This window comes from Benincasa hispida, chromosome 2 (genome assembly GCF_009727055.1).
Source record: "Benincasa hispida cultivar B227 chromosome 2, ASM972705v1, whole genome shotgun sequence".
Lineage (NCBI taxonomy): Eukaryota > Viridiplantae > Streptophyta > Magnoliopsida > Cucurbitales > Cucurbitaceae > Benincasa > Benincasa hispida.
The window spans coordinates 16,703,179-16,775,267 of NC_052350.1; the positions used below are offsets into that span (position 1 = coordinate 16,703,179).

The 72,089-nt window shown below is 32.4% G+C and overlaps 2 protein-coding genes and 3 long non-coding RNA genes across 7 annotated transcripts in view; 2 read left to right on the plus strand and 3 right to left on the minus strand.

Annotated features, from left to right (window-relative positions):
• The window catches only part of LOC120071831, a 4,049-nt gene extending 1,294 nt beyond the window's left edge, over positions 1–2,755 (plus strand). Inside the window, exons 1-3 of the long non-coding RNA XR_005480350.1 lie at positions 1–578; positions 1,587–1,679; positions 1,763–2,755. The exon at positions 1–578 is cut by the window's left edge and continues 1,294 nt beyond it. This is a non-coding gene — a long non-coding RNA (uncharacterized LOC120071831). The remainder of the gene's footprint in view (positions 579–1,586; positions 1,680–1,762) is intronic.
• Positions 2,756–13,456: 10,701 nt separating this feature from the next.
• LOC120070884 lies at positions 13,457–19,094 on the minus strand. Its single transcript, XR_005480058.1, has 2 exons — positions 18,556–19,094; positions 13,457–14,060 (listed from the first exon to the last, which is right to left on the minus strand). It is a non-coding gene; the product is annotated as an uncharacterized LOC120070884 (long non-coding RNA).
• Positions 19,095–22,209: 3,115 nt separating this feature from the next.
• Positions 22,210–28,041, minus strand: LOC120071646 (probable E3 ubiquitin-protein ligase XBOS32). Of its 3 annotated transcripts, XM_039024014.1 has the most exons (10): positions 26,471–28,041; positions 26,298–26,357; positions 26,021–26,092; positions 25,763–25,938; positions 25,521–25,681; positions 25,065–25,123; positions 24,912–24,958; positions 23,825–23,965; positions 23,367–23,455; positions 22,210–22,980 (listed from the first exon to the last, which is right to left on the minus strand). In XM_039024014.1, exons 1-10 carry the CDS (start codon positions 26,663–26,665, stop codon positions 22,571–22,573), a joined length of 1,410 nt encoding a protein of 469 aa, XP_038879942.1. In that variant the 5' UTR covers positions 26,666–28,041; the 3' UTR covers positions 22,210–22,570. The 3 variants fall into 3 exon arrangements, with proteins under 3 accessions (XP_038879942.1, XP_038879943.1, XP_038879944.1); XM_039024015.1 differs by lacking the exon at positions 26,298–26,357; XM_039024016.1 differs by lacking the exon at positions 26,021–26,092.
• Positions 28,042–44,340: 16,299 nt separating this feature from the next.
• LOC120070889 (RING-H2 finger protein ATL13) lies at positions 44,341–46,118 on the plus strand. The gene has a single exon (XM_039022787.1). It carries the CDS (start codon positions 44,671–44,673, stop codon positions 46,039–46,041), a length of 1,371 nt encoding a protein of 456 aa, XP_038878715.1. The 5' UTR covers positions 44,341–44,670; the 3' UTR covers positions 46,042–46,118.
• A 15,515-nt stretch (positions 46,119–61,633) lies between these two features.
• LOC120070812 lies at positions 61,634–63,879 on the minus strand. Its single transcript, XR_005480026.1, has 2 exons — positions 63,751–63,879; positions 61,634–62,034 (listed from the first exon to the last, which is right to left on the minus strand). It is a non-coding gene; the product is annotated as an uncharacterized LOC120070812 (long non-coding RNA).
• Between the last annotated feature and the right edge of the window lie 8,210 nt (positions 63,880–72,089).

The following is a 72,089-nucleotide window of genomic DNA, read 5'->3' on the forward strand; positions in this document are numbered from 1 at the left end:
CTGCAGTATATTTGATCAACAGGAGTTCGTCATCTGCGGTTCTTCAAAACACCAATGGAAATGTAGACAGGGACTTCATCTGATATATTAAATCTCATAATCTTTGGTTGCACAGCCTATGCACACTCCAGAGAAGGAAAACTGGATAACCGCGTAAAGAAATGCATTTTCTTAGGCTATCCACATGGAGTCAACCTACAGATTATGGAGCTTAGAAAAAGGAAATGAAAAGATATTTGTAAGCAGAGATGTAACCTTTGATGAATCTAAAATTTCAAAGAGTAATAAGGTTAAAACTTCACCTAGTGTGATCGAAAAAATGTCTTTTGATTTGCCTTTGGAAACATCCAGTAGACTAAGAAGAGCAACTGTGTCATCAGACAGTTTTGAACAAGGTGGAGCTACTAGTTTTGATAGCGTTCAAAATCAACAAGAAAATATTGATTCAAGTGAACACAATGACTCTGAATTTTCAACAACATTTGAACAACCTGAAAAACTACTTTGCAATTTGAAGATGTCCAATCTTACCAACTGGCAAGAGATAGACAAAGGAGGGAGATCAGACCAGCATCAAGGTATGCTTCTGCTGACTTAGTTCTTTGTGCATTAAGTGTTTAGATAAATCAAACTGAGTATGAAACTTTGACTTATAATGATGCTATAAACTCACTTAATTGTGAAAAATGGAAAAAGGCCATGGTTGAGGAAATGGATTCGCTGTATAAGAAAAATACTTGGACACTAGTAGATAAACCTTCTAAAGCAAATATAGTAAGTTGTAAATGGATCTTTAAGCTGAAATATAATGTCGCGGAAAAAGAACCACTAAAATATAAGGCAATACTAGTGGCCAGGGGATTTACTCAAACACAAGGGATTGATTATGAAGACATTTTTTCTCCTATAGTTCATCATACATCAATCAAAATTCTAGTGTCTTAGTTGTTGTGTTTGATCTTAAGTTAGAACAATTAGATGTAAAAACAGACTTTTTACATGGAGATTTACAAGAAAGTATTTACATGAGTCAACTTAATGGTTTTATGGATAGAGGATCTAAAAACAAGGTATGCTTACTCAACAAATCTTTATATGGTCTTAAACAATCAACAAGATAGTGGTACTTAAAATTTGATTATTTCATTATCTCTTGTTGTTTCCCTAGAAACAAATTGGATCATTACGTGTATTTTAAGCATGAAAAGGGAAAGTCACCAATTTTCTTGTTACTGTATGTCGATGACATGTTAATTGCAAGTAGAGATGTAAAAAAGATTGAAAAGCTTAAATCTCAGCTGAAAAAGAATTTTGATACGAAAGAACTTGGACCTGCAAGAAGAATCTTAGGTATAGATATTAAAAGGGATAGAAGAAAAAGGGCTTTGTCTTTATCTCAAGAATCTTATGTTGAAAAGATGTTGATTAAATTTAATATGGAAAAATGCAAGGGTGTTAATGTTCCCTTAGCTATGCATTTTAAACTATCATCTGTGCAATCTTCAAGTACAGAAGAAGATATTTTTGCTAGCTAAAATACCAAAAGCTAGTGCAATCGGTAGCTTAATCTATTTAATGGTATGCAGTCGTCTGGATCTAGCATATGCAATGAGTATGGTCAGTAGATTCATGGTTAATCTCGGAAAAGACCATTGGAATTTTGTCAAGTGGATCTTAAGGTATGTAAAAGCCACATCTTCTGTAGGTCTTTTATACTATGTTAATTAAAATCATTTGATAAATGTAGATGTTGATTATGCAGCAGATACTGATAAAAGAAGGTCATTATCAGGTAATGTATTTTCTTATCTTGGGAATTTGATAAGCTCAAAAACCTTTATTCAATCTATTGTTGCCTTGTCAACAACCGAGTTTGAATACATTTCAGCGACTGATTCAATTAAAAAAAGCCATTTGGCTAAAAAAGATTACAAATGAATTAATACATGATAACAATTCTGTTAGAATATTCTGTGATAGCCAAAGTGTTGTGTATCTATCTAAAAATCAGACTTTTCATAATAGAACTAAGCACATAGATGTTTATTAACATTTTCTTAGAGATGTTATTAACCAAGGAAATTTCACATTGGAAAAGATTAATTCTATTGATAATGCTGCAGATGCCTTTATGAAGCCATTGCCATTGGGTAAGTTTGAGAGTTGTCTTAAAACTCTCAAAATTTACCCTGTTTGATGAAACCTGATTCTGGTGGTCACTGTTGTTAGGTATCTTTGCTACTTGAGTTGACATAAGCTATCAGGGTGGAGATTTATGAAAGGGTGATAACTTAATTTTACTTCTTCTAGATGTTAGTCTCATTATTTTTGTGGGGTGATTTACAAAACTAACAGAATATTTTCACGTGTCTTCCTAACGAACTTTGTTATAGGGAATCACCTGAAAGCACGCTAAAGATTTGAGGGTGTGATTGTCATTTTAACTTTATATAAAATCCCTAGGCGAAGCTGAAGGAATTGTGGATGAGAGTAATCATAGAGAAGCAATAAGGATGAGGTAATGAGAATCTGAATAGCAGCTTTTAAGCTATTTGAGGGATTTTTTCCTTGCTCTGAGAGGTAGCTTTGAGTGAGCTGATGCAGAGGTCTTCTTTATGCTGAAGGAAGTAATTGGATCCTTTTACTGAGATCAGGAAAGTATAGAATTATCCCATTGTTATTGTTCTTCTGCTGTATACTCTGAGTAATCTGATGTAAGATTGTATCAACAACAACGAAAGCACAAGAATCATCTAAGCACTCAAATTCACTAATTTTGGCATAATATAAAACATGCTTTTATAGAAAAAATGGGTTTCAAGACATACCTCTTGTAGAACTTCTTCAAAGCTCCTTCACCGGCTGCTATCTTCTCCAAATCTTGTTGTAGACCACCTCAAAATCTTCCCCACTATTCTCTTGGTGCTCTAGATTGAGTTGTAGGACTCAAAACAAGCTTGAATCAAGGGTAGAAAGAGAAAAGCTCATTGTAGAGAAACAACTAAAGAACTCTTTCTTCAAACCAGTTTTTCTCTCAAAATCTCTATGGATTGCATGCCTAATTTTCACTCCAATCTCTTCATTATATTACAGATCAAAATGCAAAGAGAAGAGTTGCATGAGTTGTAGCTCATGCTTGGAGAAGACAAGGCAATATTAATGCATCATGGCTACTTAGGTGATGGATAATGGAAAAATCAATTTTTCCATTTTAAGTGTTTTGTTTTCCAATTTTCCAATTTTATCTAAAAATCAAAATTTGATTTTATAAAATCTATTTTGATTTTAAAAAATAAAATTTAATTAATTTCATTAACATTATCTATTAAATAAAACTTAATTAATTTAATATCAAATATTAAATTAATTTTAACACATATTCATCTTTATATATTTAAATATATAAATTTTCCTATTCTGTTTAATTCTAAAATTAAACATATAATTATATCTATTATAATTTATTTAATTCTCTCAATTCGAATTTGAACGTTTCAAATTAACTTATCACGCTATTCTAGAGCTAGTCTATTACGAGCTAGTAGGGGGACCTCGCGAATCTACAGATCATGGGCTCCAACAATCCGAGATTAATTAGCTAAACTCATTAGACCAAATTAATCCCCATTTGTTAACTAATGGGTCATTCCACTAAAGCTCATAGTTGCACTTCCCTCACTATAGATATATTATGTCCACATGATTTAACCATAATCAGCAAGTCGACCATTCACAGGTTGTTCGTAATAAATTGCTGGATCAAATATCTGTTTTACCCCCGAGATTACGTCTTATTCCTCAAGTCCCTACTGATACTCTAATAAACAACTAGTTTGTGATCCAATCACTAAACTAAACTCTCTCAGCCCAGTGAGAGGGTGGGGCCCCTTGTTCAAGACTTGGATTCAGTACTTGAGATAACAACCTTTCTCCTATCCCTAAATCGGGTAGGCGTGAACTCTATCTTGCAAGGCTATGTCCCCAGCTATTCATCTGGTCTTATCCCCAAAATGGTAAGCTTATTGAGCAGTGCTGTTAGACTACTCTCACCGTTTGCAGATCAAAGGATAATCTCGAACATACAGGGGTTCATAGCTAGCTCAGGATTAAGATCGAGTTTACTTAGGTCATCTAGGTGAAATAGTCAGTCTTAAACAGTAAATAGCGTTATAAAGTGATAACGGGTAGAAATGCACGTTATTACAGCGCAAATAAGTAAAATAATGAGAGATTGCGACGGTAAAAATATACAAAATCATGTCCAAAAGTGATAAACTGAGAAAAATTCGATCGCATGCGCCCATCGCATAAAAGCAGCTAATTTACTTATTTTGTGCAGGAAAAATGCGTTGGCACAAATAAAATTGTGATCCAAGGAATTAGGCGTCCGCGCGCACTGAGAAGATTGCGATCGCAAAGTCATGCGATCGTATGCGATCGCGAGAAGTTGCTCAAGAAGGTGGCCGCATAAAGACTGTGTACCAAGCTGACCGCATAATAAATCATGATGGGACAGAAAGCTGATGACGGTCGTATCTGAATTTAGTTGACAATCCGTTAATGCTACATTGTAGCAAGTATACTCAACTTTCGGTGACCATTAATTGGCGCATCAGAGCAGGAGATTTAATGCCCGCCCATCATTGCAATCATTAGAGAGAAAAGCTTCTCCACTTTGAGCTCTATAAATACCGAAGGCCACCATTGTTAAATGGAGATCGCAAAACAAGGGAGATCATATACAAGATAGAGAATCATTAGTCTGTTCATAGTCATACTTATACATAGAAGACGGAGTCGAGCCAAGAGAAGAAGGTGTCAAGAGATCATTCCCGGACAGCTCAAAAGACTACTGAGAAACGCTATAAAAGGAGAGAGGGTCAACACTTGCGAAAGCAAGAATATTAATCTGGGCGGAATTGAAATGAAAAGATAGTGTAAAAGACCACGGGAAGCAAGACATTGCTACCGAGCTTCTTATCTCTACATTCTATTGCTATTCTGTATTCTGTATTTAATTTATAGACAATGGAAATCGCATTTCAACTTATGTTCAATCTCTCTATACTTCGCATGAGTAACTAAATTTCAAAATGGATTGAGAAGTACTTAGCTAGCATGACCTAAGATTTACACTTTATGCGATCATCTTGTCTTATGTATGTGTCATTCACCCTTTAGAGATACTTGAGAGAGTAGTCTAAAGAAAGAATCTAGACTTGAGAGAGGCAGATTAGAATCTAGGTTTGAGATAGTCAAATTAGAACCGCATAAGCAAGAGATAGAAACTTAGACATAAGTTATGTTTGCTATTACGCATCGCATGCACCCTAGAAATAGGATATGATAGTATGCGGTCACCTTGTGTATGTGTGCATCATTCATCATCGCATAGACACGAATAGAGGCTTAGACATAACTCCTATCGACATTTTCGTATATATCGCATGCATCCTAGAGATAGGAATTATAGCATTTGCATTGAGAGATGACATGTTGTTGCTTGTATGTAGCATGATTGCATAACTTGAACGCAATCTTAGGAAGTGTTAGCTAAATCCCTTCTCAACCCGTTCATCGCATACTCATTATAATTTTCGACTTCATTAACTCTTTATTCGAACTCCATCGCATAGGAAATATATTTAATTAAAACACCATCCAACTTATTTGCTTTCGCCACCGCGAAGGAATCAAATTTATTGTCGCATATTTACTTTGTAATCCCTGTGTTTGATCCTGGACTTACCAAAAAACCTAATGAGGCTTATACTTGGGTCTTACTAGGAAAACTTGCATGTTTAGCGCATAACACAACACCACAACTTCACATCATAATCGCATCACATTTACAGCGCATCATAAAATAAGAGTGACTTATTTCTTGGTCTTGATCTTATGCAAACTCATTGCATAGGACGCCCCCACTCTTAATGTTATAACATGTACGAATTAGGATCACATCGTATGTAGTACTTTACAACTCTTTGTAACAACTACAGAGTAGGCCGCATCCAATGGTGTTACCAGAATAAGGTACCCAAACTTATTCATGTACCGTAGATCATTTTGACTATTTACTCGAACCTGATCCACTCTTATGTCTCTACATAAAGTTCAAGTACTCATACAATAGTCATGAGTCTTAGTTTATTGGATTTACGATTTATGAGATCAATAACAAGTATATTGATAATAGAAAATATTTATTATTTTATAAACTGCGAGTTTTTAGGACATAAAACCCAATAACTACAAAATTACCTAATAAAAGTGACTATAGTGGACGTAGACCTTATTTGGTTGAACCACTATAAATCTTGTCTTCTCCTTCTTTCTTTCTCTTCGACATTGTTCGATTTGTTCTATTATTGAATAGCTTCTATTTAGTTTCATTGTTTTTGTTTGTTTGCTTAAAACCAACATTAGATTTGCATTTACTTTTGTACTTGAAACATTTAGTCAAACAACTCATTCCACATAGATTTTAGCTTATTTTTTAAGATCATTTTAAACCTTATTATTGTTTATCTCTCTAAAATTAAATACATATTTTATTTGCCCATATATTCCTTTTGGGGAAAATATTTTTTAGTCTTTGAGTTTTATGGAATAGATGCCGTCGCAGTTGGTCCCTAAGGTGTCAATTTAGCTAATTTAGTCCCTAAATTTTAAAGAATAGGTTTAATAGGTGTCTATTATTATTTTCTACTTAATTTTATATTATTATTATTTTTTTTAAAAAAAAAAAGGTTTCTCACACCTCTATCTTTCTCCTCTTCTCCGTGCACCAACCTTCCTTGTTCATCTTCTTCTCTCGTTCTTCCATTTCACTTCCTCCCGTATTGTTTGAAAAAATTTGGTCGACCCATGTCAAGAGTTCTTTTTATTGCCACTTCAGTGTTTTTAGCTAAGGAAAATTGCAATAGGCGTCAAATTAAATATAGGATTTAGCAACCATGTCATCAATTTTTCAAATTTTGCAAACATGACAATATATTGAAAATTAAAATCACGTTATAGGGAAATTTGATTTTAAATTTTTTTCTTATCCAAAATTACCCTTAATTAAACCTTGGTTTGCCTGTTTGATTTTTGTCTCTCCAATTTATGCATCTCCGACTTCTTTAACCATTTTCAACTCTAGTATTTTTCCTTTAGGTTATGAAATTATATTTTTACCAAATAAAGAAAACAAATTATATATTTTTCATTTACCATTTAAAAAATATATATATATATATAAAATGCTTTCTTTCTTTTCTTTCTGGTGTCTGAGTTTTGTTTTTAAAGAGCTGAGACTGAAATCTTTTTTTTTTTTTTTTTTTTTTGGCAATTACCACCTTCCCCTTTTTGGTGGTGGAAGTCAAAAGACATCTATATTGATTTTTCAAATATATATATTTATTTATTTGCCTTTTTCTTCTTATTCGATCTTCTTCATCCACATGGACATACTAAGTTAGAACCATGTGTACATCTCTATTGTTTCCTTGGCTACGGAACCGAACATAAAGATTGCGTTGTTGGTATCCTATTTCTAACAGATTACGCATGTGTCCCCATGTCACTTTTGGGAGCATACTCTATTCTCCAGTCTCTCGTCTTTTCATAACTCTCTTTCGAGTTATCATCTCTTACTTACTGATGCTTCCATTGATCTTTTTCCTTCCGAGTCCATTCATGATACTAAGCTTGAGCAAGCATCAGTCTGTTGGGGTTGATGCCCTAAATCTCATAAGGTCTTATAGTTTGTAAATGTTTTGTACAAACTCATTGTTTATTTAATAAAATATTTGATATTTTATTCCATATTTGTTGCATTAATCACAAACTAATAAACTAACATCTAGGGTTATCTTGTAGCTTAAACATATATATAGAGACATACGGGTGAATCATGTTTAAGTGATAACCTAAATGGTCTGTAGTAGATGGATAAGGCTGGATACCTTATCCTTGTGACACTACGAGTATAGCTCGCTTTGTAGGTGTTACAATTATTGTAAAGTACTACAAATGATTTGATACTGATCATTCATATGTATACATGTGAGCAGGGATATTTTATGCAAAAGATTTTGTATAAGACCGGACCACGAAATTTTTAGTCTCATTATATAACACCGTTCATAATAGAGACTTACATTTCACCAGGATGACCAAGATAACATGACTTGAATCTTGAGTGAGTTGTGAACTCCTGCCTATGAGGGCGGTCCTTGGATTTGTATGGGTGAGAGCAGCCAGATCACCGACTCAATAAACTTACTATTTTGAGGATTCGTTTGATTGGGGAGCTGGGAACACAACTACACAAGAAGGAATTCACTCTTTCCCTGAGGTCAGGGTGAGTAAATAAATTAATCCCTTAAGGGCTGATTCCGGGACTTGAACAATGTGGCGCCACACCCTCTTCTGGCTCGAGAGGGGTTTATTCATAGTTGGACTATGATCTATTGTTCATTAGAAGGATCAGTGGTACTTAAGGAGATAGATGTAACTATAGGGGCAAAATGGTAATTTTGATCCAATTGTACTTACGAGCAATTTTATGAAGGGTCATCGTACTATTGATTTGTTATATCCAATGTACACAAAAATATATCTGTAGTGCGAAGTGTGCAGCTGTCAGTCTTTAGTGGAGTACCTGACAGTTAACGGATGTTGAATAGTTTAATTAATTATTCACGAACCCTTGGAGCTTCAAGCTACAGATCCATAAGGTCTCCTCAATAGCTCAATGAGATTTAATGAGGATCAAGTTTTGGATTAATTTGAATTGTTCAAATTAAATGAGGAAATTAATTATATGTGATATAATTAAGTTTATTTTATTATATATGATATAATTATTATAATGTATTTGATACATTATAATATAAAGTATTTATGAGAGAAATTAAATGTTTGAATATGATTCAAATGTTAACTATATGAATTAGAAGTTAAAATTTAATGTAAATGTGATTTATATTAAATGTCATTAGTGAGAGGAAAAGAAACTATAGGTTTTATATTGTATATGATACAATATTAACTATATATTATATGTTGTATGTGATATAACATATGATTACATGAATATATAATAAATTGGTTATTATATATTTATAATTTCAATTATGAATTAAAATTATTTATTATTTAATTTTAAAATTAATTATGGGAAGGGAGTTGCCCTTATTTCTTTCAACCACATGTTGGTTTAGTGGTAGATTGATCTTCATCTTCTTCCTGTAAAACAGAGAAGAGCGTGTGTGAAAAATACAGATTCCTTTTTCCCTCTCAGAGAAAAATTCTTTCTTCTTCCCTCTTCCCAAAATCAATTAGAGCCCACCACTCTTGGGTCCATCATTCAGAAGATACTGAGGTTTCCAAGTGGTAGTGTCATTTGGGACTCCAAGGGATTCACCAGTGAAGAAAAGTCTTCAAATGTAGGTTTTCTGAAAACCTTAACTCTTTTCTTTTAGTTTAAGCATGTTGTATAATTTTACAAATGTCTGATATCTTCTTTATTCTGTGTAAAATTGTTTTCCAAAAGAATTGGATTTTGGAACGATCCTGCTTCCGCTTAAATCCCCTCACAGGGGTTCTTTCACAGTCTCTGTTGATCTAGATCAATCTACTGTCTCAACTATTGAATCTAACCCTGTGCATGACCCTGCTTCTCTTGTTAGACGTTCCACTCGGGTAAGGGCATCTCCCACTCATCTCCGAGATTTTCATTATTTTTCCACTATCGTTTCTTTGGTTCAGCCTACCTCTTTTTATGAGGTAAGTACTAACCCAGCAAGCAACGAATGAAGAACTCCAGGCTTTAGTGAACATGCATACATGGGACTATGTTGATTTGGCCCTGGAAAAAAAGCCCATCGATTACAAATGGGTCTACAAGATCAAGACTCACTCTTATGGTTCTATCAAATGATATAAAGCTTGACTCGTGGTAAAAGGATATTCTCATAAGTATGACACTGATTATGAAAAGACTTATGTGGTTTGAAGTAGGCTCCAAGGGCTTGGAGCCTTATTTGAGGAAATATACATATAACCACCCTCCTCCACCCCAACAAGTGTGTTCTTTCATCGTGTCCTGTATGGTTTGAAGCAAGCTCCGAGGGCTTGGTTTCCAACTTTCAACTCTACCATCACTCAACTTAGGTATACTTTCAGTCCATATGACACGACACTCTTTACATGCCAAACACCTCATGGTATTATTCTCCTTCTTCTATATGTTAATGATATGATTATTACCTAGGATGTCCCTCAGGCTATTTTTGATCTGCAACGTACCTTAGAGAACACTTTCAAATGAAATATTTAGTTTCACTACTTTACTTTCTTGGTTTTGATGTGTCAACGAGCTCTGCTGGTTATCTATTGTCTCAAGCAAAGTATGCATCTGGTCTATTGGCCTGCTCATGCATCACTAACTCCACTACAACACTAACACCACTTGATCTCAATGTTCACCTAACACCATTTGGTGGAGTTCGACTTGAAGATGTTAGACTCTATCGTCAATTGATTGGTAGTCTTATTTATCTGACAGTGACTCGTTTGGACATTGTATATGTGATTCCTATTGTTAGCCAATTCATGGTTGCTCCACAGACCATTCATTTTATTGGCATTTTTGGTATACTTCGCTATGTCAAAGATAAGGATGTCCGTTTACCCAGGGGCTAGGGCCCTGCAGGGACCCGCACCGTACAGGGTGGGGAATCCCCGATTAGACGAGGAATGGGGGGAGGGAAGCAAGGATAATTTTTTCCCCGTTGGCTAAACGGGGATGGGGATAATATTTCTCTGTCCCTGTCCCCAACCCGGTTTCCGCCCCGCCCCGATGAATATAATACATAATTATATTTTATAATAATAATAATAATTATTATTATTAACTCATATTTTGTTTACATAAACGGTATATGAGTTTATAATAGTTATTATAATTATAATTATTATAATAGCTTAATAATATATTATTATTATTTATCTATATACTTTTTACAAAAATTGTGGTATAAAAAGTTAGTTATTTTCTAATTTTCATTTCAATCTTTTCGTACTTTAATACATTTCTAAATTGTTTTAATATTTAAGACTTTCTACCTTAAACCATAAATATTGTAGTATTTAAATGGAAAGCTTGAATAGATATTATCATATTTAAATTTTATCTTTTAGAAATTATAGGCTTAAATTATATTTTTACACATATAATAGTGTTATTTTTGTAATGGTTTTTTTATACTATTTTCTTTGAATAAAAAATTTATTGGAAATAACTCATTTAATATATATAATTTTATTTGGTTGAGAATAAACAAAATTGCTAAAAATGAATATATTAAAAAAACAAACGGGAAAATTTTCCCTCTGGGGAATTTTGCGGGGATAGGGAATGAAATAAGGGGGCAAAGATGGGGACGGGGAAGTCTTCCCCGTCTCTGCCCCACCCCATGAACATCTCTAGTCAAGGGTACTAAGGGCATGGAATTCAGTTTTCTTCACAGTCATCCTGGGTGTTATCTATCTATTCGGATGCTGATTGGGTTGGTGATCCTACTAATAGGCAGTCTACCTCAGGTTACTATTTTTACCTAAGTGACTCTCATTTCTTGGTGGAGTAGGAAACAGATTGTGGTCTCTCGTTCTAGTACTAAATTTGAATATCGTGCTCTAGCTTATGCTATGTCCGAATTATTATGGCTCCGCTGGCTTCTTGCTGATATAGGAGTCACTCAGCAGTCTGCAACTATTCTTCCCTGTGATAATCATAATGTCATCCAGATTGCTCACAATGATGTCTTTCATAAACGTATAAAACATATTGAAAATGACTGCCACTTTGTCCATCATCATCTCATGAGTAAAACTCTTCTTTTATGATCTATCTCCACTATTGAGCAACCAACTGATATTTTCACTAAAGCTTTGTCATCTAAACGCTTCCAGCACTTGCTTAACAAACTCAAGTTGGTTCCTATTCTGCCACCTTGAGTTGGAGGGAGGGTGTGAATATATATTGTGGTCAAATGTATATTGTGGCCAATTCGTTAGAATTGAGAGAACATATATTGTGGCCAGTTGGTTAGAACTAAAAGAGTTTTTAGGTCCTATATTTAGTCTGTATAGTTTTTTTTGTACCCCCTAACAAAAGATACTTCTAACTAATAAATCATAATAAGATTCTTCCCTAATTTTTTCTTTTTTGTTGTTTCCAAATCAATTGTCTTAGGTGTGGGTTTGATTTTCATGAGACATTAAGTACTTTATGGTTGTCATACGATTGCTATCTGATTGATATATGATTGCTACCTGATTGTCATCTTTGATTGTCATGTGATTTTCATTAGATATTAAGTACTTCATGATTTCTATTTGATTACCATGTGATTGCTATTTTATTGATATCTGACTGTCACATTGCTATGTGATTGTTCATTAGATATTAAGTACTTTGTGATTTCTATTTGATGTCATGTGATTGCTATCTAATTGATATCTGCTACATCTATCTAATACTTGATTAGTAGCCAATATTAGAAACTACTAATTATGTGTCAAAAAAATAAAAGATAATCAAAGAATAATCAGAATGCAATCATGGGATAATATCATAAACTACTAACTAATTGACAAAAAAATAAAAGGTGATCAATAGGCAATTAGAAGATAATTGATCGACAATATAAAAAATAGCTAACTATGTGTCCAAGAATAAAAATGAATCAAATGGCAATGACAATTTTAAAACTACTAATTGTGGAATCAAATGACAATACCCACAAAATATTCATTTTCCTTATTCTCTTGCCTCACACCTCAAAAGACAAAAATGGCAATCAAGATCTTGCATTGAACGAATCCTTGAAAAATCAAAGCACATAACAACAAAGATGCAGAAATAGAAACCACAAGGAGATTGGGGGAAGGCAAAGAAACAAAGTCAGCACATAACAATGAGAAATGCCCTTTCCATCTTCAACCCCACAAAGCAAAAGGAAAAAAAATGGAAAAAAGAGAGGAAAAAATGGAAAGAAGAGAGGAAACAAATGGAAGAGATAAATGTGATAGAAAAAATGGCTATTTACCAAAAGAAATCCATATATTTTTTTCACTTTTTTCTGGTCTCTCTCAGGAAAAAGGAGCTACCATAAAGCTTGTTTTTCTTATTTGTATCAGTAGAAAATCCCCAAGTTTGAAATCGAGAGAGGCTGAGTCAAATTTGTTGTTTTGAGAAGGATGGTGTGAGTGGTGATTTCTCCCATTATGTGTTTCGAGAATATTTTCAAAAAAAAAAAAAAAGAGAAAAAGGGAAAGAGAAAGAGAAGGAAGAAGAAGGGAGTAGGGGAAGTGGGAAGGAAAGAAGAGTGTCGACATAATGGAAAGAAATGAAGGAAGAAACTAGTATGATAAAGAAAATTGTTAAAGAAACATGCTGAAATCAACTTAAACAAAGTTTGTTGTAACTGATTTACTTTGAAAGTAATGTATAAATACATAAATAGCTAGTTCATTTGATGTACAGAAAAATAGAGTAGAAAGCTAGCTAAACTCATATGTAAAAAGTTATTCAAAGAACTCTCCAAGACTTGAATCCAGCTCTTCCGTGGATGTAGGCAGTTTTGAGGTCGAACCACATTAAAACCTGTGTCTTCCTTCTTCCCTTTCTCTTTACTCTTCATACTTATAATTTGCTTCTTCTTCTTCTTCAAGATCTCACAAGATTTTGGTAGCATCTCGTTCTCTCATCTCAGCCTTCTCTCTTGAGCTTATCTCTCTCTCTTTCTAAAATCTGAAAAATGCAAAACTGAAGATAGTCATTCAAAGGCACTCTGATTGTGTGAGTGGTAAAGAAAATCTCAGCCCTCAACGTGTAAGGCTAATATCTTGTAACACGGATTGTGCTTTTTAGCACACAGAATCAAAGGCCACTAGTTTCTTTCTTTTCAGTTGGTTTGAGCTGAAGGTTTCAGCTTTAGGCCTTGGTGGGTTTATCCAAAGCCCATTATCAATGTAAACAAAGCCCAACAAAGTGGTATTAGAGCCTGCAAGAAAAGAAAGAACATTATTCAAGATTTAAAGAAAGGAAATCTTGAAGCAATCAAAATTGTAAAGAAAGCTCAAGATAGATGTTGCAAGATATGATATTGAGAAGTTTGATGGGAAAGGTGACTTCAACTTATGGAAGGCAAAAATAAGGGTTGTTTTAGGGAAACAGAGGGCACATAAAGCTCTAAAAGACCCATCTAAGCTTCCTATCACTACCACGGAAGAAGAAGAAAAGGAGAATATGGAGCTAATTGCTCATAGAACACTTGTCCTAAACCTATCTGACGGTGTACTAAGGCAAGTTATTGATCAAGAAACAACTTTTAAAATGTGGACGAAGCTGAATGAATTGTATGAAACTAAAAATTTTTCAAACAAGCTTTTCTTGAGAGAGAGATTTTTTACTTTCAAGATGAGCTCTTCAAAGACCTTAACAGAAAAACCTTGATGATTTTAAAAAAATTACAGCTGAGTTCAAGACTTAAGGTGAAGACATTAGGGCAGATAATGAAGTCTTTCTACTTCTTAGTTCACTTCCAAACTCTTACAAAGATGTCAAGACAACTTTAAAGTATGGAAGAGACTCAGTAACAACTAATATAATCATTTCAGCACTAAATATCAGAGAAATGGAGTTATTAACTAACAAGGAAGAGAAACCCAGTGCTAAAGATCTATTTGTAAAAGGCAAATCTAAGAAAAACAACAAAGAAAAGGGCAAGCAGAATTCCACAGAAGAAGGCAAAGAAAAATCCAAGATTAGATGCAAATGTTGCAAGAAGTTTAGGCATTTTATCAAGGATTGCAGAACCCTAAAATGGAAAAATGAATAAAAGAACAAACAACAACAACAACAACAACAGAAAAGTTAGACAAACCAGTCAGGAGAAGCTTCAGTAGAGGAGGACTCTTTTTTTCTATTTAGATGCCCTAGCTACATCAAATCAAAGAGTTGATGATGTTAGACCAGCTAAGAACCTAGGTTGGGTTCTAGATTCAGGGTGCTCTTTTCATATGACACCTCACAAGGACTAGTTCAGAACATATAAAGATCTAGATGGAGGTTCAGTATATATGGGTAACAATAACTCATGTCTAGTAGTTGGAATAGGCTCAGTCTCACTCAACCTAAAGGATGGGATAGTCAAACTACTGATAATTGTCAGACATATGCCGAAATTGAAGAGAAACTTGATTTCACTGGGCATGCTAGACTCAGTTGGTTGCAAGTATAAAGGAAAGAAAGGCTACTGTGAAGTATTGAAGAATGGTATGCCTATTTTCAAAGGGGTCAAAATAAATGGGGTCTATGTTGTTCAAGAAATTCAGAAAATGCATTTAGCTCTAGTTGTGACTACCAAAGAGCCTATTGAAGGAAACTTTTAGCACAAAAGACTTTCACACATTAGTGTCAAAGGCCTCTAAGCTTTTGCCAACCAAGGAATTCTACCTAAAGGAATTCATCGGAGCTTATCTTTCTGTGAGCATTGTGTGATAGGCAAGGCAACCAAGCAAAGCTTTGTTAAGGCTCAACACACAACTAAGGCCATCCTTGATTATGTGCATTCAGACCTTTGGGGCCCTTCACGTTTCCAATCCTTAAGTGGAGCCAGGTATTTTCTAACTTTTGTTGATGATTATTCTAGAAAATGTTGGATATTCTTCCTTAAAACTAAGGATATGGTGTTTGAGAAATTCAAGGAGTGGAAGACTATGGTTGAAAAACAAACTATTTGTCAAATAAAGTGTCTAAGAACTGATAATGAACTTGAGTTCTGTGTAGAAGAGTTTAATGTTTTCTGTAGGCAGCAAGGGATTGTTAGACACAAGACTGTGAGGTACACACATTAGCAAAATGGGGAGAGACTAAACAGAATAATTATGGAAAGAGTAAGGAGTCCTTTATCAGATGCTATTCTACCAGAGAAGTTTTAGGCTGAAACAGCCTCCTATACAGTCTATACTCTCAACAGATGCCCTCATGCCTCACTTGATTTACTCACTCCAGAAGAAAGGTGGACCAAATATCTACCTAACCTAAACAACCTAAGGGTCTTTGGGTGCACAGGTTTTGTACATTAGAACAAAGGGAAGTTAGCTGTCTGTGCAGTAAAATGTATGTTTTTGGGGTTTACTGAAGGAGTGAAAGGCTTTAGATTGTGGCATCCTACTGAGAAGAAGTGTGTAACAAGCAGAGATGTCATTTTTAGAGAGACGAAAATGTTTATGCAAAGGCCTAACTCAAATGAATCAGCTTCACAAGAAAGTACAGGCACAATTGAGGTGGAGCACTCTCTAATCCCTACAATCGATCCTTCAAGCTCAAATACCCACATTGATCAGTTGCCTCATCATAAAGAAGAAGTAGAAGATGTTGTTTCTGATTCTGAGCAAGAGGGACCAAACCTAAGGGACTATAGCCTAACCAGAGACAAGCAAAGGAGAACTATAATGCCACCCTTAAGATATGATGACTACATCAATCTAGCTCTAAATGCCTCAGATCTAAATAATGAGCTAGAACCCTCTACTTTTGAAGAGGTGGTGAGTTGTGCTAAAGCTAGGATGTGGATAGAGACTATGAATGAAGAGGTTGAGTCCCTACGAAAGAATGACACTTGGGATTTGGTTTCTTTATCTAAAAGATGCAAACCAATTGCATCCAAATGGGTGTATAAATTTAAAGAGTGTGTTCTTAATGGTCAAGGACCTAGATATAAAGCTAGGTTAGTTGCAAAGGGGTGACTACAATGATATATTTTCCCATATAGTCAAACAAAAATCTATCAGACTTCTACTATCCATTCTGGCTTAAAGAGACCTAGAGCTAGAGCAACTTGATGTTAAAACAACATTCCTACATGGCTTTCTAAATGAAACCATTTACATGTGCCAACCTAAAGGCTATGAAGTCAGTGGGAAAAAAGACTATTACTGTCTACTTAAAAGGTCTATCTATGGACTTAAACAGTCACCTAGGTGTTGGAACATAAGATTCAATGATTTCATTCAGAAGAATGGGTTTGTTGAGAGTTCCTATGATAGTTGTGTTTATATAAACACTAAAACCTATGCTAATCCTATTTATCTACTTCTATATGTAGATGATATGCTACTATCAGGAACTACTATGAAGGACTTAAAACAAGTTAAAGAATTAATGAAATCAGAATTTGAAATGAAGGACATGGGCAGTGCAAACAGAATATTAGGCATTGATATCAAAAAAGACAGAACATCATACAAGTTATGCATTGATCAGACACAATATTGTGAAAAACTAATCAAAAGATATCACATGACATAAGCTAAAACAGTTTGTACTCCTATTGCACATTATTTTAAACTTTCAGTAGAGAACTCATCAAAAGAGATAGATATTGAACATCTAAAGATATATTGTTCCATGCTCCCAAGTTGTGGGAAGTCTCATGTATCTAATGATTTCTACTAGGCCAGACATCGTCTATGCTACAAGTTTGGTCAGTAGGTACATGGCTAATCCGGGTAAGAGACATTGGGAGGTAACTAAGTGGATCGTGAGGTACTTAAAATGCACTACGAGTGCTAGACTACTATATCAACAAACTCTTAATAGTGAACTAGAACTGATAGGCTATGTTGATTTTAACTACGCAGGGACTTAGATAAAAGAGGTCCCTATGAAGTTATATCTGTTGGGATTGGTGTCCTAATTCTCCCGGAGTCTTGTAGTTTGTAAACTGTACACATTGCTATGAATAAAATAAGAGCTATTTTATTTTGCATTTACTCGTATCCAATAAACAAAGCTCCATGATTATTGTATGTAAACTTAAGCAAGTATATGAGATATACAAGTGGATCATGCCTTAAGTGATAACCTAAAAAGGTGTGTAATATAAGGATTAAGGAGGGATAGCTGATCCTAGTGGCACTATGGATACAGCCCGCTTTGTAGATGGTTACAAGTGTTGTGAACTACTACAGATGGTTGATCTTGATCATTCATATGGAGACATGTGAGTGAAGGTGTCCTATACAAAAAATTTGTATAAGACTGGACCACGAGATGACTAATCTCTTTATATAACGTCGTTGATACTTGAGACTTACATCTCACTGAAACGACCATAGGCTAATAGGCTATGTTGATTCTGACTACGTAGGGGACTTAGATAAAAGGAGGTCCCTATCAAGTTATATCTTCCTATATGGAAGTTGTGTACTAAGTTGGAAGGCAACATTATAATCAGTGGTAACCCTTTCTACCACTAAGGCTAAATTTATAGCCTTATCAGAGGCTGTTAAGGAAGGTTTATGGCTTAAAGGGCTTCTACTTGACTTCGGTATTAAACAGGATACAGTAAAATTGTTTTGTGACAATCAAAGTGCCATATACTTATCAAAGCATCCACAATATCATAATTGAACTAAGCATATTGATGCTAAGTACCATTTCATACGTGAACAGATAGAAAACAAGAAGATCGAAGTGTTAAAGGTACATACCTCTGAGAATTCCTTTGACATGTTAACCAAAGCAGTCACCCAGCTCAAACTTCAAAAATGCCTCAACATGATCGGGTTTAAGCTGAGAGACAAGGGATAAAGAAGATAAAGTCAGTACAAGAGGAGTTAAAACTTGTTGAAGTTAATTTCAAGGTGGAGATTTGTTAAAGAAACATGTTGAAATCAACTTAAACAAAATTTGTTGTAAATGATTTACTTTGAAAGTCCTGTATAAATACATATGTAGCTAGTTCATTTGATGTACAGAAAAATAGAGTAGAAAGCTAGCTAAACTCATATGTAAAAAGTTCTTCAAAGAAATCTCCAACACTTGAATCCAACTCCTCCGTAGATGTAGGTAGTTTTGAGACCGAACCACGTTAAAACTTGTGCCTTCTTCCCTTTCTCTTTACTCTTCATGCTTGTAGTTTGCTTCTTCTTTTTCAAGATGTCATAATATTTTGGCAGCATCTCGTTCTCTCATCTTAGCCTTCTCTCTCTCTCTAAAATCTGAAACATGCAAAACTGAAGATAGTCATTCAAATGCACTCGGATTGTATGAGTGGTTAAAGAAGATCTCAGCCCTCAATGTGTAAGGCCAAGATCTTGTAACACACGGATTGTGCTTTTTAGCACACAGAATCAAAGGCCACTGGTTTCTTTCTTTTCAGTTGGTTTGAGCTGAAAGTTTCAGCTTTGGGCCTCAATGGGTTTATCCAAAGCCCATTATCAGTGCAAACAAAGCCCAACAAAAATAATAACCAGACTAATTAAGAAATCGGAAGTGAAGATCAAAGAAACCAAGAAAGAAATCAAAAGTAAAGATGAAGGAATAGGGAGTGAGATGAAGAACGACTAATTCCGTGAAGATGAAGAGAGTCTGTTGCAAACTTGTAGTAAACCCTGAGATTTTGTGAAGATAAAAGAATTAATAAGGGTGAAGCTCGAACTTACTTTGTGATGGTATTTTTTACCTTTCTTTTTCATTCATTAGTGAAGTTGCGTTGGGCTTAAGAATTTTTTCATTTTTGCAAAATTGATAAATGTGGGTCACAAGCTTAATTTTAAAAAACATTTTTTGCTCCATCTTTTTCTTTAAATTTTCAACTCTATCATCATTTTCTAATGAGTTGTTTTCGAAAAATTATCAAAAATAGCACGTTTAGGTTTACACCTTACAAAATTAGCATACTTTTTGAAAATTTGTAAAAATAGTTTTTTTCAGTCAATCTCAGGCGAGATCGACGCCGAGAATTAGTTAAAAAATCAACTTTATTTTAGCTTATGGATTGTTTTGAGTCTTCTTGGTACATCTCGCCTAGTCACACACCAACATTTGCTATTTAATTTTATGTAGTCTTCCCAAATCTTATACCAAATCTTATATTATTTTTAAATTTTCTCCAAATTCATTTATGTTTACTAAATATTATATCAAATTATTGCCCAATTTTTTAAATCTTTAGCATGATTTATTGTCAAAATTATATGAATTTCCAAAATATCAAATGAGTTTTTCAAATTGATTCAACATTTTTAAATTTTGGGAAAGATCCAATTTTTAAAAAAAATTGGGTAAGATTTTGGATATATATATAATCTTGGTATTAATTCTGCTCGATATTCCACCGAGCTCAAATATATGAATTTGGTGTTAATTATGCCCAAGATTTAACCGAGAAAGCTAAAAAATATAGAATCTCGGTGTTATTTTGCCTGAGATTGATATCAAGATATATATAATCTCGGTGTATAATCTAGTGAGATGTAACTAGAAAGTCGAAAACAATCGATAAGTTGGAAAAAAGTTGATTTTCTAATAAAATCTCATAGTCGAACTCGTTCGAGATAGATCGAGAAAAACTATTTTTAGGAGTTTTAAAAGAAAATGCTAGTTTTATAAGATAAAAACTTAAACCTACTATTTAGGACCATTTTCGGTTGTTTTCCACTTTTCTTTTACTAAAACGGTTGATATTGAGAAGTAGAATTGCTGATAGGATTTTCATTGTTTTGTGCTAGTTTTCATACTTTGAGGTTAAGCAAATTCATGGACCAAATTGAAGTTGGTCACACTAGTTTAATTGAATTCATATGTCAAATACCTCTGTTGTTTAGTTCTAAATTATCTTGGAGATGGTGATTCATCTGTTTTCGAGTTGAAAATGTAGACATAGTACGAAGCTCAAATTGAAACGACCAATTGCATTTATTTCATAAAACTCAACCGACTAAAAAGATTTTCGTTTTCTTTTTTATGCTTTTACCTTTTTTGAGGCAAATTTCAGAAAGTAATGGTGAGATCTTTGGCGTGTTTGGAATGTATTTTCTTAAAAATAAATTATTTTGAAAAAAAATTAGAACCGAATAGTGTATTTTTAACAATTTTTGTGAAAAATATTTAAATAAAAATAAATTTATCGAAAAACACCTTATTTTCAAGTCAATTCAAACAGATGCTTAATACATTACTTTTGGTTAAGATTCATGATTTTAGGAAGTAATATTTTCCATGTTTAGTATTTCAAATTTTGTTATTTTTCTCTATGGATTTTAGCTTCAAAGCAGTTTTTCTATTCTTCCTTTTTCATTTCTGCGTTTTAATCCTTCCCCACAATAATTTGTTTCTTTCAAGCTCTTTTTTTCCCTCTTCCCTTGATTTTTTTCTATTCATCACTTTTTTCATTTTAATCTTCTTACACAGAAGACTGCAAGGCTTATTCCGTCTAAGTTCAAAACCATAATCATTAATGTTCAATTAAATTTTATTTTTTGAGTTTGATTCTATGGCTATAATTTCTGCTTCTAAATCATTTTGATTTTCTATAAAATTGTTAGTAATACAATTGAAATTAAATTGTTAGTAGTACAATTTCAATGGTAATGACTAAAATAAACGCTTTTTCCCCTTAAAAGATTCACGATTTAAAAAAAAAAAAGGGGAAAAAAGGAAAAAAGAAACTGAACAACTTCCTTTTATGATTTTTCCTCTTATCTTTCTCACGTTCAAGAGATAGTAAGGGCTAAAATGTAAAAGCACTAGTACATTTGTGTAAAAAACATGCCCATTAATACATTTGTGAAAAAAATATAGTATTTTTGGACATTTTTGTAAAATAGGTGGTCATTTATGTAATTTTCAAAGTTAGATTTTGTAGCTCATCTTTTGTGCCGTCCAAACAACACTACAATTTTTTTTAAGAAAATGAATTATTATTATTTTGTTTTAACAAAAAAGGATACTTGAGATTAAGTAATACCTAATCATTGTCTATTGATGATTTCGTTTCGCTTCCACTACAAATCATATGCAATAAAAGGCATTGAACAAAATCCCTAAAACTAATATCGAAACAATAAAGAAATAAATGAATATTACATATTGAACATAAATAATCAACGAAGATTGATAATTCGGCTAATGAAAGAGTAGCATTTATACAAGATGCTCATTTACACCCAATTGTTTTTCAAGCAATATTTCTAGTACTCTACCACTCTTTTGTAGTATGACAACATCTGGGAGGAAGAATAGGAAAATTTTTCTACCTTTTCTGCCGTATGCTGTTGGTTTGGTTCACAAGATTTCCCAATAGAATGATCAAATGTTGAAAATTAATATTGACAAAATGTTTTAATAGAAGTGCAACGATATCATTGAACATCAAACCATATTTCATAAAACTTCCAACATCAATCTTGAAAATCTTGCATCTCATTTCAAATCTTTCAGAAAGAAGAAAAGTTATACACCAAGCTTCTGAACAGAAAGATCTAAATGACATGGTCTGGAATCCACTAAATGTTCTTATATGTACATTGCTTCTATATAACACCACAATGCCTGACCCACATTCAGTCAATGAAGGTCAAGATCAAACTATTAACAATGAAGGATTCAATAATAAAGAAATAATGAAATCACATAAAATATCAGCATCCACTCTTGGATTACATATTAATTAGCTATAGAAGAGAATGACCTGTGATAAGTTGACTGTTGGAGCCCTGGCCTTCAACATCTGGCCAAGTGGTTCTGCAAGTTCCGGTTGGCACAGCGTGGAACCAAAGAGTGGCATACATCCGGTGTTTTCCAACAGAGATTGATTGATGGAAGTCTCTGACAGCAAACGGAAACTCCCAGAGGAGTATAGTGGACACGACACAACTCGAGCGACCGTAGCTGGGTGGTTAAGGGGGTAGGTTTTGATGGTGTCTCGTGAGAACATTGGCACATTGAAAGTGACAAACTTGTTCTTGCAATCTTCTTAACAGGTGCTTTTCCAGGAAGCTTAACGAATGACACTATGCCATTGCGACAGAGTGGACAAGAAACTGATCCTGGAGGGCCACGAGAAATGGTTGTCCCGTAGTTTGTAGAACAGAAGTATAAAGCACATCTTGTACAGAATTCATGACCACAACCTGCAGGGGATTGGACTTTTTATCACACTCAACAACCCCACATACCAATAAACGTAATAGTTGGGTTGAGTATAGACTTTAGTTTACTACTTTCAATTTTGTCTCTCTTGTTATTTCAAAAGTTTGGTTTCAACTTTTATCTATATCGGCCCTTTTCAATCAAATCTTTACCATCACTACACTTTAAAATTCATTAAGAAGATAATTCGTTGTCTAAGATAGAAATAGCCCATGTTTTAAACATTGACGTTCAAACTTTTGCTCATGCTCAGCAAACTTGTTAAAACTTTAATGGAACAATTTAGCAACAGAATTGATGTTTTACATTAATAAGAATATCATAGTTCCCTAGTCAGGTATATGATATTGTTAAGTTAATAATGTACCTTCAGCAGCTACCGTACACTTCCTCTCTAAACAGACAACGCATGGATCCTGGCATCCGGGGGCAGACTTACTAGTCCATCCATATTCTCTGCGAATGGATCCAAAAAGGATAAAGAAATCAATTTCATTCATCATGACAACGTTCTAAATTAATTGAACGCAGCACGAGAGAACAATTTTCTAGCTTGTTCTTTGATTTTGTAAAAATTTACATTTTAGGACTGGTTCTAATAACTTGTCTTTAATATCTTGTTCCATGTCACCCCAATAAGAAATTAAAATTGAGGGCCAGAGTGGAGCATGTGGATCAAATTCCATGATGTAGTAACATGAAGTGGACAATATTGTCCTCAAAGTTGGTGGCTCCAGAATGAATAAATGAAGGGCAAGTCAATTCCATGTATATAAATTTCTCTGGAAGGATAAGCAACCGAAAGAAATAACGAATTCCAGTTACCTAGCAATTTGAACAATACTCATAAGCGGCAGAGATATGTAACGAGAGGGAATAAGTCTTGGCAGGTCTACAGGCTCTGCGGTGAGAATGTCCTCAAGCCAACTTTTATTCCATGTGCGAGCGACCATTAAAGGTGTCCAACTGTGTGGGAAGAAGAAAAATCAAGTGAAGTAGATGCAAGTTGACAAAGGAATTGATACAGGGATTGCTATACGATAACCATGCTAAATCAAGTGAATGTTACAATTCCATAAAGAAGTAGGGAATAATATTTCCATGAAAAAATGATCAATATAATCAAGGGATTATTATACCCGTGCTTAATTTAGTTTGTTTATTAACATATAGTATTCTCAAAATGTTATTGATGTGAAATAAATGACCCATTAATATCCTTGGAATAAGGGAACCGTTTGAATAAACCGTTCAACCCTCAAATTTATTATGTAATCGAGGCATTCCTGTAATGTGTTCAAATAACTAAAAAAGGGGAGTCCTCCAAAATTTCTCCACGGCTATTACTGCTTTCAATTTGAACCCCAATTCTAAGGCCAGCCAGACAATCACATAAGTTAGTATATGCTTATTAACAAGGCGGTTGACACTGTTTCACTTTAAAATTTTAATGGGAGTCCTCCAGAATTTCTGATGGAACCCAAATATTTGGCATTAGCATTATAATATACACAGAAAAACTACAATAACTCCGAGGCAATGTAAAGTTCTTTAGACTCTTCCTCTCTTGAAATCATTCTAGCCTAAACCAACTAAACTAATACCTACCTACACACTCATCCCAAAATCAATTTTTTGGCTAATAACTAATATACCCTTCCTAGCATAATAATATCCCTAACTTCTATCCTAATAGCATTCCTATCAATATCTCCATAGCCACTACTGCTTTCAGTTTAGAAAATAGTTCCCTAATGAGTGTCCAAGTAATTAAAGAACGTAAGCTCATTTCTTAAAAGTAATTTTTTATGTTCAGAAGATGACTTGCTAGGCACAGGTCCAAACATTAAAAAAAAAAAAAAAAAAAAATCAAGTTCAAATACAAAGAATAAGCCAAGTGGACAGTACGTACCCATTTTCATTTCTTGCGGTCAGACTGGCACCCCTGGCAATCAAAAGCTACACGATGAAATTGAAAACAATAAGTAATAGCCTCTCAACGAAGAAAAATAATACATTCATTTAATCCCATTTCTGATTCTTTTCCTTTAAATGAAACACATACTTGACAACATTTTGCATTACCACCGCATGCAGCATAATGAAGAGCTGTGCTCCCAGCACCTATCAAAGTTGCAACAGACAAGCTATTTATATCATCGCAAGAGATCATAAGAAATCAACTGTTCAATAACCCCTTTCTTTCAGTGCTATTCACTTGCCCACAGAATCGAAGGATAAGGTAAAATATTTTATAGAGGCAAGAGAAACAACATTTCATTTAACTACCACTTCATTTCAACATCCCATGACCATGCATGCTATAGCTCTAGCCTTTATATGAAAATAGAACCAAACCCAGAACGTAATGCAAAAATTTTAGAGGAATGTTTTGTTATTGTCAAAAGAAGTTAAAAAACATGTTAAATGTTGGATTAGGAAGGAAAATATAGGCCAACTTGAAAAAGAAGGCGTCAAGTTGAATTAGTGAAAGAGAAGGCATAAAATCAAAGGGGGAAACCTATTAGATCAATTATGGTTCCATCGCCTAAAGTCACCTCAGAAACTGATGCCCCAAATTCCAGAAGTAACTGCACGCTTTCAACTTGCCCATTAAGGGCGGCCATGTGTAGAGCGGTAATGCCTCCATCTGCCGTTTGGTTAATAATCTTTGACAATGCCCTAAATCACAAAAGTATGATGTTAATCAGCCACCATAAGCATTTCAACCTGGAAAATTGTCATGAGAAATTCAACATGTACCTATGATCAAACTCTAAGATTGATTCTTCATTGTCTGTTAATTGACTCATTATTTCCCTAAAATTAGGCATGCTTGGAATATAATCAGCAAGAAGAAGCCTGATGCACCGGGAATGACCATTTGTAGCAGCAAGATGTAGCGCAGTCCCTCCATTCAAATAATCTGCTTTATGGACCTAAAATGTGCAAAAAAATATATGAATGACTAATAAGTTGCTCACCTTATGAATGTGACAGCTAACATGATAAACTACTCACGTTGGCTCCAAAAAGTACTAAAATCAAAACAACCTCCCAGTGACCATGTTGACAAGCTTGCATCAGAGCAGTCTGTGTACCAAAGTGTAAGGACACAATGATGAACTCAAGATACATTATGAATTTAATCTTGAAATGCAGGAGATACAACTTGACGTCCAATAGCACAAATAATCAAATTATGTAAGAAATGAAATGGTGAAAAGAGAAGAAAATGCACATATGCTATAGATCCCTGAACTGAAAAGGGCAAATAATTTGAAGAAATTGGTAATACCTGACCCCTATAGTTTCTTATATTAATGTCAACTCCAGACTGAAGCAAAAGATAGACTATCTGCAAACATGTAAGAACAAGCACAATGACAATAGCCTATAACATTCGCTAATCTTAACAAAGTGAGAATGGCTTCAAAAACATCATCAGTGTGCATTTAAAGAGTGAAATACCTCATGATGGCCATGAGCTGCTGAGTAGTGGAGTGGGGAATTGCGCACACCAAAAGTAGAGTAGCGTGCCAACCGTGGATTATATTCCAACAAAGCTTGTGCTTCTTGAAAATCTCCATCTCTTGCAGCTGAAACTAAACGTTCCCCAGATGCAGAACATCCAAAGGAGTTTACCACAGCACTTAAAAGCTTCATGGCATTCAAATGTTTGAACTCGAAACTGAGAAATCAATTTTAAGAAACTAACAGCTTTGAAGAAGCTCCAGAGATGATGATCTCTTTCAAATGTATTTAGACAAGACTACCCAAAGTATGGATGGAAAAGAGACCTATCCATGCACCCATTTTTAATTTTTAATTTTTTGTTTTAACCAAACAAATAACAATTAAGAATGAAATCTCCAGACATCCAAAACAGTTGGTTGCAACTGCTAGAATTCCACTGACCCAAGATTCACCAACCTAAGATCATGAATCATGAGAGGCTATTCAGAAGGAAAAGGAAGACCTAGCTTCAAAGTTCAAACCAGATAACCTGTTTTGGGGCTAATGATTAAGAAATTAACCAAATTTCGTGAACTTCGAGATGTTAGAATCAAAAAGTAGATGATGAAATAGAAGTTTGTCATCCCCTGTCAAAGCCAACCCATTTCCAAATATCCAATGACAGAACCTACTTCCCGATTTCTAAATCTCCTCCAATGAAGAATATCAGGGCGATTATTCTAGAATACACAAAACGTGAGAAAACAATTTTGAAATATGGCTACAAGAAGGGTTCCTGACAAGGTAACGAAGAAAGCGGTTTCACCTGGAAAAGTCTGCAACTTCTTAGAGAAGATAGCCAAAGCTATGATGATTAGAGAAGAATGTTGCGACATTAAATCATAATTGCCATAAAAGTAAGAATGGAATGGAATGAGAACAAGAAATCACAATTGGGAAATTGTTTTAAATGGAGAAGATGACCTTTTCCTACACCCTCGCGTCAAACCGTGTCTCAATGATTAGATATTATGTTGGGTCAACTGGGTAGTTGAATTGTTGTTTTCCTCTCCAGGCGTAGTTGTCCCCCCAAGGGGGCCTTCCTCTCTTCGTTTCAGTCCACCGAGTTCCCGGGTTGACTCGTTTAATTATTCCAAGAATTTCCAAATCACTGCTTCCCTCCATAGTCCACCATTCCCTTCCTCCGTACCTCCAAGAATTGTCGTTGAATGGAAAATTCAACATTCACCCTCTAATTTATGCGCCAAGTTTTCTTCTTCACACCGGTGTATGACGAAGAGCACAACGATATGCGAATTGTATTTCCCTTCCAATATGTTTGAGAAATTACCCCTTAGTAACAAAAAGCACTAAAACCATACACATCCTTTCACGATTTGGAACATTGCGGGGGACTAACCAGCAGCCGCCAACACTCATTGAACGGTGAAAATGTGACTTCCACCGGACGGCGGCAGAACCATCGGATGACGGGCGGCGACTTGGACAGCAGCGGTGTGTTGGACGGATCTGCAATATCAAATTACACTACTACTTCGGAACCTCGCGCGACTATCCGTACTTTTTGTCAATGTGATATTCCAATTTTATCTCCAATTTAAAAAACTCTTCAAACTATCTACATTTCTTCTTCTTTCAACAATATCTTCAATTTTTCATTCCATAGGTATTCAATGCAACACTAACATTCTACCAACGTATTTATTCTCAACTAATATTCTACCGATAGTATTGAATAACATTGATATCAAGAATGAAATGTTACTCTTATTCATTTTTCGTCGAACCCACTACGAAGTTCTCCCATTGTTCTCTCAGAATTTCAGTACAACATCCTCATTGTCGATCGTTTTTATCTTTGTTCATTTCATTGTATCTTTGGCTATAAAGCAAGATTCGTTTGTCAGATCCAAAAACGGAGAGAAGGTAAGTAATATTCTATAATATTTCTTGTCCCCTAGATTTGTTTAGCATTGAATGAGCGATTGTATAGTAATATATAGACGATCATTTTTTACAATATAAACGCTCATTTAGTATTATATAAACGATCGTTTAGTACTATATAAACGATCGTTTATATAACATTTAAATGATCGTTTATTATTATATAAATAATCTTTTATATACTATTTCACGATCATGTAGTATTATATAAACGATCGTATATGTAATACTGAACAATCGTTTAGTAGTATATACGCGATTGCGTTCTAAGTAAACACTTATAAATAGTTGGGCGATCGTTTATCAATTACTCAATGATTTCTTAAAATTTGATTGGGTATTGCTTAAAATTTGCTAATTTGATTGCAGATCAACGATGATACTTATCAACGATGCTACTTCACATCTTTGTACAATTTGGTGGAGAATGGGACTAGTCGGGAAGCAATTATGTTGGAGGTCATATGAAAGGTCTGAAGGTTAGAAATGATATAATGGTCGGTGAATTAGTGAATATTATGCACCAACGACTAAATATCGATTAAGATATATTTGATATACACATCAAATGTTGTTACAATCTATTGATCCCGACTCCTCAATTGACATAGTCGATGATGAAGATCTTAGCTTCTTTTTAAAAGGCAGTGATGCATCCCAGATGTCGTTATTTGTATCAGTTACACCCCACAAAAGTCATGGAATACACACCGAGAATATGTACCAACAATGCAATCCAACGAATCAACCTATTCTAACTAGTCAAAACTTTGGATATGCAACCATTCCAACACGTAATATTTCTACCATGTCTTCATGGATAATCATATTGAGCCATGTAACTTAGGGGAGGAAAAAACACATTCTTACTCGATGATTCATAAGATGGAGCACGAGAACAAGTCCATCTAAGAACTCTAAGAATTGCAGTCTTGTTGACTTTGGTGGCTATGAACTTACTTGACGTGGATAAAATTCCATAAGCCCAAACCTATAATATGGGAGCTTTTATACACATACATAACACACAAATTAAAGTGAAATAGAAACAAAAGTACATACCTGGAATGCAAGTGTAAATCCCTTTATATAGTATGAGGCATGATGAGCATTTTTTACTTTCTTTGTCTCATGTGTCTTCTTCTTCTCGTGCATGATAGTCTTCATGCCATTCAATGTACGTTTGAAAAAGACGAATGACTAGTCATAATATCTAAAGACTTTAGGGTCATTGACAATCCTAAATGTTCTCAAATCAAATTGGGTTTTCTTGTTTTTTCCAATAATCACCGTTTCGATGAATATGCCAATGCAACCTTGACGACATCTTCATCATTTGTAAAAGTAAACTTCTCGAATGCATTCTCCACGTATTGAAAGAACTATCCTTATCATTTGGGTCCTTCGGTCAAAGAATAACTTGTCGCAGTTTCTCACTGCTTGTTTTTCTTTCTATTATTTCCTTAGTCGACCACAACCCAGTTACCAAATTAAAATAATCTTGGGAGAATGTTATCTTCTTCCCCAGTATGTTGAATGATATAACGTCTGGGTTTGCATCCATTACCTCCCTTAATAGAAAACAGTGAAAAAGTTGCCCATTAAATATAAGATCTATGTCCAACAGTGGACCAAAGCTCATAGTCCTAAACATTCTCATCTGCTCTTCTGTCAACTTATTCTTAATAACCGATGCAGTTTTGTGGACTTGGCAAAAAACTGTAGCAGGAAATATTTCTCAATAGGGATAACCATCTTAGCAACCTGTAACAAACGTATACATTACCACAATTAGTAAACAATCGCTTAAAACAATTAAATAATCACATAATAAAAACTAAACAATCGCATAACAAATAATTAAATGATCGCGTAACAGAAAACTAAATGATCAGATCACAAACAACTGAACGATTGCGTAACAAATAACTAAACGATCACGTAACAAACAACTAAACAATCACTTTACAAATGCCTAAGCGATCGTGTAACAAACAACTAAATGATCACATTACAAAGTGTTGAGGTTGATGCCCTAAATCTCGTAGGGTCCTATAGTTTGTAAACATGATTAAATAAACTCATTGTTATTTAATAAAATATGTGATATTTTATTCAAATTCATATCTATAAAATATATAATATTTTAGTTGCATTAACCACAAACCGATAAACTATCATCCAAGGTTATCTTTGTAACTTAAACATATATGTAGAGACATACGGGTGCATCATGTTTAAGTGATAACTTAAATGGTCTGTAATAGATGGATAAGGTTGGGTACCTTATCCTGATGACACTACGAGTATGACCCGCTTTGTAAGTGTTACAATTCTTGTAAAGTGCTACAAATGATCTGATCCTGCTCATCCATGCATAGACATGTGAGCGGGGATATTCTATACAAAGGAGTTTGTATAAGACCGAACCAAGAAATGTTTAATCTCATTATATAACATTGTTCACAATAGAGACTTACATTTCATCAGGATGACCATAGGTAACATGACTTGAATCCTAAGTGAGTTGTGAACTCCTACTTATGAGAGCGGTCCTTTGATTTGTATGGATGAGAGTGGCCAGATCGCCGACTCAACAAGTCTACCATTTTGAGGATTCGCCTGATTGGGGATTTGGAAACACAGCTACACAAGATGAAACTCACTCTTTCCTAAGGCAGAGGTAAGTAGATAAATTGCTCCCTTAAGGGTTGAATCCAGGTTTGAACAATGTGGCGCCACATCCTCTTCTAGGCCGAGAGGAGTTTAGTCATAGTTGGACTATGATCTATTGTTCATTGGAGGGATCAGTGGTACTTAAGGAGTTAGATGTAACTACAGGGGCTAAACGGTAATTTGGCCTAGTTGTACTTACGAGCAATTTGTGAAGGGGCATCACTGTTGATTGGTTATATCCAATGGACACATAAATATATCTATAGTGCTAAGAGTGCAGTTGTCGGTCTTTAGTGGAATGCCCGACAGTTAACGAATGGTGAATAATTTATTTAATTAAAGAGTTTAATTAATTATTCATATACCGTTGGAGCTTCAAGATACAGGTCCATGAGGTCCCCTTGGTAGTACAATAGAATTAATTGAGAATCAATTTTTGGATTAATTTGAATTATTCAAATTAGTAGAGAGATTTAATTATATATGATGTAATTAAGTTGTTTCAATTATATATGATATAATTATTATAATGTATTTGATACATTATAGCTTAATAAGAGGAAATAGATATTTGAATAAGATTCAAATATAGATTCTGTGAATTGGATTCAAAATTGTTAAATTTAATATAAATGTGATTTATATAAATGTCATTATTGTATGTGATACAATATTAAAACTACAGGTTATACGTTATATTTGATATAACATATAATTTAATATATATATAATATGATAAGTTAGTTATCATATTTATATTTATATTTATTATTATTTTAATAATAAAAGAGGAAGTTACAACTCTCTTCCCTTTCTTTTCTCTCCACCCATGTAAGTGGTTGGTGGTTATATTTAGCATGCAGAAAAAGAAAAGGTTTCTTCTTCTATTGAGATGATGAGAAAAGACAGAAGAGTTCTGTGTGTGTGAATTGGATTTTGTTGGTGAATAATTTCTATTCTTTGTTTATCTCCACAAAATTCCCTAAAATCCAAAATAGCCAGAGCCCACCGTTCCTGATCTCACCCTGAGAATATTGAGGAAACCATTGTGGTCGTGTTCGAACTTGTTCAAGGTTTTTTCTTGGAGAAAGTCTTCAAGTGGTTCGTGTGTTGTTCGAGGGAATTCTTGAAGAAAGATCTCCAAAGATGAGGTTTCTATGTTGGCAGATAGTGCAACAACGCATACTATACTAAAAAGCACAATATATTTCTCAAATTGATAATGATGAAAGAAAAAGTCAATAAAATAATAGGTCACGCAAACTTGATTGAAGGCTTTGAAAAAGAAAATATAATTTTATCTAGAAGAACAAAATTTACAATTGCTAATGCTTTGTTCTCTAGTAAGTCAAAGAGAATTTTACTAAGTTTTAAGGATATACTTTCTACTGGTTTATCATATAAGATTGGTAATGTGAATAATGTAAAGAAATTCTTCAATCCAATGAATTATCATGTGTTGCTTGCTTGGGAGGAGAAAATTCAAAAGTTGGAAAAGAAATTACATGGAACGCATCTTTACTGTCTCATTTAGATCCCCGTATAAATCAATGTGAACTTAAAGTTCAAAAGATAATTAATATGCAAAATATAGCAAATTAAATGTCAGATGCAAATAAAAATGCTAAGAAAGTGACTAAGTCACATATACCAACTCCAAATGTACTCTCTAAAATTGATATCCCAACGCAACGAGTAGTCATAACTAATGAATCAGCAACATTCCTGAAGCAGGGTAGACCAATAGGTTCCAAAGATAAAAATCCTAAAAAAAAGAAAAGTAGTCAATAACTCGACTGGGAATGTGGATATTCCAGAAGAAAACTGAATTTTGACTCCTTACAAGGATATTGAAAAAGATCAAATCTTCGAGGATAATAATGAGGTTTTGATAAATTATGTCATAACAGGAAAAAGATGGAACCAGACTGATATAGTTTTTGACAACATTTTTGCTTATAATATTACTTATGATATTATTTTCAGAATTGATGATAATGAGCTAGAATTTGTCAAAGAATTTCGAAATCGAAAAGATTGGCCTAAGTGGAAAGAATCAATTGAGGCAGAACTAAGCTCACTCTCAAAATGAGAGGTTTTTGGACCAGTAGTCCAAACACTAGAAGATGTCAAGCCAGTGGGATACAAATGGGTATTTATAAGAAAAAAAAGAATGAAAAGAATGAGATCACAAGATATAAAACGAGATTTGTTGCACAATATCTCTCGCAAAGACTTGACATTGATTATGATAAGACATATTCTCCCGTGGTAGATGCAATAACATTAAGATATCTGATTAGCTTGGTTGTGTATGAAAAGCTTGACATGTATCTTATGGATGTAATCACAACATATTTATATGGATCTAGACGAATGTGGTATAATCGTCTAAGTGAATACTTGTTGAAAGAATGATATAAAAATAACCCTATTTATCCATGTGTTTTTATAAAGAAATTACACTCAGGATTTGCTATTATCGCTGTATATATTGATGATTTGAATATAATTGAAATTCCTGAAGAGTTCTTAAAGGCAATGGAATATATAAAGAAAGTTAAGATGAAAGATCTCGGAAGAACAAAATTTTTCTTTGGCCTGCAAATTGAACATTTAACATATAGGACATTTATTCATCAATCAACTTATATAGAAAAGATTTTTAAAAGGTTTTATATGGACAAAACACACCCATTGAACATTCCAAAGGTAGTTCGATCATTAGATGTGAAAAAAGACATATTTTGACCTCGAGAAGAGAATGAAGAACTATTTGGTCCTCAAGTATCATATCTTAGTGTGATTTGTGCACTCATGTATCTTGCTGATAACACACGACTTGATATAACATTTTCGGTGAATTTATTAGCTAGATATAGTTTTTCTCCAACAAAAAGACACTGGAATGGAGTTAAACATGTTCTTCGTTATCTTCAAGGGACGGTTGATATGAGTTTATTTTATTCAAACAAATAAATTTTGATTTATTTGGTTATGTAGATGTAGGTTTTTTATTTAATCTATATAAGGCTAGATCTCAAACAAGTTATATGTTTACATATGAACGAACTACTATATCATGGTGATCCGTAAAGCAAACCATTACAACCATCTCTTCAAATCATGTCGAGATTCTTGCAATTCGAGGCTAGTCGAGAATGTGTATGGTAGAGATCAATGACTCAACACATTCATGAAACATGCAGCTTGTCTTCCGACAAATTTTCCAAAAGTGTTGTATGAAAACAATACAACATGCATAGCTCAAATCAAAGGAGGATAAATTAAAAGAGATACGATGAAGTTTATTTCACCAAAACTCTTCTATACCTATAATCTTGAAGAAAATGGAGAGATTATTGTTCAACGAACTTCTTCCAAAGATAACTTGGTAGACTTATTTACGAAAGCATAACCCGCCACAACATTCGAGTAGTTAGTGCACGATATTTGAATGAAATGACTTAGAGATCTTAAGTGATGTCTTTATGAGAGGGAGAAAAATATTGCACTCTTTTTCCCTTAACTAGGTTTTTTCCCAATGGATTTTCCTAGCAAGATTTTTGATGAGACAGTTGTTAATGTATATATGCTATGTATTTTTTTTTCCTTCACTAGGATTTTTTCCATTAGATTTTCCCTAGTAAAATTTTAATGAGGCATGTAACTTATATACCATGGGAATCTAAAGGAGAAGTATGGTAAATATTGAGAATTTAATTAGATTTTCATATGATATTAATTGCCTATTCTTCCCACTCACTTAGTCTTCCTTTACTTTAGCCTTTGGACTCTCTACTTCCTCTATTTTAAGCACATTTTACTTGGTGCCTACTCCATTGTAAACACTATAAATAAGAGGTGTGTAGACCTTTAAAAACACACCTCTCACATCTTGAGAATAAAATGGTTCTCTCCTTTACTCCCCATTTCTTTTGTATCGTTTTGTTGTTATTATAATATTATAGTTTCATAACAAAATTTTTGTTTTTTTGTTTTTTTATTCCTGCAATATTTATGTAATAATTTTTTAGTTTTTTTTTATTAAACTAAACATAAGAAGAAATAAGGGACAATTGCACTATTAGCAAAAAGTTATAGAAAAATTAAACTCGTGTCTCTCTCTTTTCATGTTTGCAAAAATAGTAAAAAAAAAAAAAAATCCATCCCAACCTAATTACTAAATGTGGAAGCCCAAAAAATTACCATATGCCTTCACCTTCATTTCACGCAAAACTAAAGCTTAATGCTCATGTCCAGTGCAATGCCTTTACCTTCATTTCCACTCGAGTGTCTTCATTTTCATTTCTCATTCAAGTCAATCATCACCTTCGTTTTTGGCCATTGGTTCTAATACTTGGGATTCATCCATAGCAAAATTACATGGGCAGTTGCAAGGCTATCAAAAAAGAATACTGAAATTAGGTCCATAGTCTAAATATATGATCTTTGTAGAAAAGGTAAAATAACAAATCCAATCCAATTGAAAAATAGTCAGATGACCAAAATGCCCTCACAGTTAAAAATATGTGATTGCATTTGATTGTCGTTTGAATACCATCTGATTACTAATGATACCAATTGTTATTTGATTGTTATCTGACTATTATCGAATTGTTATCTTATATTGATTGCTAATGATATCGATTTACTATTTGATTTTAAATTGATATTTGATATTAATTGTTATTTGATTGTCAATAATATTATTGATGATGTCATTTGATATCTTATTGTTGTCTGATTACTATTTGATACTAATTCTTAATAATATTGATTATTATTTGATACTAATTGTTATTTTATACTTATTGGAAATATTATCAACAATTCCTTATACATGTTTCTTTTCTTGCAAAGACACATCATCGGTACACTTTAATAATATTGCAAATTTTCAATTGCACGTTTCAAGTATTTCCCACAATTGAAATTTGCAAAATCTCCACTACATTGTCCTAGTGTGTAAATCACTTTGTCTCTCAATGATATCAATTGCTATGTGATTGATGTCTTATTACTATATAATATTGATTGCTAATGATACTAATTGCTATTAGGTTGTTGGTTTATTACAATTTGATAATGATTGTTAATGATACTAATTGTTGTTTGATACTTATTGTTATCTTATTTCTACATGATTACTGATTGATTTCTATCTAGTAGTGATTCTACTCTCGTGTATAGGCACGAAATTCTTCGTGGGTCATAGTGAATCAGAGACAACAAAGAGATCGAAGGCATGAGATGGGCATTAAGAGAGAGAGAATCAAAGACGACAAAGAGATCAAGGGCATGAGATGCATAGGCCATGGGCATGAATCTGCATTTTTTTTCGACATAACTATTTTTTTCCCTCAAATTTTGGCTTGGTTTTTTTAACCATTGATGAAAAGTAGATTACAACAAAAAAAAATAAAATGGTTATCAAACATGGTCTAAGTGATTGAGTTATGTTTAGGTAGATTATCAATTTCATTAAAAGCAATGATGGCCAGTTACATGTTTTAGTCAATTTCTTTCACAGTGGCCTTCACTTCTAACATCTTTATCGACTACTTCTTTCTTTCTTTTCTTTCTTTCTCGTGTGTGTAATTTATGAATAGAAGATTATTATATTATATAATCATAAGTGGAGAAATTAAAAAGTGAATATAATTCTATGACTGCCAAATCGAAATGAGAATGGAATTACATGAGTAAAATTAAATAGGGATCATGACAATGAAGAAATTGGAGCAAAAATACACGAGAAACTTTTGAATGCAATTGGAAGATTTTAAATTGATTAAAAAACTTGTAACGTGAGAAACCTGAGAAACCTATGAAGAAAATGATGTGAAATTTGGGCAATAAACAAAATTTAAGATTTTAAAATTTTGACATATTTGTCCAATCACAAGTATGAATGACACACTTACCACTTTAAAAATGTTACCCACTGCAAACTCTCAAGAAATAATTTCTTAAATAATTTCTTGAGAGTTTCTTTAAAAAAATAAATTATCAAATAATTGTTTCAACCAAAAATAATTACGTTTTAGAATTTCTTATTCAATTTTGAGAGAAGTAGATTAAAAAACTTTTACCCCATGCAAACGTCATCTTAAGACAAGTTCTTTTTTTGGGAGACTCTTCTTTGATTTTTTCAGACAGGGAGATGGGCTAGCTTGAGGGTGAGGCGTTGGCTGACGGTGGGCCTCAAGTTGTTATTGGGCTGCCGGCTGCGGCTCGAAGGCTCGATTTTGGTGATTTTCTATGGCAAATTTTCCGGGAATAATCAGTTATATATAACAGTAATTACATACACTATCTTTTGAAAAAAAAAATCTTATTTTTATTGATTAGTCTTTTTTATTTTGAATCATATAGTTTTTTTTTTTTTTTTGTTTTAAAGCTTTATTGGGATGAAACATGTTCTTATTTTTCTTTTCCCTAAAATCCTCCCATCTGGATTTTTAGTTACACTACAAATAATTTTGCTATTTGTAGATTTTTTTTTAGCATAAATCTTGATTTTCTTTTACATTATCTTCCTACACTTTTCGAATTTTAAAAATTGAATGCAATCTTTTTAAAAATCGAATGTAACATTTTTTTTAATTATCATATTTGATCTTATCTTCAATTTCAAATTTTGTTTTATCTACTTTTTCAATTTTAATCTTTTTCTTATTGATTTTATTTGTTGTTCTCAATCGACGACAGTCTACTTTAGAGGCTTGACTTAAACGACCAATAGTTCAAGTAGCAGATTTCCAAAGTGATTCCTATCGAATCATTGTGAAAAGGTAGGTCAAGCATATAGATGGTGTTCGTATAACCTGTTTGCCTTGGGGGGTTTTATATCCACCTTAATCGATTCGATCAAGGAAAGATGTACCATCGGTTTGTTTCTCTTCTATTCATGAGATCTCCATGATTGACATCAACGCCACATCATGTTTGGTTAGTAATTTCAATTGATGATTTTTAATTGGAATTTTCATACTCCAAATCAAGAAAAATATTGTTACAGAATTTTAGGTAAGTTCAAAAACAATATAAATGATTTTGGTTAAGTGATAAGTGATTTTCAATTGCAGTGTATTTGTTTTTAAGTTTATTGTATTTGTTGGACGTAGTTTGGAAACTAATTACACTGTATTTATAGGTCACATAAATATCTCATCAGAATTAATTTTTCTTTAACCCTAAAATGCCCATTTGAATTTTTAGTTATGCTGCAACTAATTATGTCATTTGTAGCATAAATACTGATTTTCTCTTAAATTATCTCTCTACACTCTCGAATTTTAAAAATTGAATTTATTTTTTGTTCTCAATCGACGACAAGTCTAATTTAGAGGCTTGACTTAACCAATCAAATCCATTGGTGCATAGATGAAGTCCCAAAGTCTCTTCTTTCCAAAGTGATTCTATGGTATGGAGCCATTGTGAAAAGGTATGCCAAGCATATGGAAGGTGTTGGCAGCAACCAGTTTGTCTTGGGGGATTCGATTTATGACCGTACCATTGTTGGCGGAGCAGCCGATTTCGGAGAGAGAAATGACAACAACTTGATTGGAAAAGAGGTTGGTGCAGGGCATGAATCTGGCCAACCGATAGTCTTAGACGTTTGTTTTAATTACATTGTAGTGTTTTAATTACATTGTAGTATTTTAATTACAATGTAGTTACGAATATTTCTTGATAAGTCATTTGCAATTTCATTTGTATGGCTCGGGTAGTTTAGACTTTTATAAATTCGTTTATATTTTATTTTTAATTTGTTTTGCTATTTTTATGAATGAAATGTTGATTTGCTATTTTACAAATGAAAAGTTAAAATCTACTATTCTTCTTGTTAGCCCAATTTCTCGAGCAAAAAAGGTGGAGGTAATTGGAACTGAATATTTGGGTCCTAGTTCCTCTACCTAAGAAACCAAGAGTAATCAGTATGTGAATGGTGATTCTTCTCTGGCAAATTTTCTAATTGAATTTGTTGAGATATTTAGGTCCTTAATTTATGTATTATACATTATATTTAGAAAACTTGGTTATCTTCCTTTCTATAAATTCTCTATGTAAATATCAAATTAATATACAGAAATTATTCATTCAAATATTGTTTCCACATGGTATCAGAGCTCAAATCCTAGAATTTTGCTCTTTACCTCCGTTGAAGGCAGATCCATCTCTGATCTACACAGCTACAGCTGCCCTACCCTTTGTCTAATCGCACATACTTTTGCCATCGACCAGATTGTGCATTCTACTTAGCTTTGAATGTTTATGTGTGCAACTTCGTTCCAGTGTTGGTGTTTATTCAAACTCAATTCGATCCAAAACTCGATCTGATCTAGAACTCAATCCAAGTCCCCACTGTGAGAACTCGATGCTCGCCCAGATCTGCAAAACAAAACCCATTCGATGCTCGCCTCTGCTTCAATTGGTTCAAATGGATCGATTGGTTCAATCAACTTGGTTTGGTTTCATTTACATTTAGTCAGTTCTTCATTGGTTTCTACTTCCCATCCCAGATCAATCATGTTTTGATTCAGAATTTTTCGTTGTTTCTATCCTTTGAGTTTGAGGGAAGGTGTTGAGATATTTAGGCCCATTATGCATATATTTAGGTTATAATTAAGAAATTTAGTTATCTTCCTTTCTATAAATTTTCTACGTAAATCTCAAGTTAATATATAAAAATTATTCTTGACTCGGTGGATGCAAGAGGAGTTTTAGGCCGTTCAGGTTTGAGGAAAGTTGGTCTTTTCCTGATGAATGTAGGGAGATAAAATTGAGCGCTACAACGACAAGCGTTAATGATGGTGTTAGTTCTTTTCAAAGGAGTTTGGAAAAGTGCACGCAGGAGCTTAAATTTTGGGGCAAAGTACCTCTAGAAATTTGTTTGGTAGCATTTCATCTTTGCGGGTGAAGATTAAATGTCTTTATGTTCGGCCCCCTCCCCTTAATTTTAGTATCATCACAAAGCTGGAAGAAAAATTACATCATTTATTGATGGAGGAAGAGGTGTATCGAAAACAGAGATAGAGAACTAATTGGTTGAAATGAGGTGATCAGAATACGGCTTGGTTCCATCATCAAGCTAGTGCGAGGCGCCGGATCGATACAATTAAGGGAATTAGAGGGCAGGGTGGTGTTTGATTGAAATGTTTCCAATTAGGATAAAAAAAAAAAGTCAATAAGTCCCTTTCATCGCACTTGTAGTTGATTATTCTTTATATCATTTCGGTTTGGAATTTTTGCTTTCCTAATATTTTGCGAAATAACCTACATTCTACACCTAATGTGCTAGGTAGAACAACCAACTATTTAATCAGATTAACAATATGACCACAGAAGAAACGAAACATGAAAGTAAGAAAAAAAAATCATATATTCTTGGGTCAGAAGGTTACTCATTTGTGTTTGAATTTTACCAAATCCCTTTGAAATGTGTTTCATTTGAGAACACAAAGTCAAATTAGAAGGTGAGTTTGAATTACCTAATTCTACTTGCCCCTATCATCAAAAGTGCCAATATACTTAATTTGAAGTCACTACATTACATGAGCACATGATTTTAATTTGAAGTCGCCTCATCTACTATGTAGAAAGTCAAAAGAAGGAAGCAGACAAAAATGTGGAGAGGCCCTTCTATGCGGGGTGTCTGTCCCTCTACAAAAAGTCAAGTGCCAAAATCCAAAGCAAAAGTTCAATAAAAAATTGTCATTTTCCCCCACATCCCAATAAAATACCCTACTTTTCAAGAAGCTATTACTTCACTTGAAATTAAATTAGACGGCCAGTAATAGTATCCTATGCTTCATCTCTTTCTTTAAACCCTTTTAATTACATGTAAAGAAATGAATTTGTTGGGAAATTTATACGATGGGTCAAATTTTGAGGTCCATTCGAAATTTGACCCACCTTTAAAAAATGCTCAATAATTGACCTCTTGATAATGTCAGTCGCATGCAAAAGTCATGCGAGACCAAACACAATCTAGATTTTTCGCTCTTTCCTCTCGTTCTTCTTGCTCTTTCATCTCCCTCCCCAATTCATGTTGCTCTCCATCATTTGAGTTCTTCCTCTTGCTTCTTCTTCTCGCTTCTTTCTTTTGTTTCTTCTTTTAGCTTTTTCCTCATCAATTTTGATGTTTTTTCATTTGATTCTCTCTCTCGTTTCTTCCTCTCATTTCTTGGTCTCACTCTTACTTTTTACTCTTGTTCTTATTCACTCTCCTCCATCTCGATCTTACTTCTCTCTTCCTCCAAAAAAAAAAAACGCAGAAAGAAGAAAAGAAAGCCAGAAGAAGAAAAAGAAAGGCAGAAGAAAGAGGAAGATGAAGATGAAGAGGAATAAGAAGAGGGGAGAGGAAGAAGAAAGAAACATGAAAAAAGAAAAAGAAAAATCTTGAAAACGGAGAAGGAAGAAGGCTATAGGGGTTAAAGTGGTAATTTCACGGGTGGAAAGAAGGCTATAGGGGTTAAAGTGGTAATTTCACGGGTGGATGATGTGAGCAAAAGATCACATTTCATTTGTTTTCAAAAGTGAGGTCAAAATTTATTTTAGGCCATCAGCACAATTCTTCTGAATTTGTTGGCATAGCTTTTAGGAGAGAAGATGGAATACAATACAATTTAAAATACAAGTTATTGGAAAATAGTATGAACTAACACTCTAAAATGCCTTCATCTTTAGCAAATAACACCATTTTGAAGAACTAGTTGAAATAGTTTCTCTTGATTCTTCTTATCTAAGATCAACATCGAGATTCAAATAAAAATTTAACTTTTGTTCATTGTACATCCAAAATCGATGAACTTCGAGATTGTATGCTTTTTTCAAATTTTATACCAATTCTACAAAAGATTGAGATTTGGAAAAGAAAAAAAATCATACAATATCAATCTTCATCCTAGACGAAATTCTACTTGCAAAGCTTAAAAAAAAAAAAAAAAAAGGAAAAGATGATGATTTGGACATGTAATGGAAAGAAGTTAAAAAATTTTAGGATATTTGTAATGCATAGTAGAATAAGAGAAAAAACTAAAAATATATTACATTTTAAAAATATTTGCAAATATGGATGAGTTAACTAGTCAATTTTTGAATTTTTTTTAATTTCCAATTTCGCCCTTCATTGTCTTATTTTGTTGTACAACTTCTTTTAGTCTTTTTATTTTATTTCTCTTCTTTGATTTTTGCTTCTTCCCTCCCTATTTTCATTTTTTCATTTTATTTTCTTTCTTAGTTTTTGCTTCTTCTCTNTTTTTTTTTTTTTTTTTTAAAAAAAAAATTTATTCTTTCTTTTATCTGATTTTTGCTTCTTTCCTTTATTTTTTTTTTATTTTCTTTCATTTTTTTCTTTTTTTCCTTTATTTTTTTTTCATTTTTTTAATTTTCTTTCTTCCGCTCTTACTTATTCCTTTTTTTAATTTTTATTTTCTTCAATTTCTCCAATTTTTGCTTCTTCCCTTATATTTTTTTATTATTTTATTTTCTTGTCTTTCTCCGATTTTTTGTTTCCTTCTCCTTCTTTTTCTTTTTCTTTTTTAGTTTTTCTTTCATTTTTCCAGTTTTTGCTTTCTTTTTTCTATTTAATTTTCTTTCTTTTTCTTTAGTTTTTGCTTATTCTCTTTCTCTTATTTTTAAAATTTTTCTTTCTTTTATTTGAATTTTTTCTTCTTCCCCATTTTTTCACAAGAATTATGAGGCTGAGTTCCATATGCATGACTTGAAAGTATTCAATTCATAAGTGACTTAACACCAACAAGCCAATCATCAAGTTTGATTATTATAACAAATAATAAATATAAATAGCAAATGAAAATCTATCAGTGATAGCCACTAATATTTTCTATCATTGATAGCTTAATCTTTGTTTATATTTTCGTAGTTAATAGCCACTTGTAGAAATCTATCATTGCTAGCCAACTTAGTGAATTTAATTAATAAAGTTGAATCTCGAACTAAAATGTGAGTGGAATGCCTAGAAGTTATCAATAATAGAATGTTTATCAGTGATAGAAGCTATCATCGAAAAAAAAAGAGACTTATAAATGTTTGGGAAGGACAAGAAAGGGCAAAAAGGTGTTCAGTGGTTATGATTGATGGAAGCTACTACTAATAGCATGTTACCAATGATAGGAGCTAATACTAATAGCATGTTATCGATGATAGAAGTTATCCGATAACACGTTATCGATGATAGAAGCTACCACTGATAGCACGTTATCAGTGATAGAGAACTATCATTGATAGCATGATATCAGATCGTTGATAGCATCTTATTAGTGATGTTATCAGTGAAAGAAACTATCATTGATAACCACAATATGAGTGATGTTAGTGATATCGGTGATAAAACTTAAGTGATATCTATATATCGAATTTCTTTTAAAGGTGATAACCAGTAATAGAAATCTATCATTAATAGCCTTAAGTATTAATATTTCAAGATTGATTTTAATTGATAAAAGTCTATCAGTGATAATGATTGATAGTTGCTATCAGTGATAGTCATGATAAAAGATTATCAATGATAACTATTATGATAATCAAAGTTGTTGGTCTTTTTTCAAAGTTGATCACTATTTATAAATCTATCATTGATGAAAGTAGTAATATTTCAATGTTGATTCCAATTGATGAAAGTGAATCAATGATAGCTAATAATAATTGATAGCAAATTAAAAGTTAATATTTCAAGATTGTATTAATTTTTCTAAAATTGAAAGTTATCACTGATAGCAACTATCATCGATAGCAATTGATAGAAGCTATCAACAATAACAGTTGATAGAACCTATCAGTGGTTATCACTGATAACTGCTATCAGTGATAGCTTTTAATTTGAGAAAACCGGGAAGAAGCGAAAAAAATGGTGGCTAAGCATGAGTTTTTTAGTTTTTTACCATTTTTTGATCTATATATGCAATTATTTTATACTTGTACTACATATTCTATTATTTTAGGTTTAAATTCTATTTATACAACTAACCCAAAATTTTATTGGAAAAGAGAACTATTTCAACTAGTTCTAAAAAAAAATCTATTAATTGTGAAAGATAAATACTTTTTAAAGATTACTTCTGACCATTTCTCCCAAGTTATCGATTAGGTTTGAAGTAAATTTTGAGAGAGGACCACTGGAATAAATGTATAGAATAATGTTTCCATTTGCAGGCAGAGTAGTATAGTTGCTCCAATTGAATTACAAATCGATAAAAGAAGTAGTGTCTGTTATAAGGAAAAGAAAATCAAAATCTGAATATTTTACTTGTAATTGAAATCATTGCAATAATTGCGCTTTTGTATTGTATCACAGAAACAGGCTGCAAACTGACAGTCAAACCTTTTAGCCACTGATCTGAGATCTAATCTTTTTCTCATTAACTCTTTTAAGCAATTTTATTAGCCCTCCTCATCTCTCCATCTGTCCCATTTATTTCATTTTCCTTCCCTCTCAAAACCCAACTCCCCATTTGACTTGCAGAAGGCTTTAGGCTATGAAACTTCACCAGTTGAGTTGAGCTGGAGCTGACTCAAATCGAGTTGGGTTTTTCTCCATTAACATGGGTTCACTGCTTCTGCAAGTAAATGGAAGATTCTTCCCTTCACCACCACAGTTTCAGCCTTATTTTCTTGCTGCACAGCCTCCTCCTCTAGCTCAATCCAGCGGATTCAACTTGGAAAACAAGGTGAGTCCAAGTGTACTTCTCATCATAATCATTCTAGCTATTGTCTTCTTTGTCTCTGGTTTGCTTCATCTTCTTGTTAGATTCCTATGGACTCCCCCATTACATAGAGACCCTGAGAATTCAGACAATGTCACTGCCTTTCAAGGCCAATTACAGCAGCTCTTTCATCTTCATGATTCTGGGGTTGACCAATCCTTTATTGATACCCTTCCTGTTTTCCATTACAAAGCCATTATTGGATCCAAATCCCCATTTGACTGCGCTGTTTGTCTCTCTGAGTTTGAGCCAGAGGATAAACTCAGACTATTGCCAAAATGTAGCCATGCTTTTCATACAGAATGTATTGATACATGGCTTTTGTCTCACTCAACTTGCCCTTTGTGTAGATCTAGTTTATTACCTGATCATTTCTCCCCACATACTACTTGTGGACCAATTGTTCTTGTTCTTGAATCTGGGAGCGAGAGTTCTAGAGATATGGTATCAGACAGAGAGGGTACAAATCAGATTTCAGTGTCAAATTCGCATATGGGTCTTGGTGGAAATGGGGTATTTGAAGCTGGGTCGAGTGAGATTGAGAAATTAGAGGATTCAAACGCAACTGTAGTGACTGTGAAGCTTGGAAAATACAAAAATGTTGATGCAGGGGAAGGTGGAAGTAGCGAGAACAAGAATGTGGATTCTCGTAGGTGTTTTTCAATGGGGTCTTTTGAATATGTAATGGACGAGAATTCTTCACTGAAAGTCGCCATTAGAAGCACCCCAGTGAAGAAGCAACCAAGCAGGAAGCCAGCTCTGCCATTGACGCCTGGTTACAGAGCAGCCATGTCCGAATACGACTGTGAATCCAGAAGAGAGTTCAAACTCACTGGAATTGAACCTCTTCAGGAAATGAAAACGGGTGAGAATGCTAATAGCAATAACAACAAAATAGAAAGTCTCTCTGTATCAAAGATTTGGCTGAGAGGGAAAAATCCGAGAGAAGATTCGTCAAGAAGGGCAGTTTCGTTTCGATTTCCCCTGCAAAGGGATCGAGGTGTTTCAGAGATGGAGGTTAGCAGATGGGAAAATGAAGTTCAAGATGAAATGGAATTCGATGAAGAAAATCAGAGCCGTAACAGTTTGGAATCTCAATTAAATCAATCTTTCGCAAAGAGGACGTTACAATGGCTCATGGGAACAAGATTAAACAAGGTTACTCACTTTGAATCATCATCACCTTCATCCTCTGTTTCAAATATCTAATTGTTCTCTGTTTAAATATTTTGATCTATTATGTAGAATATAGATAATAGAAAATAGAAATAATCGATTAAAGAAAAGAAGTGTAAGCAAGAAAATTTTTCGTTAAAATTTAGTTGTTGTTATTGAAGTGGTTTAGATTGGGAATTGGGATGCATGAACAGAGGAAGGATGAATGAAATTGACGGGACAATAAAGGCAATAAATACGAAATGGGAATTTAAATTCAAAATGAATTGGAAGGGGAAGAAATGTCGACGACTTATGGGGGCAACAGGCTGTAATAATGGTTACAAATTTTGATTTTCATTTATTGGTTTTGGGGCTCTAAAACAATAATGACTGATATTAATACGGTCACGGCAGAGGCGCCGTAAAGGAAGCCACTGTCAGTTGGAATTTTTGTTATTTATAGGTTACATTTATCAAGTTGCCTAAATTTAAATTTAAATTTAACTCAATTTCTCTAAGTTGAAAAACCTTCTTATTACTTTTTTTTTTCTCAAAAGAAAACATTTTATTTTTTTAAATAGTTGGGTGAAAGACATAAAAAATATTATTATTTTAAATCAAGTATCATTCGATTTAAATCTTCCATAATTATGTGTCACTAAACTAAACATCATGAATATGACTCATTTTGTTATTTGACTAATAGTCACAAAATCAAATCCTCACAAATTTAAAAAAGATAAAAGTCATTTTATCATGTTGAGAGATATTTGTACTTTCTCGTTAATAAGTTGAAGCTTCTATTTATTATCTAATGCGAATTATATTCAATAACTCAAAATTACCAATGAGATTATTGTCAACTTGGACTTAGCAGGATTAATGTCAAGATTATTGTACTAAGTAATGTGAGTTTCTTTTTCTTTTTTTATTTCAGTGAGCCAATTTATTTGAACAAACATTCTTTTAATAAAAATAAAAACACTAAAAAAACAACAGAATTTTAAGACAAATATTATTTTTTAACTAAAGGCGATTTATGAGTATCAAATTTTTAGAAGTAAATTTAATCTTCTTAAAATTGTAAGGATGAATTTGGAAACCGTGTTTCCAAAAATAATAATAATAATAACAACAATAATATGAAATGTTACATACTTACATTTGAAGGGGAAAAAGTAATAGAAAATTCATATACTATTAATGAATACTTAAAACAAGTTATATCTTAAATAATTTTATATGGATGTATACTCTATTTCATATGATAGGTTTTTTTTTTTGGAGAAACTTTTTAATATGATAGTTTATCTAAAATATTCTAATTTCATGTTGGATTGATTATCAAAAACCAAATTCCTTTGGACAATATTTTTCTTTTGGTTTTGACAAAACCAAGAATTTCGTTTTAGCTCTGGCATCACTTCCTTCTAAAAGATGTTCACTACTTCACACAATTCACATTGCTCAGAGTTTGTTTTGATTTATATACAAGGAAATAAAAAGGGCAAACTATTTATAGAATTAGTTAAAAAAAATATTGATAGATATTGATAGACTTCTGTTAACATTTATCCGTTTTTATTATCGATAACTAATAGACTTCTATCAACCTCTATTAAATAAGATTAAAATTTTGTTATTTTATGTAAACAGTTTTACTTATTTTTTTATTTTTGAAAATCCCCCAACATTAGTGAGAAAAGAAGTGATAACGTCCAAAAACAAAGTAATGAAAATATACACAAAGTAGATATAATATCATATTATTTTGGAGATAAAGTCAATATTTCATTGTCTTTATATAAACACCATCATAGTAACATGGGCAAATTAAACTTGATGTTTAAGGTGTCCAAATCCTTTTATTTTTGCTTGATTTTAAGATAAATACACTTGAAACCCATCAGAATGTGTATTTCGATACAACTCATAGGGATTGATCAAAATTCGAAGCATCCGACTAAAGAACCAAAAAACTAATATAATATAATTCTGTATTTGACATGTACTATTTTTTTTTCTTTTTGAATTTGGAGTTTTGAAGATATAGTTGTTGCAATTTTTTTTGGACAGCAAAAAAAAAAAAAAAAGTTGACAAGAGAAACAACAAATTTTAAAGTTTCATTTGAAAAAAGGGCAAAAAAGTTTCAAAATTATAAAAATAGTAAAATGAATTTATATAATAAAAAAAATACTAATTAGTAAATGACAAAACTACCCTAAAACAACAAAATTAAGTACAAACGAAAACTTTAAAAATAACACGAATACCACAAATACACTACCTAGACATTCTAGAACCACAAATACAATGTATCTAAACATTCCATAAGCAATATTAAAAATCACCCAATATGGTCCTTAATGCTTCTCGCTACCTATATAACGTGTGTATACAAGAGAAGATGACAAACAGTCGATGAGGGTCAATAGAAACTTATGGATGTATACAAAAATAGACTTCCTTCAAGGTGAGAAAGAGCAAAGTTGATTTTACGAGTAAAGTTGTTGTTGGCAAGTGAATATGTGAAGAAATTGCAACTTCATGATGATGTGACCATTGGAAGTATGATTGTGTTTGACATCAAACAAGTTGTAGGGAGTTTCATCTTCTTCATTCCATGTGATCATTTTGTTTATAAGATCTTGAAAGCCAACTTTAAACACTATTAATCCTAGAACGTCATTGTTGAAAATGATGTTCAAGGTAGAAATAAAAGTAGGAAACATGTGTGAAGTGAAAAAAAGGTTAGCAACCTGGTGAGGGTGGTCGTTAAAAGCTAGCTAATGGAATTTAAGAAAGAGTTACTGAACCAACTATCGAAGACATAAGATTGCAAAGGAGAAAATGAGACTTTGGGTAGTTAAGCGAACAAGATGGAGAAGATGAGATTTAGGGTTTTCTGTTATCTTCATAATAATAATATTATTCAGAATAATAATATTATTAACATTAATATTCATAATAAACTAAAAAAAATACACACCCACATGTTTCAAACATTTAAGTTTTAATTCCTATTTATATGTTTCTTTTTAGGTTCAACAAGCCATTTTTACGTGTTTGTATATGAAAAATTGAAAACATCGAAAATATGAAGAAAAAAAAATCAAATTAATTTGATAACAATATGTACAAAATAATAATAAAAAAATATTTAGATATAATTGAATTTGTAACAAACATATAAACAATTCAAAAGTTAGTTGGATAAAATCAAATTTGATAATAAAAAATAAAGTCAAATGTAAGTTGGAGAGAAAAAACAGTAAGTTTTTGTTTATTCTGATTAAAAAAATTCGGAGTTCGTTTATTTACAATTACACTGTATTCATAATTCCATTTTCATAAGCTTCAACAATTACACTATATTTATAACTTCATCAACCACAAAACTTAAGAAAGAAGCGTTGTAGAGGCATAGCAAAAATAGCAAGATTGCAAAAGTGAATACTTATTTGTTTGTCAAAAAGATAAATTAATGATATAATAATATAATAAGATGATAATGAATAAAAGGTAATTAAAAAATACAAAAAAGATCAAATTTAAATGAAATATACTGTTTATTAGATGATAATATGTATAAAATATTTCGTAAAATCCTAATTAGAATAAAAAAAATTTAATCTGAATTTAGAATAATAAAAAATGAATAAAATAATATAAAATCTAAAAATGTATTATAAATTAAAATCCAAATGGTGATAAACAAATTAAATATTGATTAATTTTGAATATTTTCGAAAAGTGGTTAAATCAAATCAAAACAAATCGCTAATTTGAATCAATTAAGGGAGAAAAATGAGGAAGAAATTAGTTTATTTTAAATCAATTGAAGTAGTTATCAAAATCTAATTTTAAAATAAATTCAAATTCCAAAAGAGGTAAAAAGTTAGAGAATGACGGTCATTTTTCAGTTTAGAAATTGAATCTGTTAGAATATAATATGATTAATTTGATTATTAATCAAGTTCTCCAATTATATTGTATTTATATATCGGTTATTAATCAAGTTCTTCACTTACACTGTATTTATATCTTGATTATTAATAAAACTCTACACTTACATTGTATTTAATATTTCAGACATACGAACGAACTAAGAGCAAATCAAGTACTATCGAAATATCAGCTAACATAGTGACTAAATATGAAATAATATGTACATTTGAATCTAATAACATATATAAAACAATTTAAAACTTAAAAAATATGAAAAAAAAAATATATGATTAATTTATTAGAAATATGTATAAAATAATGAAAAACAATTCAAACATTTGAATAGATTTAAAATTTAATTAGATAAATGAAATTTGATAATACATAGATATTTAAAATATAAATAAATTTGGTAGAGAAATCTGCATATTTAATTCAACTAAAATTAATATGAAAAGTGGTTAAACAAAATCTAAACTAATAATAAAATCTGCATTGAAACTTAACTATGTGAGGAAAATCAGGGAGGGTTATTATTTACCGGTTTTGTCATTTTTCAAAATCAAACTCCAAGAAAATACAAGTATTATCAAATTTGAGTACAACCATACAAAAAAATAAAAAAACCCACGATATCCTTCTTCTATGATCTTCTTCTATCCTTCTTCCAGCCCATCCAAAACTATCGACGATTAGGATACCTCTTCCAGCCCTCTTCAATATTTGATCTGCGATCTGCATAGTAAGCTTCCATCCATCTATCGTTTAGTTTCTTCCTTTTTGTTTTTTTTTTTATTCGAAAAACTTTAACCCAACTATCTTCTTCAAAACCCTAAAAACTACAAATCGAAAAAACGCTACCGTCGTCGATGACAATCTTCTTCCAGCACATTTGTTCCATTTATCCATCAAATATCGAAGGGGAGAATTAATCAATACTTGTAAAAGAACACTGAAATCAACCACAAAATCACATTTAAAGGTAAGAAAAAACGTAGTTTCATAATTGTTTTTTTTTTTTTTTCTTTTTGGTTATTTAGTTGATTGATTATTGTTTATGTAATTTGAACTTCAAATTTGTTTTTGTTTAGGGTCTATCAGTGATAGATTTCTGTCACCAATAAACTTGAAGAATGTTGAACTTATTTTTTATTTTTCATGAATAAGTAAATGTATAGTTTCACTGTTTTTTTCTCTGGTGTTGTTGATTGAAGTCTATCAATGATAAGTCCTATCACTGATATACATAATGGATCATATGGATGTTGAATGTATTTTTATGGAATGTAAGTAATTTACCATTTCACTGCTGTTTATTACTAGTATTATTTTTTGTTGTTGATTAGGCTATGCTATTGATAGGTTTCTATCACTGATAAACTTAGTTTCATTTTTGTTTAGTTGATAGACTATCGCTAGCCTGCTTTTAGACTTCAAATATGTTGTTGATTATGGTCTACTTGTGATAAGTTTCTAACATTAGAACATTAGAACTTGAAGAACCATCAAACAAAAAAATGAAAAAATAGAAGATGTTCACTCTAACATATATCTTTTTTTTTTTTTTTTTTTTTTTTTTTTTTTTTTTTTTTTTTGTTTAAATAGGCAAAAAAAATTCCTAAAGAAAGTTGGAATTCCATTTTGAAAGTCACACTAGACCATATCATTAAAGGCTTAAATTCTAGGTTTAAAAATATCCAAAGTAGCTTTACAACTTCTAGCACATTTGATTAGAAGACAACACGTCTCTACTGATAACAATGTTTTTCTTTTCAACATTGAAGATAACATTGTAGAGTTTAGGTTGAGGGATTTTTATTTGATTACTGGATTAAATTGTAATGAATACCCTGTTGTTTAGATGAAACTGAAGAAAATAATTCAGAAATTAGACGAGCATTTTTTAGAATTGAAACTAGTATCACTAGAGAAAATCTGAAGAATGCATTTAAATATTTTTCTAGTTGTTGTAGTGATGAAAGAAAAATAACAAAACTTACCAATCTTTATTTGCTGAAAAACTTGTTGATTCTAGAACAACCTCATAATTATATGGATTGGAAACATGTTAAGATGTTGAATGATGAGGAAAAGTATGGGGAAAGTGTCTTATAGTCTTACCGTATAGTTTTTCAAGAAATTTATTAAGATTAAACCAAAACCAGTTGTCTATCTGCAAGGCTTCCCCATAGTTTTAGCTTGTTTGGCATATGAAATACTTCCTAAACTTTCCGAGGGGTTCGCAAAAAGAATAGGAAATGACTTTCCAAGAATCTTGAATTGGGAAACAACAAAACAATCAGATTGACAAGATCTTAATGACAACATCTTCTCGGAACGAAATGTAAGTTTTTATTTTTTTTCATTAGTAATTGTGATACAAGTCTATCAGTGATAGAAAAATATTAGTTTTGGTCTATTAGTAACGGGGTCTATTAAAACACTCAAATAATTGTAGGGAGAGAGCCTATTAGCGACATAGTTTATCAATGATAGACCAATATTACAGCATATATCATAGATAAATAGATAGACCATATCAGTGATATTGGTCTATCAGTAACGGGGTCTATCAGTGATAAACCTATATCATTGATATGATCTCATTAAATTATGTCACTGATAACTCCTACCTATGGTTATCTGAATATTTCAAATCTCATAAAAAGAAGGTATTCTATATACAGTACTAATTAAATATTATGTTTTCAGCTCTCTTTAGTTCCTATTGTTGCATCAGAAGAAGAAACGGCATTAGATTACTTAAAAAAATTTATGAAGATGGAGAAGAAAAGATTGGAGGAAGGAAATATGTTGCAAAAAAAGATAAAAAGACTTCTTTATAAGAAGATATTGAAGGTCTAAAAAGGCAACACAAAGAAGATTTAGAAGATCTTAAAAAAGGACAAATGGAGATTCTCATTTTGTTAGATTCTCTAACGAAAATTGTAAAGCAAAAGGTTGCACAAAAATGTCAAAGTGAAAGACAATCTCAAGAGTCATTAAAAAAAATCATCCTCCATCTTTGAGTCTCAAAATGATAAATGCCAACATTGATGCTAATATTGATAAAGTAGTTAAATATGCAACTACTTATGCCAAGGAGAAAGAGGTAAAAGTATTAAAGCCTTTTAGTTCTTTATTTTTTTCCCCTAATGATAGAATATATAAAGTACATATAGTTTACTGACAACATTTTCATTTTTTTTTTATTGGTATACTAATATCTATATAAGCTTGAAGAAAATTGTGAGAAAGAGAAGAAAATAGAAGAAACCATTATTACTAAGGGAAAAGAGGTATCCATCTAGTTAAATAGCAGGTTATTGCTATTTTTTATAAACTTCAAATGTGTTGCTCATTAAAGTTAGTCAGTGATAGATTTCTATCACTGATAGAATGTTGTCATCTTTTTATTAAAGTCTATAAGAATGTTGTCATCTTTTTATTAAAGTCTATACTAATATCTACAGAAGCTTGAAGAAAATCATGAGAAAGAGAAGGAAATAGAAGAAACCATTATTACTGAGGGAAAAAAGGTAACCATCTAGTTAAATAGTAGGCTATTGCCATTGCATTTTTATAGACTTCAAGTGTGCTGCTCATTAAATTCTATCAATGATAGGTTTCTATCACTGATAGAATGTTGTCATCTTTTTATTGGAATCTAACAGTACCAACATCTAGTTATTTTAATTTTTTTTCAATGATAGACTATATCATAGAAAAAGTACATTGACAACTTCTATAATATCGTGCATTGGTACACTTATATAATATATTTACAAAAGATTGAAGACAATGAGGAATAAGACAATGGACATGAAAAAAGGTAAAAAATGGTGCATGTCAAAGCAAAAAAAGTGAAGGTATAACAATTGTCACATTTCCTATATTGCTTTATGACTTATAGACTCAATATATATTTATAAACTTATAAGTAAGTATTGACATTTCAGGTTACTCAACAAAAGGAAAATACAACGATGCATATTGAAAATGTTAGATCGAAAAGACAGTCTAAACCATCAAAGAAGATGTTAAAGAATGCAAAAGACCAGAAGAAAGCTTTTCCAAAAAAATAAGATATTCTCCTAGAATCAAGGATATTGCCCCTAGTTTTGACCTAAAAATCTCTCAAATATAATAATGTAGTTGTGGCTTAGTTTAATGTTGTGGCTATTAGACCGTAGTTTTTATGGATATTTTAGTACTTTCATATTGTGGGATATTATACCTTAGTTTTTGTAGATACAATAGTAGTATCAGTGATAGAAACCATCCATGATACACTTCACAGTGACATTAACCTGTGACATTAACTTTATAAGTAATTCATTTTGTCATATAAATATAGAAAATTGTTGGATCGTTAGTTGAGTCAGTGCAAATTATGTACCTTTGTGCTTTCTATTTTAAAGTTTTAAAGACTAAACTCTTGTTATTATGATCAGTGATAGATCAATGTTAATGATAGACCAATATCAGTGATAGAAATCACAGTGACATTGCTTGAAATTGATCATAATAACTTCATATGTAGTTCATTTTGTCGTATAGATGTAGAAATTTGTTGAATTGTTGGTTAAATAAGTGCAAACTATGTCCCTTTGTGCTTTCTATTTTGAAGTTCTAAGGACTAAACTCTTGTTATTATGTATTTGGTGGTCAGTGATAGATTAATGTCAATGATAGATCAATATCAGTGATAGAAAGCTAAGTGACATTACTTGAAATTGATCTTACTTTCTTTTGTATGTACTTGATTTTGTGTTTTTATTCTATAGAAATATGTTGGGAAATTCTGTACTTTCTATTGAGAAAAAAATTCCAAGGACTAAATGAAGGAAATCGGAAGCGAGATTTCCATGAGCAGCGGAACAAGTTTATTCCAAATTACAATCATGAATCAACAATACATTTACAGTTGACTTCAAACAAATGGTTATACAATTCAAATGCAGAAATTACCGCATGAACAACAAATGAACAATGAGAAAAACTCTACGCACATAGGCAGAAACGTCTCCACGGTCCGTTGTGCGACCGCTCGAACAACAGCGACCAAAAATGCTCGATCTACACGACCGCAACATAGCAACGAACATAGCACGAACACTTCACGCTCGTCCTTAACAAACTCCTCGGTCACGAACTCCTCAGCAACACGAACGACCTCTAGAAAACCTCGACGGTGTCTGACACTACCAACAAGGTGACCTTGGTATTCTCGGTGTGAGAATCTAGAGGGTGGGCTCTGTTCGGACTTGGTATGAGGCAGACGAACGAAGGAAACAACGATCGCGTACACGACTAGATAATTGGAAGATGGAGGAGACCTATTGTATAAGTCGATGACCAATCGTTTAGATAAAGCTAAGCGATCGTCTAGCAAAAGCTATGCGATCATTTAGCTCATTGTTTAGCTCGGTCTGTCACCTACAGACACTGCAAGCTTGGACCAGCGATCGTCTAGCAAAACTATGCGATCGTTTAGTTAATACTGCACGATTGTTTAGCTATACTCTGCACGATCGTTTAGCTCACCTAGCCGACGTCTGTAAATCTGTATTTACTTGACGACCCAGTGAGTTTCTTTTGCGCAGAGAGAAAACTCAAAACTTTTTCAATCTTTTGTAAAAAACTTCTTTTTAAAATAGGAAAACCATTCTCCTTTTAAACTTACCATGATTTAATAACCACCCACTACTTTGGTTATTTAAAAGAAAAAGAATTAATTATCCAATAATTAATATTATTATAAACATAAATGATAACCAACTTATCATACTATATTTATAACCTATAGTTTTAATATTTCATCTCATGAAACATATAAACCATAGTTCTTTTTCTATTCCATGGTACTTAATGTAAATCTCATTTACATCAATCCTCCACTAGATGTATCTTATACATCATACCGATTATATCATATATAATCAAAATACCTCTTGTCAATTTGAACATTTTAAATCAACACCAAGAACTGATCCTCAACTGAATCCATTGAGCTACCAAGGGACCTCATGGACCTGTAGCTCGAAGCTCCAACGATACGTGAATAATTGATTAAACTCTTTAGTCACGGGATCCACCATCCGTTAACTGCCAGACACTCCATTAAAGATCGACAGCTGAACTCTCCTTACCACAGATATATTATATGTCCATCTTAACCAATCAGCAGTGCGACAACCCTTCACAGATCGCTCGTAATTACAGCTGGACAAATAACCGTTATGCCCCTGTAGTTACATCTGTCTTCTTAAGTACCACTGATCCCTCTAATGAACATAAGTCATAGTCTTACTATGATCGAGTATTCTCTTCCAAAGAGAAGTTGTGGCCACTATGTTCAAGCCCCGGAATTAGCCCTTAAGGGAGCAATCTCTCTGCTTATCCCTACTTCGGGAAATGAGTGAATTTCATCCTGTGGATTGAGTTCTTAGCTCCCAGATCAGACAAGTCCCCAAAAAGGTAGGCATGTTGAGTGGCAATCTGGCCACTCTCCATACTATTCAAAGGATCGCCCTCAAAGGTAGGAGTTCCCAAAACACTCAGGATTGAGGTTGTGCCACCTATGGTCGTTTAGGTGAGATGTAAGTCTCTATTATCAACGATGTTATATACAGAGTCTAGTCATCTCGTGGTCTAAGTCTTATACAAACTCTTTGTATAGGACACCCCGCTCCACATCTCTATATGAATGGTTAGGATCTACCATATGTAATAGTTTACAATACTTGCAAACTTCTACAAAGCAGGCCGTATCCGTAGTGTCACCAGGATCAGGTATTCCACCTTAATCCTTATACTACAGACCTATTTAGGTTATCACTTAAGGTATGATCCACTTGTATATTACATATACATGCTTAAGTTCACATAAGATAACCAAGGAGCTTTGTTTATTGGATATGAGTAAATGTCAGAATTAAATAAAACATTTTTTATTCATTGAACAATGTGTATCTTTACAAAACAACGAGACTCAGGAGAATTAGGACACCAATCCCAACACTATATTCTATACTTTCAGTGGCATTACTCACATTGAATAAGAAGAAAATTGTATATATATACTATTGACAAAAAATGGAAAAAGAAAAAAGGTTATATATTTCTCAAGCAGAATGTTATGTTCTTATAAACAATATAACAATCACACCAATGGTAAAAATGGAAAATCCTACAACATTGTAAAAATATTGGCAACATAGTGATAGAGTAAACTAACATGCAGCGGAAGAAATCAGAATTAATAAGTACTTTAATTACACTTAATTTGAGTTTAAAAACATGCATTGAAACAAAAATTAAGTGAAAGGATTTCAAGAACTACAACCTTTGATGAATCTTAGCAATACCAACTTCTCTCCACGAATTGGGTCTCCAAAAAACCAAAGGACCACCACAAGGATCTTCTCTACTATCCTCTAACTTGGAATGAGAGGTGGAATATCAAAATTGAGGTTATTTGATTGAGAGAATATGAGGGTTTGTAGAGAATTTTTGGAAATAACCAATTTCAGCTTGCATAAGTTCTTAAATATGATCAAATCAGATGTATTTAAGCAAGTTAATCATACAATCATTTTAATCTCAACTTAATGACACCTCAACTAGCTGATTATAATTGGGCTAGGTGTTTCAATTGGGTGAAACCACCATAATTAGAAAGGAAATGTTGGAAAATTCCACTTATAATTCCACTCAAAGTGGAATTTTCCATTTTAAAATTCAATTTTGAATGTAATTTTAATTCTCACTAAAATTAGAGAATTAAAATCAAGTCTGAATTTTTATTTTCAAAATTTGAAAAATGTTTTATTTAAATAAATAATTAAATAATTTTAATTAATTAATTAATCAATAATTTAATATCAAATATTAAATTAATCTAACACATAATTCATACATGAATCCTATTTATGTAAATCAATATTTAAACCAATATTTAAATATTCTAATCTCTTCGATTTCGTTTAATTTAAACAAAATTAAACCTTTTATTTATATCGAATATAATTATGAAGGAACTCTTATACAAGAGTACCTCTGAGCGAAAGCGAATCTTTCTAAAGACATTGTGACAGAATTTCCACATTTACATTCAAACAAACAGATATGCATCAAACTACTAAATTACCAGCATGCTTTCAGATAAATAAACAAGAGAATGAGTAAACTTACCAGTTGAAGACTCTCTTCACAGCAAATCTCGGTCTCTCCACGAACGAACGCTCTCGCTGGAACGACAAGTTATCGTTCAGCAACACCCGATCGTCTACCACGAATGGACTCCACACGAAAAGATGAAGAACGGAGAGTGACACCAAAATTGGAACCCTTAGTATTCTCAGAGTGAGAATCCAAAGAGTGGGCTCTGTTCGAATTTTGTAGAAGGGAGGAGGAAAAGAGATCGTATACAACGATCAAGCAAGTGGGAGAAAGGCGAGTCTATCGTATATACAAAGTGCTTGATCGTTTAGGCGAGGTACACGATTGTGTAGGAAAAGGTAGGCGATCGTCTATACGATCGTTTAGTAAAGCTCGGGCTCTAAGCGATCATTTAACAAAAGGTAGGCAATCATTTAGTAGAAAGCGCGTGCGTGTAAGCGATCAAGTAGTAAAATGTGAGCTATCGTATAGTCTCTCAATTCACTAAGCGATAGGATGCAAACACTTCGTGAGCAATTATCTGCGATCTTTTCAAAATGAAGACAAATTTCATTTTATTCTTCAGTTACGAAAACCGAATGGAACCTCCCAATAACGCACAGTTACGGAGAAAACGACGGTCAATTATCCCATAATTTCCAAATTAATAATAATAAATATAATCATATTATATTCATTAACCTATAGTTTAATATCATATATCAACCATAGTTTTTTCTTCTCCACTAGATATAAATCATATTTATATCCAGTTTCCTCCAATTAATGTATCTCATACATAAAGTCAATCATATCATATATAATTAACCAATTCAATTATATCATATATAATCGAACTCCCTCTTGTCAATTTGAATATTTCAAACTGACCCAAAAACTTATTCTCAACTTGAGTCTAAGCTACCAAGGGGACCTTATGGACTTATGGCTCAAAACTCCAACGGTACGTGAATAACTGATTAAACTCTTTAGCCACGAGATCAATCATTCATTAACTGCCAGACATTCCACTAAAGACCAACAGTTGAACTCTTCTTACCACAGATATATTTCTGTGTCCATCGGATATAACCAATCGTTAGTATGATAACCCTTCACAAATGCTCGTAAGTACATATGAGCCAATTTACCGTTTTGCCCTTGTAGTTACATCGTACTCCTTAAGTACCATTGATTCCTCTAATGAACAATACAACATAGTCCTACTATGTATGGACACCTCTTAAGCCATGAGAAGGTGTGTGGTGCCACATCGTTCAAGCCCCAGGATCAACCCTTAAGGCAGCAATCTATCTACTTACTCCTACTTCGGGGAAGAAGTGAATTCCATCTTGTGTAGCTGAGTTCCCAGCTCCAAAATCAGACGAATCCCCAAAGTGGTAGGTTTGAGTTGGCGACCTGGCCACTCGCACCCATACAAATCAAAGGACCGACCTCAATGGTAGGAGTTCCCAACTCACTCAGGATTAAGGTAATGTTACTTATGGTCATCCTAGTGAAGTGAAGTCTTTGTCATGAACAACGTTATATAACGAGATGTTAACACTTCAGGGTTAGATCTTATACAAACTCTTTGTATAAGACGCCCCCACTCGTATATCCCCACACGAATGATCAGGATCAGACCATCTGTTTATAATACTTGTAACTATTCTACAAAGTGGGCCGCATCCGTAGCGTTATCAGGATAAAGTTTCCCTCCTATATCCATATACTACAGACCATTTTGGTTATCACTTAAGACATGATCTACTTGTATGTCACCACATACATGCTTAAGTTACATAATGACAACTAGGGATTTTAGTTTATTGGTTTGTGATCAAGCAAATAAAACATCCAATGTACAAAGTCAAGTAGTGAAGAAAATATCATATATTATACATCACAAGCGTTTATAGTCCAACTTATAAACCATGTCCCTCTCTGGGCTCCATTGTTCAAGACCAGGAATCAACGCTTAAGTTCCATCTAACAGAACTATGTCTCCAACTATCTATCCGGTCTTACCCCAAAATGAAAGGCTTATTGAACAGTGCTGTTCGACTACTCTCACGTATGCAGATCAAAGGATAATTCCGAATAAACACGAGTTCATAGTTAGAACAGGATTAAGATCGAGTTACTCTAAGTCATTAAATTTGAAATAGTCAATTTTAACAGTAAACGGTCGTTATAAAGAAAAGTGACTATTTTGAGGTTCGATCTTATGCAAACTCATTGTATAGGATGCCCCCACTCACATGTCTCCACAGGAATAATTTTGAGATCATTTATATCAGTATATAGAGGTACCCAATCTCATCCATATATTTATACACTATTTTGGCTTTATACTAAAACTTGATCCTATTTTATGTCACCACATAAAGTTAAAGTATTTATATTATAGCCATGTATTCATTTATTAGATTTTTATAATAAAATACAATATCAACAACAATTTATTGAATAAAATACTTAATAATACTTTTTATTAATAAATAGAATATATTAACAATATTTACGAACTGCGAGTTTAAGACATTCCCAACACATACACGTTCACATCTATAGAAATTACATCGATAGTAAACGCTACATCATTGTATAGATGGTGGAAATTTACATGTTCTACGGTTGTGACCAATACGACGACAATGACCGCATTTTGTCTAACTTTTTTTCCTCGTCAATTGATAATATTCTTTGTTTTCGAGGTCGACCTACTGGACGCTTAACAACTAGAGGTAATATACTCATGTCAATTGTTGTAGGTTTCCAATTAGCATGGTTCCCAACTGGATGAACAGACCAGTATAACATGAAATAAAGGTACTTGACAAAAAATACTTAGGAACAAAATAGTAAGTATCCATATTGCGTCCACGAAGAACAGCAAGTGCGTGGGCACATGGAATTTTATCAAGATCTCAAACACGGTACATGATTTTGAATCTAAATGTACCATAAAGTGATTGCTTCCATCAATCACTTGAAATTCAACATCATTAATTGCATTAATCTGAGAAAAATGACACATAGACAACAAATTAATTAAGATCCATCAGTGATAAAAGTCTATCAATGATTGAACTCAATCACTGATAGATTTTGCAATACATCCCATGAAAATAAGTAACTTTTATTGTGAAGCTTCTTGATATCTAATGTTGTGTTCGTAATTTTCCCTCAACTCAGTTTTTCAAAACGGTTTTCATACAATATGCAACTTTACTTTTATCATAAAACCATTTTTGAAATAATTGTCTGATAGAATCGAGTAGTGATGCCACGGCTAAATCTCTAAGCTCTTTTAGAATTGCATTTAAGCATTCTGAAATGTTTGTAGTCGTCATCTGATATCTTCTCCTTCTACAATATGCACAAGCCAACTTCTCGAAACCAACATTACTAAGATGGTCTCATATGCTAGGATATATAACCTTCATCCATCTCATATTTAGCTCAAAATCAACAACAGTATATGCTTTTTCACATCTAAAAAACATATTATCAATAGAAGAGTCCTTATATGTCAACTTCAAACTTCTCGAAAAGGTGTTGCAAACAAACACAATATTCAGCAGTTGGAAAAACGTTTTGAACACATTTCAGAATACTTAAATGTCGATCATATATAATAACTAAACCTTCTTGATCCCCTAACTTCTCTTTATATTCTCAAAAAACCATTTCCATGATGCATCATTCTCGAAGTCTACAATACTAAAGGCAAGAGGAAAAATCTGTTTGTTACCATCACTTGTTGACACCGTCAAAAGAGTTCCACCATATTTACATTTTAAAAAGGTGTTGTCAAATGATATGTTTGGCCTACAATATTTTTCACCCCTCAATACACAATCCAATTGCCATAAAACAATACTTAAAATGCCTCTTGGAATCAGTTTCATATGTAGTGAATGAACCTGCAGTAAAATAAAAAAGATATATCAAAGAATAATTACATCCTATTTTACAATAGATCTATCACTGCTAGATCAAATATCAGCGATAGACCAATAATATGCTCATTTACTATAAGATCTATCACTAATAGACCAATATCAGTGATAGACCATTTAAACAAGTCCATCAAATACTGGTTACATACTCATTGAAAGCTTGATTCATTATTTATAAAGGATAGGAGAAAAAACCAAACTTGGGTTCATTTCTTCTAGCTTTGTAAAAAATTATAGGATCAAGACATAAAATTCCTTTGCACCATTCCATAACTTCATAATATATTCTTCCACCCTCCAAGTTTTGTAGTAGCTAACATACGCATGTTAATCATAATATCATCCGGAGTCAAATGGTCACAAGGGCTAAATTCTTTTATCATATAATCACCAATCAATGATGAAGATGCTTGTCTATGAGAAGTTTGAATATCATTTATAGAACAAATTAGCAATTTACTTCCTAAGTTTCCATAGTTCCCCACTCTTATAACGAGATGCGAACGTACTATTGACAATCACCTTATGAGCACTTCAACTCAATTTATTTAGAATTTTATCTCACAGTCTTGAACTCAAAGTTGTTCTTTATAGCTATGTAGTAAAAAGACTTTGATACTATTTCCTTACTAGCAAATATATCATTCTCTTTCAAATTAAATGTAAAAGACAATCTACTAATATGAACATTTGTTAGAATGTTAAAATCATCATTAATTGGAGAAGAAGAAGACACGACACATAAAAATTTATCAAATCCACTATTGGAAACCCCTTCTAAAAGCATGAACAACTAATGGATGTCTTGTTTTGTTCTTTAACTAAATTCAAAAACCAAGTAACATCATTATCTTCATGAATTTCAACCACAGTTTGAATGCCATTGATACCAAAATCTAATAAGATCGATAATTATATTGAAGAAATAGATACATTCAATTGAATTTCCTTTAATATCAAACTCACAAAACTCTAAAAAAAATATAATCTCATTGACCAATACGTCTTTAGTCTTGTAATTCAAGTAATTATGTTTGTCATCCCACTGTCCATTATGAAATACCGCTACTGCAAGCTTAATCATATTTCCAAATCACTTCAAGAAACATAAATTAAACTCATAACATTGATAGACTAATAGAATAAATAGAAAACAATATATGTTAGTGATAGACTAATATCATTGATAGACTATGATATATATTAATCATAAGTAAACTAATATTGAAGTTCATGACTGATTGGAAAAAAAAGCCTAAATATAAATAAAAACAGAAATTAAGTTATGGAAGGAAAAATTAAAGTAGATGAAACTTGTAGAAATCATCAAATCCACTACTAACATTAGCATATTTCAGTTAAACATCAATGAAACCTAAAACATTACAATTGAAAACAAATTAAAAAAAACCTAGATGAAATCGAATAAGAAATTGAGGAAGATGACCTAAACATGGGAAAAGAATTGCACGAGCAAAGGATGAAACAATACAAAATCTTGAGTAAGAAATACCAAATCGTGAGTAGAAATACCAAATTGCGAGCAAAAAATGGATCAATTTTAGAATTGTTTCTCTCAAAACCGTTTGGCGAAGAATGAAAAAGACGTACTTGAAAAACACACATTAACTCGAGTAAAAAGAAGATAGATGAAGAAGACGCGGGAGAATGAAAGTGTACCTGAAATCGCACCTACCTGAAGAAGATGGCATGAAGAAGACGGCGAAAAACAAACACAAAGGCGATGAAGAAGACACGGACAAAAGAATGTTATTTTAAGAATAAAAAGAAAGGTAAATCATATCTTCCTAAATATTCTATATATGCCATTAGTTTTAAAAAAGGATATATATATATTTATTTATAATAAAAAAACATCTGCTACAATTTTTTTCCCTAGAAAACAAAACTAAAGGCCCAAAGGCTCAGAAATAGATTGAGTTGGGCCTCTTGAAATAAAAGTTTGGGCGAGCCTAGCAAAAATGCACGGCCCAAACAGAGCATTGACCCGTTATTTGAAGAAAGAGAAATAGGAAGAAATGGCCACTTACAAACCTTCATTTTAAAAATGGCTAATAAGATAAATGAATTTGAAGATATGACAAACTGATTTTATATTTTGAAAATTAGCAAAACGATTAAATAAATAATTAACTAATAATTTGTGAATGTCATAAATACTCTCATCTTCCATAGATTATGTAAATGCTAACAAAGAAAATATTCATTCCTCTAAATTAGTTTGTAACTAACCAACCAAATCTCAATTAAATGATAAAAAATAGATAACACAAAACAAATCAAAAATGGGAGAATCTAAATTAGGTTGTAACTAACCAATCAAATCTTAATTAAATGGTAAAAAAATAGATAACATAACAATTCAAAAGTGGGAGAAAAGAAACCCAAGAACATACCTCGAATAGGTGTCATGCATAAATACTTGCAAAAAATATGGTGGATGGACGATACTTAGTTCAAAATCGTAAATAATAAACACAAATTCTCAATCAAATATAACAAATCTTCAACAAGTTCTATGATAATATAGAAAAGTAATTAAGAAAATAAAAATTAAATAGGAACTTTTCTTTTTTAGATAAAGTGATATTTGAAAATAACATAACATTTATATATATATATAAAAAAAAAAGGTAAAAAGAAGGGAAAAAAAGAAAGAAGCAAATAACAATATTACACCTTATTAAAGGAAAAAAAAAGCAAATAACAAAAGAGCTTATCATTATTCTTTAGTTAATTAAATTGTAATTTTAATATGTTGTTGGAGAAAAATTGGTGAAAAAAAAAAAAAAGTAAATAATGACTACTTAGAGAGTTGATAGTTATGAGAGATAAGGGACTAAAACGGTTGAGAACAAAAAAATAATTAGCGGAAAAAATAATTATCCGCTAATTATTTCTCTTCCTCTTCATCCCCTTATTTCGAATTCACCATCTCTATTTTCGTCAAGCCTCCATCGCAGTTTGTCCTATCGACAAACTCATCTAGGAAAGTTTGTTGCTTCATCTAAAATCTCTCATAGTCAGGACAATGAGTTCAAAGCATGATACAATATCTTTACGTCGAAGAATCACAACAACTCCACTCCTAATTTGCATAAATTGATTAAGAAGGAGCAAATACTTCTCATTATCAAGATGTTCTTTGATGTTTAGAAAAGAATTGGTGAAGAATTATTCGGAGCATGAAATTGTATCATGATTGCACTCCAAGAAAATCGACTCCTCTGTGAAGAAAGATTTCAAAAAGTATTTATTGCATTGATTTTCAATAATTTGAGATATTAAAGAAGAAGAAGCAAAATAAATGTATAAAATAAAAGATAAAGTGAAATAATTAGATAATATAAGATTTGAAAGAAATAGAAAAAAAAAAAAAAGAAAAGAAAAGAAAAGAAGGGAAGAATTGGAACAATAAATATAATGTGAGATTTGAAAAAATACAAAAAAAAAGTTAAATAAATAAATGAAAATTTGAGATAAAGTGAGATTGACGATTCTAATAAATAGTAGAAATTTTATAGGTTATAATATAGGAAGACCAAAATTTAATTACAGTGTAATATTTACTATTTTTTCAAAATGATAGTGTAATTATGTTGTATGTCTGAATATCTCTTTCAAAGATGACCAAATTAAAAATCTATTGAATTATGTCCCAATCGAAATTTAGATTCAAATTCGGCTACTACTTTTTTTCCCATTTTGTCCTTGATGACATCACGATCTCCCTTATTTCATGCAAAACAAATCTCCTAATTTCGCTCTTCTCCAGATTTACATTTTATAGATTATTTTTTTCAACATCATCTATTTTCTTCTAAAAATTCTACCAGATTTGTGGGAGTTACTCGTCAGTGCCCCCTTTATGAACACACTAGATTTCTCTCTTTTGTACATTATTAACTGTTACATTTGTCTATTCAACAAATTTTGTTTTGCTTTGAGGCCAGGCACATATACAGTGTATTCAAGTAATTTTTTGTTTCATTTGAGACTAGGGCAACAATTTTGTGTTTCCAAAGCTGGGCAGAGTTGAAGCCTCGTCGAAGCAGCCTATGAAGTATTCATGCCGTAAGATTGAACAAATTTTGGATTTTGTTTTTTAAATTTGAAATTTAATTTAACTGTTTTTAGATTCCATTGTGTGCGATTTGATATAATTTAATTATATATTTGTTTATTTAGATTTTGTAGGGTGTTAGGTTGTTAGGGGTATTTTAGACCATCCTTAAATATAAAATAATTAATTAAATAATTATTTGATCATATATCCAATAAAAAAAAATTCAATGACTATATTTCTAAATGATTAATTGAATTTGGCCATTTTTGTAGGTAGCCCTTGAAGAAGGGCACTGAGCTTCGTAAGCTTATTATTAGAGAAATCGTACAAAATAGCCATACAAATATCCTTAGTTGGATAAATGACCATTTTCTAAATTGTATGATTTATGGCCTAATTATGTGATAGGGAGGGGCTCACTTCCCTACTTACTTTTCCAACTTTGCCCTCACCAAATCCAATACTTCCATCAATTACGGTTGATTATATTTTGAGTTGACCAGTAAAATTTAAACTTTCATTTGAAAAAATAACAAATTTTTTTAAAAATCGTGAAAATGGTAAAGCGGATTATAATGTTAGAAAATCATAATTAGCAATCAAAACTAGCCCATATATATAACGGAATTCTAAAAGTTATGGATAAACAAATACACTATACTTAAACAACTATCCCGATAAACAATGACAAAACCATTAGCAATTGACAAAATTGCCCACAAGCAAACCCACATGCACAAGTTTAGGAATTCTAAAAGTTAACCACTTAAACAACGGTCACAATGAGCAAGTGTAATAAAATCAAGTTAGGGATTTCAAAAGGATTACAACATTCCCAAAACAGCATTTCCAAAAATAGTTTCAAGGGAAGAAAGAAAGCGCTTCTGCCTTGAAAACAACTTCATCGTAGGAAAATAAAGACGTGCTTCTATTGCCCTAAAATTGTTAAGCCTCAAACATCATCAACATGAGTACAAAAAGATCTTCTCCACGGGTATCGACTCTTGACCCTTGCCAAATATTTTTTTTTTACCATCAACGTAAAGAACTACTTTAATGGGAATACTAGATTGAAATGACTCAATCTTGGAAATCAATGATTTCAGTATTGCTATGAGGTTGGGAAGAATGATCAGTTTGCCAATTCATTATTCAAATGCAGTGTATTTCCAATGTTTTGGGGCAACAGATGAGACATGGTCAACCATTACACATAAATGAATTTGGCTAGACTATGATAAAACTGACATCAATCACAAAATATCTCTATCTTCAACAATCTTAATGACCCAGTACATTGTCAAACAGATATAGTTAACTCACCCGAGGGAGAAAGCTTACTTTGGATATATATGAATTTGATGGAGTATATGTCTCAAAAGCTCGAAAATCGTGGTAATAAGAATTCTCATCCCATCAACCAATTGTAAAACCGTAGTAAATACAATAGCTTGAGAAGAAAACTATAACAAATAAAAAATCGATAGTCACTTTGTGTAGGTAACAAAAAGTTGTTTTACGATAATGATTTTTTATAAAATAGTGACTAAATATGAAGTATGTACAATTGAATCCAATAACATATACAAAATAATTTAAATCTTTAAAAATATGAAAAAAAATACCCGATTAATTTATTAAGGATATGTATAAAATAATGAAAAACAATTCAAACATTTGAATAAATTTAAAATTTTATTAAATAAAATGAAATTTGATAATATATGGATTTTAAAATATAAATTTGGTAGAAAAATTCGAATATTTAATTCGATTAATTCGAAAAGTGGTTAAACATAATCTAAATTAATAATAAAATCTGTATTTAAACATTAAATACGTGAGGAAAATCAAGAGGGTGGTTATTTTCAGGGTGATTATTTTGAGGAAGGCGGTTATTTTTAGTTTTTCACCCAAAAATTCGTGGCCATGTGTATTTTAGTTGCCATAAATCTTTCTCAGTGCCAAGTTGACGTCTGTTGTAAAGAAAAAAACATTAAAAAGTTTGATCTTTGAAAAGAGACAAATGCAAGTCCTTCTAATTTCGTTGAAAATATGTATATACCTTTGAAACCCTAGCCCTAGCCAAAATTAAAGATGGAAGAAATGTGTTATCCCTCTTATAGAAATAAAATGTGTTGTTATAATAGATTTTCAATAGAACAATGCAAACACAAGTATTTGCATTTTTTTTCAAATTTATTAAAAGCCTTCTTTACACTATTTTTTCTTTGGTATTCCAACACTTTATAGATTTTGGCTGAGTTGCAAATATACGTGCGCTAAATGCTTTTGTCTCTTATCTCTTCTACCATTTTCTCCCAATTTTAAGTGAATTTTAAATGCTCAAATATCAATTATTTGCATGTTTTTCTCAAAGTATTCTTTACAATATTTTTTTTTAACATTTTGTTATTCTAACATTTAACACTTAGATTTTCAATGAGTTACAAATACCATGCACTAAATGTTTTTGTCTCCATTTTTCTATAGTTCAAGTGAATTATCATTGCAAATACCATGTACTGTATTACAAATTGTAATTCTTCTAAAATCCATTAAAATATTATTGTTTGGTTTAAAATAGATTTTTTTAAGTGAAGATTAATCAAATATAGGTTGTTATAATTTTCCTTAATTGATTGGATACGAATTTAATTATTTAGTAATTTTGTTGACCTTTCTTTAGTTGGATGATTTCTTGATTCATGTGATTTTGTTTGATTTTGTAGGATCAGTATGACAACCTTAAAGGGGTGAATGAAGTTTATTTAATTTAATAAAAACTTTTTACTAATGTGGATCTAATTAAATAACCTAAAATTTTTGCTAACGAGTAATTTAAACAATTATTTCATGCAAAATAATTCAACTAAAAAAATCCAAAGAATTTCTCCTTCAGGTACAACTTATTTGTCAAATACTTAATAAGGTAAATCTCATCTAGCTTAGTCCATACCTCTTTTGCAGTGTTCTGGTCATTCACTTATCAGCCAAGTACAAAATAATTGTACTTTCAATTCATCATCTGTCATGTTTGCAAGTTTCTTGTCTGATTCATCAGGAACTTTTACTACCTTCTGCTGCACGAGTAGTTGCCCTTATTTTCTTCTTCCAAAGAGAGAAGTTTCCCTTCCCATCAAATCTCTCCACACCAAACTTAGTCACCATTCTTACTTCCACAACACTGATGGGAAAAGCAAATGAAAATGAGAAATAGCCTTATTGGCTCTATTATCAATTGTGGGTTTTAAGCAAACAAACCAAACTAATGAAACTAAACAGAAGCTATGCAATAACAGAACAAATCAAACAATGCTAAAGAGAGGAAAAATGAGAAGACAAGATTTATAATGGTTCGACCAAATAAGGTCTACGTCCACTGTAGTCATTTTTATTAGATAATTTTATAGCTTACTCAAAGTACACAGCAGGAGAACAATAACAATGAGATAACTCTATACTTTACTGATCTCAGTAAAGGACCCAATTACTTCCTTCAACATAAAGAGGACCTCTGCATCAGCTCACTTAAAGCTTCCCCTCAGAACAAGGAAAATATCCCTCAAAATCCCTCAAATAACTCAGAAAATTGCTATTAAGATTCACGTTACTTCTGTTGCTTCTCTGTAATTGCTCTCATCCACGATTCCTTCAACTTCGCCTAGGGATTTTATGCGAAGCTATGATAATCACACTCTCAACTCTTTGGCGCGCTTTCAATTGATTCTCTATAACAGAATTTGTTAGGAAGATTCGTGATAATATTCCGTTAGTTTTATAAATCATCCCACAGAAATAATGAGACTAGCATCCAGAAGAAATAAAATTAAGCTATAAAAAAAACCATTAAAATTAAATTTAAATCAACCACCAATCATCTATCATCTTCAACCAAAATCTCTTGGACGGAATCAAAATTGAAAGGATCTATGGATAAAATTTTCATGTGGCATGCTCAACTTGATTCAATCTCTTGATCCTCCTAATCTTTGGATTATACAAAATAAGAAATTTAAAATTCATCAAACACAAAATCTCTCCATTTTCATAGGCTTTGAGGAGTTTTAATGATGTCATTGAAATGAATAGATACCACCCAATCTTTTGGCATGTCATCAATAACAAATTCTCTTATCCACGAATCTTCTCTTCTTCCACAACTTTGTATCATCCTCCACGCTACAATTTTGTAACAAGGATACATGAAAAAGAAAGTTGCATAAACACTCCCAGTAAATGCTTGGAGAGTCACCCATCTCGAAGACCAACCTGAAAGAGAAACGATTGTTTCAATCCTCTCGTTTTGGACATTAAAACCACATATGATATATTCATACCCGTTCTTTTTATCTACACCAATTCAATACAGAGCTCCATCGAAGTAAGTACTATGGTTGCTAACAAGTAACAAGGATACTATGGTTGTTTCAATCCTCTGCTGAGCACATATCCTCCATTGCTTACTTTCCCCAAATGTAAAAACAACAAAGATGGAAAGGGATTTCTTTAAATCAAGTGAAACTCTGACTATTTTGTAGTGAGTTGTGTTAGAGCTAAAACCAATCCATAACAGTAAATTCCATTTGGTGGAGCATTCTTCAAATTTTCAGGGAGTTTGATGTAGTGATTAGGGAGGGATTTAATACACCGGGACAACGAAGGTCAGGACAAGATTTGGAAACTAAGAGCAGTCCGTTGCAGGAAGTGTTAGCTATGGAATAAGAGCCATAAACTTCTACAAAAGGAGAGGAGGCAAAAAATCGAAACCCTCCCAAATGTTTGGGGTCAAAGTCGACACAATACGTCTTCGATCCAATCGGTCCAGAAATACAGAGAAAGAAAGAGTATGGTATGATTTACAAGTTGAAGCATGATTTAAAATCAGATCATTCCAAAATTTACAGACTAGTCTGCAGAGGGGAAAATTGAAGACGAGGAGTTTGGAGAAGATTATCTGAATGATTTGTGGTGGAAGCCTCCGATTTATGTTCATACTTTCCGGCGGGGGAAGAGATTTAGAGTCCAGATAGTTTAAGATAAGGCTTTTGAAACATTAAATAAATAAATAAAGGTTATGAGATTATAGGGAAATGTAAGGAGACATTTCTGGAGAAAATTGTGGTACTTGATTATGGAACTGCTAGGGCTTTTAGCCTTTTTAGATTATGAAAAGAGCAATAATTAGGTGTCTCACTTATGCTCTACTTCTCTACCACACAAAAGATGAATTAAAAAAGAATATTTTTATACAAAATAAAAAATATCACATGGCGAAATTTTATTGGACTATACTCGGGATGTACCAAGATACCTGCATCCAAGGGAACACCTAAGTTTTTCTCTTATGAAAATGTAAAAAGGTATTTTTATAGACCAATATTACAAATCTCTAATGTATAAATATATAGAAATTTCAAACAGGTAGTTCATTACATAGAGAGTATTATTGTAAAAATTCAATTAGAGGCAACGTATCTGACTATAACATGGTAGTAACAGGAAATTTATTTGAATGTAAGAAGAACGTAACCTGCAAAAAAAAAAAAATCCGTACAATGCTAGCCACTTAAATATGAGTGAAAATCTAGAAGTTAGGGAGTTTGAAAATAAAATTCGAGAGAGAGAGAGAGTGTGTAGAAATTTGGGAGTTTGAAAACAGGATTCAAAAAACTTCATAGCTATAATGATGCATGTTTCGGAGTCCAGGCATCTAATAACCTAATTAAATCCTATATGGAAGATTTTTATTTATGTGTGTTGCTAAGTTTGACCATTTAATGTAGGGAAATTTGACATTTTTACCCTTTTGTAGGGTTTTTTTTTTTTTTTTTTTTTTTTTTGGAGTTTTGGACTCTTTTTGAAAGATTTGTTTTTTGGATACCCCAAACAAACTCAGTCGGAATAATTCTATGATTCTAAATTTGTACCT

What these genes read in the sequence shown, in the direction of transcription:
- LOC120071646 (XM_039024014.1), bottom strand. Translation starts at nt 26,665, where the DNA reads ATGAAGCTTTTAAGTGCTGTGGTAAACTCCTTTGGATGTTCTGCATCT. An exon ending in CAGCTCATGGCCATCATGAG is followed by an intron (nt 26,358 to 26,470) that starts GTATTTCACTCT and finishes ACATGTTTGCAG; the next exon opens with ATAGTCTATCTTTTGCTTCA. An exon ending in GTAATGCAAAATGTTGTCAA is followed by an intron (nt 24,959 to 25,064) that starts GTATGTGTTTCA and finishes TTCATCGTGTAG; the next exon opens with CTTTTGATTGCCAGGGGTGC.
- LOC120070889 (XM_039022787.1), top strand. Translation starts at nt 44,671, where the DNA reads ATGGGTTCACTGCTTCTGCAAGTAAATGGAAGATTCTTCCCTTCACCA.